The sequence below is a fragment of the Cricetulus griseus genome, chromosome 3 (assembly GCF_003668045.3).
Source record: "Cricetulus griseus strain 17A/GY chromosome 3, alternate assembly CriGri-PICRH-1.0, whole genome shotgun sequence".
NCBI lineage: Eukaryota > Metazoa > Chordata > Mammalia > Rodentia > Cricetidae > Cricetulus > Cricetulus griseus.
In genome coordinates, this window is record NC_048596.1 from 260,662,036 (window position 1) to 260,733,509 (window position 71,474).

Sequence of the window (71,474 nt, forward strand, 5' to 3'; positions counted from 1 at the left end):
GACCTGACTTTGTGCATCTGCAGCCTTCTCTAACTGTGTGAGTCAAACCTTGAATGGCTAGGCTCGCTCTGTATGGCTCTGGCAGCTGGCTCCATGCCCTCTCTTCCCTGAGAGCATAGCTTGATGCTGGCCAGGAGTAGCGTTTACCGCCCCAGCTCAGGGATGTTGCTGTGTTCTCAATGTAGCAGGTGTTTTTACCTAGCACATCAGCTACTCAAATGCTCTGCTCTACAGCAGGGCCCTTTAAAGGAGATGCATCTCTGTACACCATGAGCAGTGAGCCTACCTCCTGAGAGGCTGAGGTCACCAGAAAGCTATCCCAGGCCTTATATGGGTTTACATGCTCCATGTTGGGTACCAAATGTAGCAAGCTTTCTCATCAGACTTTCTTGGACTGCCAGCCCACAAATAATGACACAGAGACTTATTATTAATTATGAAAGCTTGGCCTTAGCTTGGGCTTTCCCCCCAACTAGCTCCTATAACTCAAATTAACCTGTTTCTTTTAATCTACGCTCTGTTTTGTGGCTTTACCTTCCTCACTACGGCATGTCAGACTTGCTCTGAGTCTGCTGGTGAAATTCATGTGTCTAGATTCCTCCTCCTCTTCCTCTCTCTCCCCAGAAATCCCACCTGTCCTCGCCTGCCTAGCTATTGGCCATTCAGCTCTTTATTAAGCCAATCAGAAGATGCCGTAGGCAGAGACACATCTTCACAGTGTAAATAAATATTCTACAACAGGGCTCTATCTATGCAGCCATAATTCATGCTGGGTGCAGACCTGACAGTGTGACTGCTTTAGTGTCACCCACACTCCTGTCTGTAACTGCTCAGCCATTCTCTGTAAATAACCTTAATAAACTCATTGGTTCCTCCAGTGAGCTTTGGTTTCTATTGAGACCTTATGAAGAATAAATGTTGCCTAGTGCCCCCAGGGGAAAAATTCTTGAAATAGATTGGCTCAGTGTTTGAATGTCCCCACTTAAGATCTATCCTCATCATAAAGGCTGATGACAGATGTGGGATAGGTGGGTAACAATATATAAACACTGAGTCACATGTGGTTAATGTGCCTCTTCTATCAGGCTGGTGCCCTTTCCTGGTGGCTCTTATTTACCCCATTTTCCCTGTTTGAAACTGATTTTAAACTAGGCACCTCAAATCTCAACCCCTGCTACCCCTCTTTTGCTGGGGACCTAATCCAGAGCCTTGTACTCTACCACCAAGCCAAACCTTCAACCCCACCTTTCCAGCACTGTGATTCCAGACTGTGAACGTTCTGTGTGGCTCAGGGAACTTTCCTTGGATACCACAGTTTGCTATAAGACAAAGTTTGTGTCAAAATAAGTGTGAAAGTTTTAGGGAGCTGGGTTGATTTTGCTTTTGAGGCTAGGGATGTAATGTGTTGAAATACCTATGTGGATGTTTGCATAGAAGCAGATTTTCACACACACAAAATTCCATCCCCTGGCACTAGACTGTCTCCTACTCTATGCCCTCCCTTTTGTTCAATAGTCATACATTGTTTACCAGGTGTGGCGGCCATCAGCCCAGATGCTGGACCTAAAAAGAAAAACATGGTCACTGCCTGATCACTTTAAAGTGAATGGATGTTTTCAATGTAATGATCTTGGGGTGGGGCAGCTCTACCCATCTAAGAGATGAGATTGAGATTTTAGAATATAAGAAGGGTATTTCCAGAAGAAAGGGCAGTGATGAAAGACCCTTAACTAGTAGTAAAACCAACTGGCTAGTCTTGAACTCAAGAAAGTAAGTGTGTGTGTGTGTGTGTGTGTGTGTGTGTGTGTGTGTGTGTAAGTATACAAAGAAACAGGATTGTCTTATTAAGGCCAAGGTTATCCAGAAGAGAATTTGGATAGCGGAGGAAAGTTATAGATAAGCCAAAGCCACTCTAACTCATAGGTGCAAGCTACATTAACAGAGAAAAACAGAACTAACAAAAAAACAAGCCCGGCGTTGGTGGCGCACGCCATTAATCCCAGCAGTCGGAAGGCAGAGGCAGCTGGATCTCTGTGAGTTTGAGGCCAGCCTGGTCTACAGAGTGAGTGCCGGGACAGGCTCCAAAGCAATACAGAGAAACCCTGTCTTGTAAAACCCAAAAACAAAAAACAAAAAAACACCCCCCCCCCCATTCTTGTGTTGTGAAGGCACCAGTAGAGGCCACACCCTGCACTGCTTTTGGAACCATCCAGTCAAGGAAGAGAGAGCTGTTGCTTACAATGTTCAAGCATAGGACTTTGCTTCCTGTTGCCCTTCTTATATCCATAGCAATTGTGGAGACAATGTGAAGGATTTTCTTGCTTCTTTGGTTTCCTGGGTATTTTTTCCAGCTGCTATCTATGTTACTGCTGGCTCAAAGAATGCGTCCCAAGGACTTTCATCCTGAGGCATTTATGCAGATAAAAAACCTTAGATGTAAAAGTTTGATTTGGCAACAGAGACACTGGCTACTGATTTTGAGTGTTGTCTTGATATTTCTCTTTGCTAACAACCTCTCCATCTCATCCTCCCAATGGCTGCTTATGTGCCAGGCACTGCACCTCCCTCTCCCCCACCTAACCTGGTGCTCAGCCTGGCCTGCTCGTCAGCGAGCGCAGGACCCAGACCTGGAAGCCAGACCCGCCTCTCCTCAAGCCCCACCTCTACAGGGAACCCAAAACACAACTAGCTTGGTACCAAGCCCCGCCCCCTGCCCTGAAGCCCCGCCCTAGATGACACTTAGTCTCTGCCCCTAGGCTCCGCCCGCTACTTCAAGCCCCTCCCTCCCCGCTCGGACGCAGCGCGCGCTGTGACGTCTGCAGACCCGACTTCTGACCCGGCTTCCTCGCTGTGTGCTCGCCCTCGCCCTCCTGCGCAGGCCCGGGGGCTCCGACTCCGGTTTTAGGTGTGTTCTTTCTTTGCGGGTTTTGCCACTCCGGGAATTGTTCCGCACGCGGCCGCTCTCCGGTGCACTCTCTGTTGAGCTCGCTCCACCGGCCCGCTCGCCGTTCCTTTAAAACGTTCTGTAACTGCGTGCGGTTCCGATTCTCGCCTGACCCGGGGACTCCCCGCCTTCCGGGAGTGCGAACCCAAACGCGCGTGCGCTGCTTCGGTGCTGCGGAGGGCGATTCTAGAAGGAGTTAGTTACTTTGTAGCAGTGTAGCGGCCAGTGCATTTGTGACTCGGGTTCCCGGGCAGCTTCTAGTCCCTGGCTCCAGCCTAACAGGAGTTGAGGATCCGATCCAAGGGTTTCTGAAAGTTTGTAAACCGAGTTTTGACGTTTGCGAGGAAGCTGCACTCTTCCTGACCTTCGGAGAGGATAAGAGCTGAGTTGAGGCATACATAGGCCGTTTGGTTTCTGATTTAGCGGTCATTCAGTTAACAGCTTGGTACATGTCCAGAGCTGGTCAGTGACTCCTGCTCGCTTCTGTGGGCTCGTGCTAGAGCGGAGGTTGTAGTACGACTGCTTGGTGCCTCTCCAGCACTTCGGTACACACGGAAGAAAGGCTTTACTTGTTATCCATTTATCCATTTATCATCACCAGGAAGCCGCAGATCTAGGGCGACCAGAGGGATGTGCCCAAGAACCTGTTGCACCAACACCAAGAGCTGTTCTTTGAACTCATTTCTTTCTGACTGCTGGAGGCCTTGAGTGTTCTAACTGCTGTGACCCCTCCCTCCTCCGCAGGTGCAGGCCTGGTGTGGTCTCCCAAGTGACTGAACAATGCAGAAGGACAGTGGCCCACTGTAAGTGCCCAGTGCATAGGTATAGAATCACCCAGAGTTTCTAAACCAGAGCGTGTGACAGGGCCCTTCAGCCTGGCACAGCCTAGGGGCAGTGTGGGTTGTGGCATGATCCCTGGAACGGTGGCCTGGGACCTGAGTTTGATCCAGGTCGGCCACTGGCTAGTTCAGTGAGTAGGCTTGTCACCCAGCCTCTCTTTATTTCTCTCTGTACAGGGACAGGATTCGCTGGAAATGACACCGTTTCTGTTGTTTGTGTGGATACACTTGGGCCATGTTGCGAGTGTAGGGGTCAGAGGACAATTGTTAGAGTTGGTTTTCTTCTGCCCTGTAATATAATCAAATTCAGATCACCAGCCTCAGAGGCACATTTTTGCCAACCCTGAGCATCACACTGGCCCCATCCAGTGATTTTTGTGCTTTGTGTTTTAAACTTGGCTTCTCCCTTTCGCCATTTCAGGGTGCCTTTACATTATCTTGGCTTTGGCTATGCAGCCCTGGTTGCTACTGGTGGAATTATTGGCTATGCAAAAGCAGGTAAGCCTTTCCGGTTACTCTTTGTCCATTGTCACCTTAGTCCAGTGATATGTGGATCCCCAGGGTCCTTGAAGCCTGATTTTGCTTGACTCAGGTTTGCTTTAGGCTCCTGAGTGCAGCCTGCATAGTCAGACTCCTGGCCTTTGGTTGTGGTTATCTGGCTAAACTGAGCCAGGCATCTTTTTTTTTTTTCTTGCCTGTTTACATATAGATATGCAGAGGTGGTAGTGGATGGATGTTATCCTCCATTGCCACACACCAGATCTCAGTGTGCTATCTGTCAGCTCCTCAAGTAGGAAACCTCTTGTTTCTGCTCACTCTGTATTATCTGTTTAACACCAGGCTCAAGCCAGGGCTTTGTGTGGCCAGACAAGCACCATATTGAGTCACACCTCCTAAAGGAGGTAGGGTGGGATGGTAAGACCCGGACTTCTGTGGTAGACTCCCCCATACTTCCTCATGCTGGGAACCCTGTGGCTCTAAGCCTTGTGAGCTCTCTGAGTTTTCCTCTGCAGGGGAGGGGAGTCTTTGCAGATCCCATCTGTAATGTCTGACGTTACAACCCAGATGTGTACCCATTTGCTTCTCCCCAGGTAGTGTGCCATCCCTGGCTGCTGGACTCTTCTTCGGGAGCCTAGCAGGCTATGGTGCTTACCAGCTGTCCCAGGATCCCAGGAATGTGTGGGTTTTCCTAGGTAAGTTTGTAGTGGGCTCTGCAACTGTGTTCTGCTTGATCATGAGACTCTGGTGGGCAGGTGTGGCAGGTTCTATCTAAGTCACCTGCTTCTGCCATGGTACAGGTGGGTTTCATGGTGGAGAAGCCTGGGTTGTTTTCCTTTTGTATACAGAATGCAAAAGGCTTTCATATAGCATGGATTTAATTTTCCTGGTGAGATGTGTTTTTAACTGGATTAGGCAGTGTGTGTTAACTCTTGAGGTTTCATACTAAAGACAGCCTGCTTGAAGCTTAGAGAAGTCTCACACACCCCATAAGGCTTGAGTCCATGTAACCTTTTCCCCAGTTGGATGTCTCTCCCCCTTTATCGTCATTTAATTGTGTAAGACCCAGACCTTGCCTTTGGGGAGCGTTCAAGCTCACTGGGAAGTAAGGTAATGTGATTCTGTGGAACTGTAGATGAGTGCCCTGGTGCAGCCTGGGGTCGGGGGTTAAAGGGGTGGGTGGCAGATGATGGCCTCTTACAGTGATTTTGACACATTTTTCTTGGTCTCCACCTTGGTGTTAGCTAGCTTTTGCCAGGGGCGTGGTACCTTTGTGCCTCTCATAACCACAGTGTAAGAACACGTGCATTTCTAACCCTCCCAAAGGTGTCAGAGTGGGCTCTATACCAGCTGTGGGGTAGGAAGGGAGGCCAGCTGTGGGTAACCTGAAGCGAGGCTGCAGTGGGCTCTCAGTTCTTCCAAACAGCTTTCTCATCATGGTTTGGAATGGCTGGTAGAGCACTTCTGCCTCTAATCCCAGCATTTTGCTCTCTTCAAGTGACCCCAAGAGTACTCAACTGAAAACACAGCAGTCACTAACCAGTGTCAGCCTTACAGCCTTCAGCTTCCAGGCCACCCCCTTTTCCTTTCCCCTCCTCTTTTTGGGTCCTACACATAAAGTTCACATGCAGTCAGCTTTGGCTCCTTTAGAAAAGGAAGGCCCACTGAGCCCACTTTCTCTTAAGTCACTGACTTTCCCTTTCCCTTCCAGAAGCTTTTCCTCATCTCTTCCTCTCTCAGACATCATGGATCCACTTCAGTCTTCATTTTTATTCCCTTGACCATAGGATGCTTATCTCCCCCCCCCCCCCCAGTGTCACAGGTCTCTGTGTCTGTTCAGCCTTTATTTTATGTGGCTAAAGTCTCCTCAACACAAGTGACCAATGATTTTCTGTCTGTTTTTTCCTTTGTTTTCTCGATTCCTTTCTGACTAGTAGGCACTCTGATTAAGGCCTGACTTCTCTCTCTTGACAGTGCCATTGAAGGTCATGCCTTGTTTTCAGTACACAAATGACTCACAAGCTTATCTGCTAAATCAGAGCCCCCCCCCCCCCAACTACCACCATTAAGACAGGGTTTCTGTGTGTCTCTGACTGTCCTAGAACTCACTCTCTAGACCAGAGTGGCCTGGAACTCATAGAGCTCCATCTGCCTCTGTCTCTCTTTTTTTTTTTGGTTTTTCGAGACAGGGTTTCTCTGTGTAGCTTTGGAGCCTATCCTGGCACTCGCTCTGGAGACCAGGCTGGCCTGGAACTCACAGAGATCTGCCTGCCTCTGCCTCCCGAGTGCTTGCCTCAGTCTCTTGAGTGCAGGGATTAAAGGCATGCGCCACCAATGCCCGGCCCCAAGCTTCTTAATGCAGCCCTTTAATACAGTTCCTCGTGTTGTGCTGACCCCCAACCATACAATTATTTCATTGCTACTTCCTAACTGTAATTTTGCTACTGTTATGAATCTTAATATAAACATCCGATATGCAGGTTATCTGATAGGGGGTCACCACCCACAGGTGAAAACCTCTGTGCTAAGCTCCTCGTGCATGCAGATGTTTTAGTACATCTGCCAGATCCACTCACTTTCATGAGCACCCAGTCTTCTCTATGCAGTCAGCTTTGGATTGTTCTTGCCCGCAGCCTCTGTCACTCAGCCCCCAGTGGCACTGTCTCCCTCCCCATCTCCATGGTCATCTCCTTCCTAGTCCTAGCTCTCTGCTACTAAGCTGTGTCTGCAACGGCTTCATCTTTTTTTTTTTTTCTTTTTTTTTTCTCTTTTAATTTGGAGCCTAGAGTCTCACATTAAGTTGCCCAGGCTGTCCTTGAACTTGTGACCCTCCTCAGCCTCCTCGGCACTGAGACTACAGACACACAGGACCACCTGTGCTGATTGCAGATACTGGCTAAGTCTTTGCTTCCCTAATTAGCCCTTTTTGTAATATTCCTGACTCATCTGTCTGCTTCCTGCTAGGTCATGTATGTGTAGCAATCACTGTAGCACAAATTAGACTTGTGTGTGATTCTTTAAGCCAACTTGCATCTTCAGGCTGGAAACACTAGAAGGGTGCAGAGTGTCACTGAGTATAGTCAAAAAAAAAAAAAAAATATATATATATATATATATATATATATATATATATATTCAATGTTTTTCTGTAGAAACACTTGGTAACCAGCAGTCAGAGCATGTAGGGTAAAGAAACTGTGTGGTGTTTTTGAGAAAGTAAAAACATTTAGGACTGAAGCCTGGGTTTTACAGAAGAATGGTGTAATTGAGGCCAGAAAGGCAGGCTGGGCTTGGGAAGGTGACAGAATACCAGACAGAGCAGTTGCTCCTGGTTTCAGAGGACTATCATGAGAGAAGGCGTGGTGGTGAGAGTGGGCCAACCCTTTACGGTAGGGGTGTGTTTACACCATGAGGGGCCAGGAAGCAGATAGGTTGGAGACCTGGGGTGGACGTAGCCTTCAAAGCCCCATTTTAGTGACCTCCTGTCCCCTCCCTAAGCTCCAAAGTAGTGCCCCAAGATGAGAACCATAAGTTGAAATGTCAGCCTCTGGGGACAGTCCATTGTCAACCATAGCAGAGTGTGAAGGGCCAGCCTTATTTGGCCAGTATTTGTACTTAGACCTGAATATCGTGGGCCACAGTGAAGCTCAGCACACGCACGCACGCACGCACGCACGCACGCACACACACACCATTATGGGATGGAGTCTAGGCCTGGGAAGATGGGTGGGTCCTCCCTGCTGTCCTCTGCTGCGTGTAGGATGTGCTGACTTTTTGACTTACCTTTCTCAGCTACATCGGGGACCCTGGCTGGCATCATGGGAATGAGGTTCTACAACTCTGGGAAGTTTATGCCTGCAGGTCTAATCGCAGGTGCCAGGTACCTTCCATTCCATTTCTCTTTGCCCTGACACCGGTTAGTTTGCGCTCTAGATGCCTCATACCTCAGAAATGTGCTCACTTTGGTGTGCCTGATCCTAGACCTCAACTCCCATTTTTAAAAGGTGGTAGGAAAGGCTGCAAACACAAACGCCTTTGTAGTTGCTGTAGCGCTTAAGTGTGTTCACTCATCATAGCCATGACCTTGGATGTGCTATGTGGACGGTTGTAGACTCCCCTACATTGCGCTGTCACAAGCCTCTGACCGATTCCTTTAACTGTCCATGTTGGTTCCCGATTTCTTAGTTACTTGAGTGTCCTTTATTGAAAGTTTTGCTAAAGGGGAATTTTTTTTTCTTTACTGAATCCCATTTTGTAATTTTAATTGTGAAACCTAAACCAAACTGTCTTAAATTGATAAGTTCTGAAGTATAATAACAACAGTCTGGGAGTAGAGAATTAAGCAAAACAAAAACAAAACTAAAAGCGACAACAACAAAACCTATCTCAGGAAAATAGATACTTGCTTCTCTCTGGCTAAGGTTATGCCATTGGTCTAAGTCTTTGTCTCCCTAGGAGTACCCGGTGCCACTATAAGATTTGGCATGGTTTTTCTGGGCCTCCTTGGGAGATGATGTCAGTCTTCCAACTGCTGCTTTCTCAAGTCTCTTCATACACAACTGTGAGGGACCCGCAGGCTTTGATCTTTAAACAGCCACCTGTTGTGTCCTTTGCCTAATCACTTGTTTTTTTCCTTGAACAGTTTGCTGATGGTTGTCAAGCTTGGAATTAGCATGTTGAGTTCTCCCCAGCCATAGTAGCCAAACCCCTGCTTGGGCTCACGAAGAATTGAAATTCTCCAAACTTCCACATTTACAGTGTCTGAAGAAAAAAGTGCAGCACATTTCCATATTCTGACATTTTAAAAATGTACACTGAGCACGATGAGGTAACAATGAGCTTTTTACTGTTGCAACTGTTCAGGGTAGCGAGTGTCTAACCTAAAAGCAGATGCTGCTTTCATGCAGTTTTATTCTTGTGTGATAACATCTCTCCTTTCTGTACTAGAGGACAAGGGGTAAAATGTTGGGTGTCAACCCTGGGGGCCTCAGAGCCCCATGTTCTGCCCAGAAGTATGTGAAATCTCTTGGTGACTTTTGTGATGTGGGATCTTTTGCATAGGTCTGCTATGAAATTATGTTACAATGAAATACCCGTGGAAATAAAGTTTACTATTAAGAACATTTCTTTGGTATGGCCTTTGTCAGAGTGTCTGGGATGTAGCCTGAGGTGTGGATAGCAGGACAGTGCAGAGGTGTTAGGGGATCCCGTGAACATCATACTTAGGGATTTCCCATTTGGAATGACTAAGGAAGGTTGTTTGTCTGTACATTGCCTGGAAGGTTGTTTTAAAAATGATTTGTGAGCTGCTGGTGGTGGTGTTGCACACCGTCAATCCCAGTGCTTGGGAGGCAGAGGCATTTGAGTTCAAGGCCAGCCTGGTCTATAAATCAAGTTTCAGGACAGCCAGAGCTGTTACACAGAGAAACCTTGTGTTGAAAAACCAAAAACCCAAAAACACACCAAAGGGGAGGCAGGGAGAAAGAAAAAAAGATTTGTGAACTACCTGGATGTAGTGGGACCTGGCTATAATCCTAGCACCTTGGATACAGAAGCAGGGTGACCAGTTCAGGGTCATAGTTTTGTAAGTTTGAAGCTAACCTGTGCTACATGAAACCCTGCCTCAAATAAATAAATAAACCCCTAAAACCAAAAATTTCTAAGATAGGACTGCAATAGAAACAGGGACTTAAGTTCACATCTGGGTTTAAGTGTAGGCTTAGTCCCTTTGTAGCCTGAGCTACCCACCTCTGCTCACTACTGTGCCTCTACCTTCCAAGTGCGAGGATTAAGAGATGTGTCTCCCATCCATCTCATCCTTCAATATGGTTTTGGATATCTGGACCATGTTTATAACAGGATATGTCTTATTAAAAATTGTTTGGTTTTTCAAGTCAGGGTTTCTCTATAGCTTTGGAACCTGTCCTGGAACTTGATCTGTAGACCAGGCTGGCCTCTAACTCACAGAGATCCACCTGCCTCTGCCTCCTGAGTGCTGGAATTAAAGGTTTGTGTGCCACCACACCTGGCCAGATAGAATATGTCTTGACATGCACATCTTTTTTTTTTTTTTTTTTAAAGGCAGGATCTTTCTATATGCCCCAGCATGGCCTTGAACTCGCACTTCTTCATTTTCCTGAGTGCTGGTGTTACAGGATTTAGCATTCTTGAGTTATAATGCCCAGAACTTTGTGCAACTGATCAGGGTACTATATTGTGGACTGCATATTTCTGTTTTGTCATCTGAGACCCCAGGTCTTTTTTTGTGTCCTGCTGGAGAGTGACTGCTATGGTGAAAGTACGGGTGTCTAATGATGCTGTCTTGCAAATACTTTAGATCTGCAATGATTTTATAGCTCCTCGTCCGTAGTGCTTGCCATCCACATGTAATCATACCAAATCCATGGCATAAATAATAATAATAAAAAAACCCTCAACTATTCATAGTTGAGTGGTGTGTAGTGTGGGTCCATTCTCTGAAGATTCAGATTTAAGTAGTTTACTTATTTTGAGTGTGGTTATGCCATGTTGCCCAGGCTGGCTGTGTTCAGTTAAGCTCAAGTAATCCTGCCTCAGCCTCCCAAGTACCTGGGATTACAGGTGTGTGCCAAGGATCCCAGCTTGAATATTGTTTGTGGCGCTGAGGAGTGAATGTAGGGCCATGCATACACTAGGCAGATCTTAGCAATACAACCACACTATTTGTTTGCTCCATTTCACTGTGCTGCTTTGATCTTGTTCAGCAGTGCTGAGCATCAGACCGGGAGCCTCGTACATGTTAGGCAAGCATTCTACCACCTCCACCACCCAAACTAGAGTCTCAAAACAGTGGGGCTGCTGGAGTTTGGATCACTACCTCCAGAACAGTGAGTCAAAATATGTCCCTTCTGTGTTGGGCTTGGAAAGAAACAAGATAGGAAAGACATTGTTTTCATGATTTTTTTGGCACTGGTCTTGAATCCGGAGCTTCGTTTCCTGCCCTGCAGGAACTCTATCACTGAGCTAAACCCCAGAGTTTCGTGAATGCCAGGTTTTTACTGATTTTGACGTAGGGTCTTGCTATGCTTTGAATTTGTCTTATGGCCCAGACAGGACTTGAACTTGCAATTCCCCTGCCCAGATATGGAATCAATGAAGATGCCCTTTAGTACGTGACAACAAAATTTGATTCAGGGACACTTGCACACATATTTACTGCTGCTATACTTAGGAGAGCACGGAAACAAAACCAGCTTAGATAACCTCTAACAGATGAATGGATAATGAAAATACGCTGCATATATGAAAAACTGAGCTATAACAAAAAATAAAATGAAATTTTTAGGGAAAAGGATGGATCTAGAAAGTAGAGTATCAAGCAAGGTGGCCCAAACACAGACTAACACTGTTCTTCCTCCGATGTGGCTCCTAATCTATAATGTGTACATGTATGTATGCAAAAAGTATAGGGTTGGTGAAGTCTACAGACCTAGAAAGAGACCACCCGAAGGTACTGTTAGGTGATGAAGAAGAGTGGGAGTGGGCAGAAGGACAGACACATGGGATATGACAAGGAAAGGGGAGGAAGAGCAGACGGGGCGGACTGATGGGAAAAGGAGAGCCAAACACATCCTTCAAGAATGTCATAAAGATACTAAGCATCTTATGTGCTAATTAGAAAAGTAGCCACAACAAAACAGACCACAGAATACAGTTTAATAATAGAAAAACACACTAGTTTACCCTATATGTATTCAGGGTTCATGTTTCTCAGAAACACCAAGGAATTTTTATTAGCTTTGAGACAATAAAATTGTACAAATACACAGAACCATTAGGATTAGGATAAATTACTATTTCAAGTTTAACATTTTAAACATGTAAAATATGAACAGCTAGGTCTTCTATACAAAAATATATGATTTGATAATGTGCCTCTGGGCAATGCCCACAAAATGATGTCAGTTATATCAGCATCTGTTACATAGCCATAAATACATAAAAATATCAGCAGGCAATAACATTATTCTTTCAAAAGAATATACAGTACTAATCATGTCCAGCCCAGCAAGTGGCAGGTTTAAAGTAGTCCTAACTTCAAAATATCTATAAAAAGTTTTAGTAATAAAACTAAGAAGAACAATGAACTACATGAAACCCTGCCGTGGCAGCTGAGCATGTTTGCCCTGTGGCTGGAGCATGAGGTCAGAACCTAGTTAGTGACCTGCAGCAGCAAGAGTTTGCCTGCCTGGGGACCAGCTGGCACACTTGACCTTTGTGTCTGGTAGGAACACAGAAGAGTTGGAGAGTGCAATGAACAGGCATCAGATGACAGTTTCCAGAACATTCTTAATGACAAGATGACAAGAACCCTAGTGTGATTAATGTAGAACTTACCCAGCTACAGAGTCTGATGGTCATCGTGAGTTCAGTTTGGTCAAGGTCCGACAACAGTGCTAGAATCAGACTGGCACACTCTGCTAATCCCAGAGGCTGGAGAGAGGTTTATTTCCTGCTAAGATAAGCTGCTAAGGTGTGCCCCATCACTCATCTCATAGTTCCAAATGTAGAAAGCCAAAAGATAAGGTGAGGGAGCAGAGCCTCAGCCAAGTCCGCCCAGGGGCCTGCCTCACACTATGAAACGTGAGCAGAGGCAAACTGCTCAGGCCGGTTGGTCTTTGCAGTGACCAGAACTGCAACAGTTTAGGCTAATTAGACAGCAAGTAAGAGCGAAAACCCTGCCCTTGCTGCCCAAAGTCATATCTTTAAAAGCTTATGTACTTATCTAGTAATTTGTAGGTCAAATACTTGGTACTTTGGCAAATAGTTTATTCAATACTCTGTAAAGTCCCGCTCAAAAAACCTCAGCAAGGTGCTGCATCCGCACTGTGGCCATGAGTAAAGACAACGCATTGCATTTCCAGGAAAGGAAGCAAACTGGAGCCGATTGCTGCTCTTTGAGGTACCCACAGTGGCATGTTGCTTGCAGAACTCAGTAGAAATAGACTCTGTAGACGTCTCCCAGGGCTAGGGGCTTGGTAGTCCTCTTCGGAGCAATGCTTCAGGGTTTTCACCTCTCCTACCGGTGGCCACCATACTTAGCCACCCAGTCCGTCCTCCCGTGCACCGAGGGTACAGGCTGTGTGCGGTTCACAATGCTGAGATTTTTTGCTGTGGGATTGTAAGTTCGTCCTGAAAACTGGCCTCGGCTAGGCTTTGCATTCCAGGTATATTCTGAAAGAAATCAGAATTTCATTCATTTGATTATCAAGTTCAAAATAAAACAATTCGTCTTCATTTTGTAGGGAAGTGTGGATTTATCTTTGAAAGCTGTAGAGAAAATGTGAAGGTTTGCATTTAGTTCAGGTTTCAGGTTCCGTGTCTTTTTTTTTTTTTTTTTTTTTTTTTTGAGGCAAGCTCTTGCTATGTAGCACACACTGTAACTCACTTCATAGCCTAGGGCTAGGCTAGCCTCAGTCAAGGTTAGTTTGTCTTTACTCTCCCGGTACTGATTATAGGTGTTCACCATCGTGCCGGCTAAAGCAGAAACTCTAGTGGGGTATTACACAGATATTTACTAGAATTTTCTGTGGTGTAAGAGCTGGCATTTCTGATTTGTCATTCAGATGCTGCCACTCTTAGTTATCTAGCTAAATGGTAGTGAAATGACCAGGAGACATCCTTAGTGGTTCCTTAGTGGTTCACTCAGTGTGGTGACTAATCTCGCACTGTGGTTATATTCTAAATAAGTCAAACATGGTATCGATACTAAAGACATAACTTGGAACTGCGTGGAACTCAGGCTTCATAGAAGCTGTACATACGACGTTCTGTAGTCTTTTTTTGTTTTTGAGTGAAAATGTGCTGTTTAGAATTTAGATTTCTCTTAATTTTTTAAAGATACTACTATATAACTCTGGCTAGCCTGGAACTTGCTTTGTAGACTAGGCTGTCCTAGAGTGGCCAGAGATCTGCTGCCTCTACCTCCTGAGTCCTGGGATCAGAGGTGTGTGCTGTAACATCAGGCTCTACTTTTCCTTTCCTTTCCTTTTTGTTTTTTTTTTTTTAAATTATTACTTATTATGTATACAGTGTTCTGTTTGAATGCCTGGCTGCATGCCAGAAGAGGGCATTAGATCTCATAATAGATGGTTGTGACCCACCATCTGGTTGCTGGGAACTGAACTCAGGACTTCTGGAAGAACAGTCAATGCTCTTAACCTCTAAGCTGTATCCATCTCTTTAGTCACTCCTTTTTTTTTTCCCTTTTCTCTTCTTTTTTCTTTCCCTCTCCCTTCCCCTCCCTCCTCCTCTCCCCTCTCCCTCCCTTCCTTTCTTTTGTTCTTTTTTAAGCACTAGGAACAGAAGTCAGGTGTAATGCACCTAGATAGGCAAGAGCTCTACCAGCGAACCATGATCCAGCTTAATGAGCGTCATGTTTTTTTTTTTTTTTTTTTTTAATTGGTAAAACCATGGGTGATAACACAAACCCTCAAAGAGAAATCTTTTGTTTTTGTTTTATGTGTATGAGTGTTTTGTCTGTATATACGTATGTGTACCATGTGTGTACAATACCCAAAGAGGTCAGAAGAAGGCGTCAGAATCCATGGAACCTGAGTTACAGGCAGTTGTGAACAGCCATGTGAGTGATGGTTTTCTTGAGCTATATTCAAGAGCAACAAGTGCTCTTAGCCATCTCTCCAGCTCCAATCAGTAATTTTTAGAGGACCCCAAATCTTTAACCACAAGGTTTATTTTGCTTGTACATTTGACTGCATACTGATTTGTGAGAGAGGTGGGGTGAGTATCGGTGGGTTATTATCCTTCATTTGAGAGAGATTTAAACTTTGTTAAACATTTGATATCTGAACAAGCTGAAATTGTTTAAAAATCTCCAGACAAGTCATTATCCAGGGACCTAGAATGTCTTCTTCAGTTCCTCCTCACCCCACCCTGAGAGTGATGCTTCACGGGCGGTCTACACGAAGAGGGCACCAGCATTTGCACTGGGCTTTATCTTTTCACACTGTGCAGCTGCTGATGCTCTTGGAGTAAACTCAGCACGATGCTGAGATGCACCTGGCCATTCCACACCTTCCACAGCCATGATGTATTTGCTGGTCTGGCTGCCCAGCCTTTCTTAACCACACAAACCTGTGGTCTACAGGTGTCGACCTCTACCTCCATGAACAAAAAGCCCTAGATCATACTGGCATCCTGACTGCTATACATAGTGTTTGGGGTTGGGGTCGGGGCACGCTGTCGGTGGTCTGGAAGGTCACTTCATACTGCTCTTACTGGGCTCAAAGAGAATCAGCTGCCTAAACAAAAGTCAAGGCTATGTATCTAGAAGGGTCAGTGAAAATGACTATGTTTTCCAGAAATAGCTGTAACTGTTGGAATATGGAAATCTCATGCAGTGAGCTCACACTGCTGGCCTCAGGTCCAAACAGAGCCATGTGTGGAGTACAGAGCCTGTGAAGGGTTAGTGGGAGAGGAAGTTCAGAGAGGCTGAGGAAACACATTAATTGTTTAAGACTCTGGACACTATGAGTCACAGGCCCTTCCCAGAGGCCATGTAAGCAATAGACAGTTGAGGGGTGGGATGGGGGTGGGACTGGTCATGTAGCTAGCTGCCTACTAGTCGTGCAGGAAACCCAGTGATAACAGCTTTTGTGACTTGTCACCTAGGCTTGGGGTGGGCTTCTCAACAGTCCAGATGCCAGGGTTACCCCAATAAACTCCCCAAGCTCAACTTGGATAGAATCATTTCCTGGATCTGTGGCTTCCCTCTCTATCTGGGGAGAATGAAATAGACTCCTCAGGAAAACCATCCAGCCCTATGGTTTCTATACATAGGCCACACACCCTGGTCTTGTGACTGTCAAGGCAGGGGATGAGCAAATATTAGGGACTTTGAAAGAGGTTAAATGGGAGGGTGTGAAGGCATTAGTTTGATTTTTTTTTCTTTCAAAACTTGAGGGTAAGGGGGACAGAAAGGGAGTCTAGGAGAGGGGAGGGAACAGTCAAGTAAATACGGTAATGACCTGGTTGTGTTTCTGGTGGGACCCTGGAAGGCAATGTTTTCCTAATGGGTTGTATGCACCTATTGGGAGACAGCAATGTTTACTTTTTTTTTTTTTTTTTTTGCCTCTCCTCCTACCATGGCCTGGAGGGAAATCTGATAAGCAGAGTAAAGGAAGAGATGGAGAGTTATGAGAGCAATTGACTTAAAAAAGTGGCAGCAGGAATATGCATGGTAATCTCACAGATTTAATACAGAAAAGCCTTAAGTAGTTTTATTTTTATTTTTTAATAAAAAAGACCCACTCTCGGTTTCTAAAAGTGAGTACCCAGATAGCAAAGTATGTCTAAACATCATGTTTTGCTTTTTATACTAAACATGGATGTTTAGTCATGGTTAGTGACTCATTGTAACACTGGCCTACAGCTTTTGAGGCTTCCTAAAATCCATGTTGTATATAATGTGCTTGCCTACACGGGTATATATTGTTTTAGAAGAAAGACATTGGCACACTCATCTTTTAAAAACTGATACAGCAAACGAACACCGTTTAAGCAGCCTACTGTGGGAACAGGTAAAAGTGACCCGTTGCCCCTGCTCTCTCCCTTTCCAGCTGTCTCAGATGTTTGTCCTGTAAAAGATGGGCATATCTAAGCAGTCATCTCAGTGTGAGGGCCTGGTGGGACAGTGGGGAGAGCGTTTTGGATTTATGAATAACAAGGACTCCTAAACCAAACTTACTGTTTACTTTAGGTGCGTCACTGAGGGTGTCTACTTTAAATTAAAACAATGTAGAGACTGCTATTCATCATGAAATCCAGGAGGCTCAGAACAACACTTCCAGTCTCTCTCCTCTGTCTTACTATCCAGCCCAGGCAGTCTAGGGCTTCTGACTCTCCTGCCTTAGCCTCCCATGTACTGGAATTTGAGGCAAATACCACTATGCCTGGCTTGTCACCTTTTATTTCAGCATGTGGTTTTCATGCCTTGTGCTGTTAGACCCCAATTAACCATGACCTCAGAGGTGGAGGGAACAACTGTCATGCCATCTGATACTGCTTCTTTTAACAAAGGTGTGGGGACCCCCAAGAGAGCACTGCTGGGTAACTCAGGAGCAAACCACATTTGCTAAGATTTTGCTTTATGCCGAGCACCAGGCAGAAAGCTCTGAGGAATGCATCTTCACGCATCTCACTAGAGTAAAGCAGCTCTAAGGAAGGGAGCAGCTAGTGTGTGTCTTTCCTGGCCACAGGCCTAGAAGGAAGGTCTCTCTTATAAGGCAAGCGCGAGCACTCGGCAGACGGTAACCACGCTGCTCACTCTAGAAAGCTCTTGATATCACTATGTGTACAAACGATATTTTTGTCACAGTCAGTCTCATGTCACTGAAGCAGCTGCTGCTGTGTCCTGCTGCTGTCCCATAGCCATGTCCCCAGGGCAGAGCTGGGCACTTCGGGCTCTTCTGCCTCACTAGCTGTTCCTCTGCTGCTGGGCTTCTGAGCCCTTCTCTTTCACTCTACCCCTCTCCTCACAGGGCTCTGTGCCTTCCTTTCTCAATATTGATGCTCCTTGGGGTCTATTCTGGGGCCAAGCACTAGGCAGAAAACACGGTGGGAGGGGGACAACTTAGACGTACTAATAACGTGAGACTAATTTAAACGTCTTCACTCAAGAAAACGGACCTCATGATCTTAGAAGGCAAGCCTCTTCTAGTACGAAATCTCAGACTGTAGCAGGAGATCGCTCTTACCCGAAGCCGTTGCACCAAGAGGTGCCAAGTGGATCCTCTGGCCAGCTGACCCCACTTCTTTCTTGAGAAAGGAAGGCATGTATCCTGTCTGGTTGTAAGTGGTGTAGCTTCCAAGGTTTCCTGCCGATGCATCAGGGGGTTTGGGTCAGAAGGAGGCTTTTAAGGTGCTGAAGAGTGAGTGACTTTGACTACTACCCTTCTTACTTGGAAATGCTGTTTTATGAGCTGCTGTACTCTAGGCACCACGCTATGCCTGTGGCAGAAACTCTCACTCAGTCCCTGGAACAGCTTGGGAGCACTATTTCAATACCCCTGTGGTTCTGGTAGTGAATGACTTGCCTGAGCTCCCACATTTAATAGAGAACCGAATCAGGATCTGAATCCTGAACACACTAGGCTTTTTGATGACATGGGTTCTGTGTGTGTGTGTGTGTGTGTGTGTGTGTGTGTGTGTGTGTGTTCCCATGTGTGTGAGCACTCTGCCCCAGGAATCCCCTGTGCCTTTTCTTTGTCTAGCTGCCAAAAGTGAACATATTTATAGGGTTTCGGGTTCTGAATATATAGGAAAGCTCTTTTATAGAATCAGGCAGCCAATAAATACTTGTCATTCAGTCTCACCATCATCTCTGTTAGCAAAGATCAGTCTGAAGGACAGGTTGATGGGGAAATCTAAAGGCAGAGCCCAGTTATGACGTCACTGCTATTTTGGAAATGTGAGAGCAGGTAGGAAGCAAGCGGTCCTATCTTGCTGGAGAAGAGAGTCTGGTGAGTTTACAGTGTGTGGGGGGAGCTGGGAGGAGGGGATAGAGCCTCTGTTTGTAGCCTAGGTGACTGGATGGCATGCATTAGAGAACAGCATGGGAGGAGAATCAGGTTTTGGGGAAGAGGTGTGGAGGAGAATACTCAGGTCAGGGTGGGGGAGTTGGCTTGGAGATGAGTGATGTCGAGAGGATGTGTCATCCTGTGACTGCTACGTAAGTAACTTTTAACACTAATGCATGTGTGCAAACACAGCAGCCTACACCTCACCAGCCTTCTCACTCCCAGTACTCACTGTGATTCACTAATCCATCTTGCTACTTCAAAAGGCTTGCCTGGTTCTCTGTAGCTGAGGATGACCTTGAACTTCTGATCCTCCTGAGTGCAGGCATTACATACAGGTGTGTGTCACCCACGCCTGGCTTATGAGGTGCTGGGACTTGAACCTGCAGCTTTCACGTATGTTAGGCAAGCCGAACTACATCCCCTATAGCCTCCAAAGACTTGGAAAGAAGTTCAAAGTCATGCTCCCATCCGGGGGTCACTTCGGAGTGTGTCCCTTGCTCACCCCCTCTTCACCATGGCAGATACAGTAACTACTGATGACATGAGCACCGGGCACAGCTATGAAATGACAGCTAAGTAAATAGCATCCCTTCCATCCTATAGATGGAGAAACTGGCTTAAATAACTAACTGAAAATAAGAATAGTAGCGATATGGGAACAAGGCAGATACTACAAGCCATGCACTAGGCAGCTATACACTGCTGTCTTATTGCCAAAAGACTTTACTAAGATAAAAGGACCTGACAATCAATTCTTAAATTATTTTTGGCTATTATATGAGGTGCCTGTTTGCCGCAGGGTTTTGTGTATGTTAGACTGGGAGGTTTTTAGGCTGGAAGCCACTCACTCACTGGCATTGTGGAAACCACTAATGTCAACTCCTTCCCCCAAAATCCACTGTGGCCATTAACATCGGCTTTCTTTGCAATGATTGTGAATGGGTAAGTAAGGAAGGTCAGGATTTTTTTTTCAAAATCCTAGGAGTATTGATCATAAAACAAACTATTCTTTCCTTTCAACAGAGTGGTTTTTGTGATTTTCACAACTTGCCATAACTAATTGATGGCATAATCAGAAAGGCAAGCATAGAGCACTTTGAAAGGAAGGTGCTCTGGAGGGCTCAGAAAAAGCTGCTCTTCCCATCAGCCCTGACCGGACCCTGGAGCAGGTCACCTTGGCCTTCCGTGAGAGGCTTGGGGCTGAGGCTGAGAGGAGAACCAATGAGTCAAAGCGATCAGCTCATTTACATACAGTGCCCAGGAATTAATTACCTTGTGGGTCCTCTAGCTTCTCAGCAGACTTTTCAGTGCATGACAGTTTTTCAATCGGTCTAATTATGCTTTCTTCTAAAAGAAGGTGGTTGAGAGAGAGCCGCAAGGAGGGTGTTACAGGAGAGCAGGGGAAATGGGTTAGATGGTTAGTGGAGAGATCCAGAAAGAGCTCTGCAATGAGAAATGTCTCCATGTGCTGTCACAGCTGCCCTGTGGTGCTGACTGTAAGTGATGACACTTAAAACTACGGCATCATCATTTGAATCAATCTGTATAACTTACAGACTCTGGGAATATTATTTTGAAATAGTTGAAAGAAAAGTGCCCCAGCCTTGTTAAATGGGCAAGCTGAGTTGTTGGAAGTCTATCTAAAGAATTTGTGAGATGTCTATAAACTAAAGTTACCCCCAAACTCAAAATTCAAACCCCACCTATGTCCAGGATTTTCCGAGGTGGGATGACTGGCCTGTGGAGAGTTAGAATGTTACAACCCAGAACCAATGATCTTTGTCTCTTTTTAGTTCATTTCCAAGACATTTACTGCCTACCCCTAACATCCTTTGAACATAACAAAACCTATAAAACACATTTTTACCAACCCAAAAGCTAAGTAAATGCCTTGAATTGTGAATTTCTCCAATAATTGATAAAATCTTATGTAATCACTTTTAGATTGGAACGTGTTACCCAGGACAACCTGAATTTGTTTTTCCTGTCATGGTTATTCCTGTGTGGCTCAAGAATGAACTTCCTCTTACTGCATTTGGAGTGACAGCTGAGTTTCATGGGAACAGGTCAAAGGCATTGATGTGACATCAAAGTTCTTCCTAGACACATGCTGTAACCACCATCATTAAACTCTTCTCACCGGCCGTGGTGGTTTGAATGTAATTGGTCCCCATTAGCTCATAGGGAATGGTGATAGGGGGATGCCCTTCTGTATGCTATGAATATATGTTTCTCTTATTGGTTGATGAATAAAGCTGTTTCAGCCAGTGGACAGGCTGGATTTAGCCAAATGGGAAATACGAACAGGGATAAAGAAAGGTAATAGGCAGAGTCAGAGAGACACCATGTAGTTACCAGGTAAGATGCCTGGATATTCTCTGGTAAGATAAGGCCATGTGAAGATACACAGATTAATAGTTATGGGTTAATAATTAAGAAAGAGCTAACCAGAAAGAAGCCTAAGCCAATGGCCAATTATAAATAGATATTAAGTCTTAGAGTGTTTATTTCATAGCGGCTTTGGGGACCGATTGGGTGGAGAGAGACCGGTCCAGTGGGACTGAGACTAGATGGAGAAAAATCTCCCAACAGAGTGGCACTATTATGAGGTGTGGCTTTGTTGGAGTAGGTGTGGCCTTTTTGGAAGAAGTGTGTCACTGTGAGTGCAGCTTTCAGGTCTCTGATGCTCAAGCTACTCCCAGTATCACAGTCCACTCCCTGTTGCCTGCTTATCAAGATGCAGTCAGCACCGTGTTGGCCTGTACACTGCCATGCTCCCTGCTGTGAAGATAATGGACTGAACTTCTGAAGACGTAAACCACCCAACTAAATGTTTTCCTTTATAAGAGTTGCTGTGGTAATGGCGTCTCTTCACGGCAGTAGAAACCCTAGCTGAGACATCAGTACTACTCTCATTCCTAAGAACTCAGCACTTCACACACTCTTCAGTTGATATCTAAATCATCATTTATCTAAATCATGATATCTAAAAAACCAATTTTATCTCTCTTTTAAATGAAGTCTAAATGCTATAATAAATAACAGTCTGTCAGCACTGATGGAAAAGCACACGAAGTGCTGGCACCTTTTCACGGCTGAACATTTCACATTCATCCCTTACTTCTGAATCCTACTTTAGCTTCTGGATTTATCCAAATAGAATTTTTGGCTTAAAAGTATAAACCCATCACTCAAAAGTTGTGTGTGTGTGACAGTTTTGTAGCCATAGTAAATACATTTGCCCATATTGTTAAATTATAACGATTCATTGAATATAACTAGTTAAAGAGATAATATTATAAATTTTGATTACTAGGCACGGAAGGAAGGTAAGTATTGTTGGGAGCACAGTTTAATGAGGTGTGCTCTTTCCAGTGGCCTATGTCCCTGCGAGTGAGTGTTTGTTAGAGGAGCGGGCGAGGGCTCAGCCATAGCTCTCTTCTTGTCTTGATTTTCGCTTTTGCAGACAGAAGCCTGGGGAAACCTTGTTGATGCGAATACGCTGCTGAGAGTCGCTTTGTTACTATTCTCCATACTCCAGATATATGGACCATAACTATGTAATGATCTGTGACAATGGCTTTTAATTCATTGTCAGGAAGCAGTTCAGTGAGGTCCTCTTTTCATTTTCTAAATGTTAAAAACCAGAAACCCCTTGACTTTGGGAGATGAAGTAATGTAGTCTTTGTGGCTACCTCTGGGTAGCCCAGGATGGCCTCAAACTCTGGATCTTCCCAGCAGTCACCCAACTTTCATAAGGACTGACTCCCCGTTCATGAAGGTTACCTCCTTTTTCAACATATCTAACTGTTCATTTGACTGGCACCTTGGACAATTTTATTCAGGTTAGCCAGTGAGAAGTCTTTTCCATTTGTCTAGTGGTAGAACTAAAGGGTGTCTGCTAAGAAGGCAGAGTCATTTTTTGAAGGACCCTGGATGAGGGTTGATGGACAGAAAACTATCTGTGTTCAAGAATTATTTGGAAACTTTTGCATACTGGCTTCTCCCCTAGGGTCACACAGATCTCCACATGTCAATGATAACCATGATGTATTTACAACCAAACACTGGACATTGATGGGTGGCATGTATCCGTTACCTGCGTTATTCCTCTTGAAAGCAAGTTCCGCCCCCATGGATCCCAACGACTTAGGAAATAGTTGATTACTCCAAGCGTGTGGGTTTATATCCTTGCCACTGGCTACCAAAGACACGTTCTTGGGATTCACACCTAAGAAAAACACAGCGGTCATTTTCAGGGTTAGAGGGTGAATGTAAACTCAAAGGAAGATGTATGTTTAATCATAGATTAAACCCTCCTGGGGACAGGAGGCTAGGGATAAAGGTTGGTTAAGGCACAGCCAATGTTTGCACCTTTCAGTGAACTCTATCGTGTTCCTGAGCCCTCAGCACAAACCTGGAATACTGACAGCACACACTTCACCACCTGTAATATAAATAGCAATAAATACTTGACACTCCCGTGAAATACCCCATAAAAAAACAAGGAGGAAAATTTTGCTGCAAAACCATGATGGTTCCCTGTCCCTCGATTACTTCACACGCATACTTGGGCCAGACCCTCAGGGAACAGTCAGCATTGCAGGGAAGAAAGATGTGACCAGGGACTCAGGGAAACCCAAGAAGTTCTTACTACAGGACATAGCAAATACCTTTAGCTCATCACCTGAGGCTGAAAAGGTACAGAGGGTGCACTTGGGAAGAGGATTTTTTTTTTTTTCATTTTTGGTCTTTTGAGACAGTGTTTCTCTGCATAGCCCTGGCTGTCCCAGGACTCGATCAATAGACCAGGCTGGCCTCGAACTCACAGAGATCCACCTGCCTCTGCCCTCCAAGTGCTGGGAGTAAAGGTGTGCGCCACCACCAACCAGCTGAGGAGGATGGTTTTTATTTTGTTTTTCTGAACTCTGACATGTCAGTTCCGTCTTGGGCCTTGTGTGGTCAAAGGGAGCCTTTGCAACTTGTTTATAAAAGGTCTGAACATGTCCTGAGTTTGATGGCTTTTGAGTGATGATCACTCAGCTGAACCGGGATGCTGTTACAGTCTGAGCCTGTGGGTTACATGCTGGCTGGCCATGTTACCAGCTAATGCTGATGTCGTCACTGATGCAGGTAGATCTGTTCCCTGGTAGGCCGAGCTTCCCGGCTCCCATGCTATCTTCCTTAGGAAGACTTCACGTGTATGAGACATAAATAGTGTTTCTTTTGAAACCAGAACTGCGGAGCTAGTTATCTGAGGAAGCACCAGTTGAATAAATAGCTTCTCTATCTTACAGGAGGGGTCAGTGGCAAGGGAAGGTTAGGAAGGAGCAAGTCTGAGCAAGGTCAGCCTTGGACATGTATGAAAATGTCATAACTAAACCCATATCATTTTTATACCAACTTTAAAATTGAGATTAAAAAGGAAGATGCAAAAGGATACAACTTCTTGAGTTAAAAAGTTTACTCAACCAGGTGGGGCGGTGGTGCTCACCTTTAATCCTAGCACTTGGGAGGCAGAGGTTGGCGGATCTCAGAGAGTTCCAGGCCAGCCTGGTCTATGAAGAGAGTTCTGGGACAGCCAGGGCTGTTACACAGAGAAACCCTGTCTCGAAAAACCAAACCAAACCAAAGCAAAAACAAAAACAAAAAAAAACCCAAAAACCAAAACAAAGAAAAAATTTTCTATTTATATATTTAGATGTTTGTGTATTCCAATATTAAAATCATTTAAACAAAAAATGGCACTCTGATTAAACTGCATTTTACAGCCTGGAGGATGCTTTGAACCATCTAGAATTTTACTCTAGATTTCAGAAAAAAAAAGCCAACAGGTTTGTTTTTCTTTTCCTTTTATTTTTGGTATTATAAATATAATTACATCATTTCCCCATCCCCTTGCCTCTCTCCAAATCCTCCAATATTCCCTTCAGTACTCTTTCAAATTCAAGGCCTCTTTTTTTCATTAATTGTTATATGCATTTATGTACATGTATGTGCGTGTTTCTAAATATAACCAGCTCAGTCTGTATAATGTTATTTGTATGTTTTCAGGGCTGACCATTTGGCTTTGCATAACCAATTGGTGTGCTCTTCCCTGGAGAGGACAATTTCTTCTACTCTCACCATTCCTTAGTTTCCTGTAGGCCATTGGTTGAGGCCTCATGGTCTTCTCCTTGCCTCCTACCCACTTCTGGCAAGTCTATTGTCCTTGTTCAGTGCATGGTTAGGCTGTCATGCTGGTGAGACTTTATGGGTGTAGATTCTGACATTCCTAAGATACACAATCGCAAAGCAAGCTCCCTGATTCTCCGGCTCTTACAGTCTTTCCACCCCCTCCTTCCACAGTATTCCCTGTGCTTTAGGTGTGGGAGTTATGTTGTAGGTGTATCCATTGGGACTGGGCTCCACATTTCTGCATTTTGATTGGTTGTGGTTTTCTGTAGTGGTCTCTGTTGCCAAGAGGTTTCCTTGATGAGGGGTGAGGACTATACTTATCTGTAGGTATAAAGGCAAATATGTAGAGTGTAATTAGATATCATGCTGGTTTAAGAAAGTGGTGGTTTTATGTTTTCCTCCTTGACTTTAGTATCCCAAGGCAGGTATTTCTCTTAAAGTGAATGCATCCACTAGCAAAGATAACTGTTTTAATTCAAGTTCTTAAGATAAATATTCTAATTTTGTTGGAAACAGATACAGACTAGAATTGTAAATTATGAGTGGATGAGCCGTTGATTGGGTATCTATGGACCAACTAGGAAGAGGCAGAAATACAGTTGGATATGCTAACAACACAATACATCATTTCAAGGATATTTTATGAAGTCAGTTAGTGGGGCTGAAGAGATGGCTCAGAGGTTAAGAGCAGTGGCTGCTTTTCTAGAGGTCCTGAGTTCAATTCCCAGCAACCACATGGTGGCTGACAACCATCTGTAGTGAGATATGGCACCCTCTTCTGGCCTGCATGCATACATGCAGGCAGGACATTGTATACATAATAAACAAATAAATCTTTTTTTTAAAAAAAAAAAAAAAGTCAATTAGCAAATATTGGCTGAGTACATACGATTTGCCAAGCCTCGGACAAGGCAAAAGTGGTGAGCATGACAGACCAGTTTCATTGGCTTGTACAGTCCAATAAGGAGGGTGACACTAATTATCAATGGATAATTAGTAGTGCCAAACTGCTTAGAAAAATATGGTCTCAAGAAGGTCAATAACAGAAGCAATCGAGTTTTTCCTTTAAAAAACAGCAATGTTGGGCCAGCAGGATGGCTCAGCGGGTAAAGCCGGGAGAGCAGAAGTTGATCTAGCTGGTTCTCCTGGTAGGAGAGAACCCACAAGGCATCCCCTGACACACACATCCACACCCTAAAAATCACACTAATAGTGAGAAATTTTAAGCTAAACCAAATCCCAACAGGTTTGCTGGTGTGCTCCCGAGTGAGAGATCTAGGAGAGAGCTAAGGGATGCACAGTACCGAGACAGCAAGGACAGAGTGGTGGAGAGGGGAGCAGGGAGCCCGTTCTGTGGCCTCGTGTTAAAATGGATCAAGAGGGGCTAACACAGGGATTTCAAAGGGCACAGGACTAACAGCTCCTAGGGCGGATGGTGAGCGATCAGTGGGAGAGAGAAGGTTTCACAGAACCGGATTTCAGAAGTGCTATGGAATGAGTCGGTCCAGTGTCCGGCAGTGGGGACACTGGCTCCCAAAGGGAGTCTTAGTTTTAGGATGAGGCCCGAGGGCACCGCTGAGAGACCGAAAGTGTTAGTGTTGTCACTAAATACTGTTTCTGCAGTCACCTCTTATAATGAAGTGCCTAAGGCTTACGGGGTGAGAGGGGAGGTGACTTCTGTCCCATGGTGGGCAATGCATACAGACCCTCACTCCAAGTGTACATGCTGATCTGTAGCAGGTCACACACCTACAACACTTGTGTCTCTTTCCCCCCAAGGCCAGTGCTACAGATCTAGCAGTCCTCTTACAAGGTTAGGCTTTCATGCAACCATGTGGTACAACTGACCTATAATCCTGAGGGTTGATCTAAACCAGTGGTTTTCAATGCTTCGACCCTTTAATACAGTTCCTCATGTTGTGCTGACCCCCAACCATAAAATTATTCCATTGCTACTTCATAACTGTAATTTTGCTGCTGTTCTGAATTATAATGTAAATATCTGATATGTGACCCCAAAGGGGTAGAGATCACAATGAGAACCGCTGATCTAAGACTTTTCATGGCTTTAGAGTTAACAAGTAGGTCCTTAATGTATTATTCTTTCTTAGTTCTAAAAATATTAATTTATAAAAGTAATTATGGAAGTCAGGCAAAGTGGCATACACCTTTAATCCCAGCACACAGGAGGCAGAGACAAGTGGATCTCTGAGTTGGAGGCCAGCCTGGTCTATAGAGTGAGTTTCAGAACAGGACTACACAGAGAAACACTGTCTCAAAAAACAAAACAAACAAACAAAAAACTGTGAGTCAAAGTAAGCACCAACTGGACTCTCTCTTCTATTCATTGTCTGTTAATTCAGAGTTGCTGGTTCATAACAGATGTTTGTCCAAATGCCTGAACCTAACGCAGTCTCATCCAGCTGAGGGAAGACCTCAGGACAGAGACCAGCCTTCTCTAGGCTCAGATTTAGTTATAAACAATTTTGTCATTGAGTCCAGTTTTCAGGTCTCCTTTATAGCCATACTTGTGGAATCTGTTAGGTCTTATTTCTCAAAAAGGATTTCTCTGTGTAGTCTTGGCTGTCCTGGTACTCACTCTGTAGACCAGGTTGGCCTCAAACTCACAGAGATCTGCCTGTCTCTGCCTTCCGAGTGCTGCGGTTAAAGGTGCGTGCCACCACTGCCTGGCTTTGACCTATATAATCTTAAAAGCCATATTGGGAAGGGGAGCATGAGAACGAGGATGAGTTAGGCTCCTGACTGTTTTGCCAGTAACTTACGGTAGGTTATTCCAATCATGAGACTTCAGTCATTGAAATGTCCCGTATATCTTTTTTCTTCTTTCTTTCTTTCTTTCTTTCTTTCTTTCTTTCTTTCTTTCTTTCTTTCTTTCTTTCTTTTGGTTTTTCAAGACAGAGTTTCACTGTGTAGCTCTGGCTGTCCAGGAACTCGCCCACCTGCTTTTACCTCCCAAATGCTGGGGTTAAAGGCATGTGACAGCACCGCCCTACTTTATATTTTTTCCAATAGGGAGTATCCCCCGTGTGTCTATTCTGGAGTGCCTGTTGCCGCCATGCTTTGCTGTCAGCTTGGAACGCTCATGGTTTCAGCCCCAAGCTTTACAAATCGGCTAGTACCTGAGGATTCCAGCTGCTGTGCTCCTCGCTAAGGCAACAAACCTCAAGGCCTGCTCTTCACTCCAAAGGACTTCAGCCTCCCACTCATCCCCTCCTCTCTTGAATCATCCGTTTCTTGTGTTCCGTACCTTGACCCAGGCTTACCTATGTGCAAGACCCCCATGTGTGCTCACCCCCACGTCTACATTGTACCCACTTCTATCTCTGCTGCCTGTTAGTATTCAGGCATCTTTACTGGCCTTCTCTTGGGGTTCTGACAGGATACGCCCTCAGCTGCAGTCACTAAGGGCACCACCTGTGCACATTCACTACGTTTCCTTTTAAAAGGGCCCTGCCCACCTCCCATCTTTCTCTCTCTCTCTGTCTGTCCCCCCCTCTGTTTCTCTGCCTGTCTCTCTGTCTCCCCTGCTCTTTTTCTCTTCTGCTGTTCCTGTCCACAGAGACTGCTCTCCCCGCTTCCCTCCTTCCTTTTCCCATTCCCTTTCCCCTAATAAAAAGCCCCTCCATGTGAGCTCTGCCGCATGGCATCTTTCTCTCTGGCACAGCTTTTTAAATTACAACAGCCTCTACTGTGGACACAGCAAAACCATCTTGACAGCCACTTCAGCCATATGAGCCTCTAGCCTGCTCTTCCCAGCAGCCAGAAGAGGCATGTAAACACATACCGCACATAGTTTAGGAAACCATGCTTTTTAAATTTATGTTTTGTAAAAACTTGTGATTGAGGGTGCCCAATTGCTCTAATAAAATTGAACAAATACTAAATAAATGAACAGCTTTGGGGAAGCAGAGGCATCATTTGGTGTTCTGCATTTTCTTTCCTTCCTTCCTTCCTTCCTTCCTTCCTTCGTTTCTTTCTTTCTGTCTTTCTTTCTGTCTGTCTGTCTGTCTTTCTTTTTTTAATGGTGCTGAGGATAGAAGCTGGGCTTGTGCATGTTAGGTGAGTGTACTGCCACTGAGCTATTTCCCAGTTCTCTGCTCTGTATTTCTTGAACAGACTTAATTCATTAGTTGCCGACACAGGAAGCTCATGGCAACAGGCATAGCTGCTAAAGAGTCCTGGAACTCTTCTTTCTCCTTCTCTGGGGCCTTCTTTTCATAGATACCAAGGCACTTTATCCTACCAAGACTCTGATTAACATTAAACATTTTTGTTGTTTTGAACCACGGTATCAGACAGTTCTTGTTAGCCTGGAATCCCTAATCATATATATATATATATATATGTATATATATATATATATATGTATATATATATATATGATTTTTTTTCCGAGACAGTTTCTTTTTGTAGCTTTGTAGACCAGGCTGGCCTGGAACTCACAGAGATCCACCTGCCTCTGCCTCCCGAGTGCTGGGATTAGAGGCGTGTGCCACCACTGTCCCCGCTATTAAATCGTAAATATGAAGTGGTAAATTTTCTCTACTTACCTGGAAGGTATCTTGATTGTTTCAAATAGTACTGCTTAGCTGTTGAGGCAGTTGTCACGTTTGTATCGGACTTTAAGGAAACAGCCCCATGTAAACTTCTGTTTTCCCCCTTGGAAAGGGTGGAGCCTGGGGATTCAGTCTCTGGAAACCTTGAGAATCAACACAAGGCACCAGTCACAGCTTGAAAACCAGTAGTCAGTCCTCCCCCATCTCCTTCAGTGACTGAAATGAACTGATGCAAAACCACCGGACCTTTTGCAGTCAAGATTGCTAAGTGATAACTCCCTCCGTATCTCTGCCAGCAAAGGGGCCATTTCTGACATTGGACAAGATGTGGCAGAATCTTTATAGCAGTTTATGGGTATGTAATCCAGTTTGCCTCTTCTGGAATTGCTGTAGTCATGGATTCAGAATGTTGGAAGACCACACAACAACCATGACCATCTCTGCCTGCTACTAAAGTCATTTCTATCTAGCAAGCTTGTTTCAGGCCGGAGTCTAGCCAGTCACTCTGGGGGAGCTCTAGACACAGGTATCACTGTTTTATTGGGGATGGGTCGCCATTTCTGGCTTCTTTCCCTCTTATTTCACTGTAGTTTTGCTACTTATGGAAGTTCTACTCATGCTTTGTCCTCCACCCACCTCTTCCAGGGGACTGAACTCAGGCTCTTGTACACACAAAGCAAACATTCTACACTGAGCGACACCCCCAGCCCCTTTCCTCATTTGGAGACAAGATGCCCCTAAGATGCCCCAGGTTGGCCCTGAACTTGTGGTCCTTATCCTCTGGAGTAGCAGGAATTACAGGGTGTGCTACATGGAGACTCTCTCTCTCTTTCCCTCTCCCTCTCCCTCTCTCTCTCTCTCTCTCTCTCTCTCTCTCTCTCTCTCTCTCTCTCTCTCTCTCTCTCCTCTCTGTGTGTGTGTTGTTATTTTAAGAAGTGGCTTTTGAACCATGTAGGCAAGTGGCCTTGAAGTTCTGATCCCTGATCCCCTTGTCCCACATCCCAAGTGCTGGTATATGTCATGTTTTTGTTTGTTTTTTAATTGTTATTATTTTGGCCTGTTTTTATGGATGTGTTTTTGTTGTTTTGTTTCTTTTTTGAGACCAGGTATCAACTGTATAATCTAAGCTGGCCTTGAACTTTTGTATCTCTCTTCCTCAGACTCCAGAGGAGCTGGGAAGACAGATGTCAGCAAAATGCCCTACAGGTTTTCTCCTTGGAAGAAGGATGTCTATACAGAGTCCCAGCAGAGCCTGTGGAGCCTGTGGAGCTGCCTATGCCGGGCTTCTCAGTTCTCAGAATTGTATTCAAGGACCACACAAAACCTTCGGTGGCAGAGTAGTGTGACTCCTGCCTAATTGGATTGAATGGGGGCTCTTCCCAAGTTCAAGGGCTGTAGGGAAGAAAATGTGTGAATCTAGACTAGGAGCCAGAGTGATCCAGGCATGTGCACCCTTGACAGTCGTTATGTGTCTTGGGAGGAGTGACACACCACGTGTGCTCTTGACAGGTTTTTTATGTGTCATCAGAGGTACACAAGCTGCAAAGTGAAGATGCCTACACTACACAATACTAGCGTTCCCCTGGATTGTGACATGGCTGTCCTTACTCTGTTTCTGTTCCAAGGAGAAAATAAAAGGAAAGTATGTTCCCAAGATGTTCACCAAAATTTAGCCTACCGTAACCAGAGCCGAGTAGCACACAGATAACCTAACTCCTGCAGACAAGTACCTGCTGGGTACTGAACTTCCAGGAGAGGTCCAGAAAATGATTTTCAAATGTTTTAACAGGAAGCAATCTAATAAATAACCCTTAACATCATCAGAGGGAACCATTAACTATTTATGTGGTGCACTGCATTCTGCACACAGAAATGGGAACTTTAGAACTTTAGGTGGGAATAAAGACGTTCACAATTCACTAGAGTGATCTGGGTGTGACTGGCTTGTACCTGTGGTCCGAGCTACTCGGAGGATAGGGTGGGAGGACTACTGCAGTCTACAAGTTTGAGATCTGCCTGGGCAACACAGCTAGACTCTGTCTCACAAACAAAACAACAAAAACCAACCAAATAAACAAACAAAACCCCACATGCACAATATAAAGGCTGAATTAGAACTTTGCCCTACACACCGCTCACTATACTGTGAAAAGTCAAGATTCTCACCTTTCTGGAGGTATGAACAAAGATTTCTGGGATTTGTAGAAGAAAGTATTAATCTTTGTGGTCACTTTTAATGGGTGAAATAAAGTTGACGTGTGGTAAAATACATTTCCTCTCGAATGTGCAATCTTACCGAAACGGAGGCTCTCTCTTCTTCTTTTCCTTGAAGGCACTCATGCTCGGCTTCTTGGAATGGGAGGCTCCGGAGTCACAGTCCTCAAAGTTGTCACAGCTGTCTCCAGACTTGAAGACCGTCTGACCCCAGCGTCTCCGAGCTCCTTTGTGGCTCATCGTGTTGACTGGCTTCTGTGGTGAAAAAGAATCAGCCACCAACGTCCTAAATTATCTAAGATTTGCACAAGCAATTAGACAGCGAGTGTCTTAATCCCTTCACAATTAGGTGTCATTTAATGAAAGGACATGTTCTGAGGAGCGCATCCACAGGTATCTGTCATCACGAGACATCACAGAATGTAAATACAGTACTCACCTCGGCAGCATATACTAAAATTGGAATAATACAGAGGTTAGCATGGCCCCTGTGCAAGGATGACATGCCAATTTGTGAAGTGTTCCATATTTTTAAGATTGTATCATACTGACAAGTAAAACTCACCATCACTGGGTACCAGAGGTCTGAGGTTCTGGGTTGACCCTTCACAGATGGAAAAAGAATCTAGAAAACCGAGACTCAGCTGTGAGCCTTCCTGCCCTTCTCAGTAAGTGGAAATAGCCTTATGGAGTACACTGAGGTTGTCATGTCCCTTTGTCTTTCAGCAATGACCTCACATCTAGGGCCTCTGAGATGGCTGGGGTGGGCTGGAATGTAAAGTCACTTGTTGAAAATTCTGACAATCCAGGTTCCACTCTAGGGACTGCAGGATGGAAAGAAAGAACAGATTTCCGTGGGAAGCCCTGGAAACTCCACATGAGTGCCCCTCCCCGAGAAATACATACATGTATTAACATTTTAACATTTAAAGTCTAATTGTCTTTGAATAGTGTTCCTATTAACAGAAATAAGGAAGGAGGAGGAAGCTGTGGCTTAGGACAGACAGGAAGCTGGTTTCCTATAAGCCGATAAGAAAGTGCTGTGTGGCATATGAACCAGAACACACAGAAGCAGTTCAAAACAAGGAATGAGCATGGAAGAAAGGCTGGCTGCGCCGTGGGCATGAGGATGCTGAAAGAAAGGCTCACAAGTGCCCAGAGCTGGTGACATCTGGATGGGCAATGGCAGGTAAGGATGCCTGCCAACCTCTGCATCACCATTTACTTTGCCAGGAATAACACTTTCCAAAACAAACAGAATTAAAAGATCCAAAGCTCTGGATGCACAGAGTCAACACAGCTGAGTGTGGACCGCCCTCAGCTGAACTACCTTTTCACATGAAGCTAAATACTGATCCCTGCAGAGCCACGTCAGTAAATACAGAGTGACCCTGAATGCTTGGGAAGACTGGAAGGGGGCAGATACAAGTAATCCCTTTAAAATCGAGAAAGTGAAAATTTGCAATCCATGTCAATACTTAGTTACAGAATGAGGGCAAAAATTCTAGGAAACTGGTGGGTCATATAAGCCACCATTTGTCATAGAGCTGTTACTTTATCTGATGTGGTAGGAAGAAAATGTGAGCACCAGTCAAACTGGTGTCACGAGTTGTCACCATCCCCTCAACAGTGAAACTATCAGAGGCCAGTGAATGTGGATCAGGACACAGTTTGATAATTTAATGAGTGGTCAGCAGTTTGATACCAACCTAGATAGAAGGTGCTAGCTGCTGCACAAGAGCATCTTGCTTTTCTGTTCATCATGAAGATATACAAGAGAAGAAACAGACAGCTAAATAAATCCACAGATGTCGGGATGGTTAAACCCGGGAGAGAAAAATCAACATACAAGAATAAGAAGTTTGGGAGGTAACTGAGCTATTAAACTCTTTGAACCCTAGAGATGGAATATGCAAGCTGTAGTGCAGAATATATGATCTGCAGAAACATTTAGTAATGAAACAGACCCTAAAAATGTTCATGGATAGAACATTCCATCCCAGTTCTGGAATATGTTAGATATATAAGGATAAAGGGCTAGTTATTAGGTCATGTAACTTGGTGAATACACCCAGGGATACGCTGAACACAGTGTCCAGTTCTTAGAAACTGCTCAATAAACACAAACTTCCTTTTCTTTCCTCTCAGGGTGCACCAGCATCCGATGGCTTCTGAAGCAGGGTAGAGAAAATCCAACCCTCGGGGTCCTAAGTGGCCCTTCAGTTTTGGAAGGTTGGAAGTCATGCCTCCTGCTTTACCCTCCCTGGTATGTCTGCCTGCCTCTAACTCAGGCAGCGTCATTGTGAGTGGCCAGCAGAATGAGGAGGTGACTTGAAGACCCGTGAACAAGAGTCACGAGGGAGTTGGGGATGTTTCACCCAAAAGGCAGATGGCACAAGGGCTGTTTTCAAATACCTGCAAGGCTGCCTTCCTGGAAGAAGGATACCTTCTATCGCATGCCACAGAGAGCCACAGCCCCCCTTCTGTACCATGCTCTCCCTCCTATTACACACCACAGAGAACCACAGTCTCTAACATCCAGAGCTGGATGGAGACTCTTCTGGACCCTGGAGGATGTTTATTTATTCAGCAAATAGTTATTAAAAATCCTCCCCGTGGTGAGCACCTTCTAGGCGCTGGAGTTATACTGATGAACAAACCAGACATATTTCTGATGTTACAGAGCTTGCACTCCAGTAAAAGGGGAAAATGCTATACAATACTAGAAACAGAAATTAGCAGTATGTTAGGAAGGGTTTGGAATTAGTGGGAGATGGGAGGGCTCTTACAAAGGATCTGGGGATGGACCAGGAATTAGATACAATGTTTGAAAAGATAAACATGCAGGCACAGACTGCGAAGATTGTATTTATGTATTTGGGAACACACACACACACACACACACACACACACACACACACACACACACACACACACACACGTAATGAAAAAGAGGCCTTGATTTTAGTCTTTTCTTTCTTTCTTTTTTTTTTTTTTTTTTTTTTTGAGGCCATGATTTTAAAAGAGACTAAGAAGGGCATACGCAATGGTTTGGAGGGAGGGAGGGGAAGGAGAAAATCATGGAATCATATTACAATCTCAAAAACAAAAACTATATTAAAATAATATTTTTTAAAAACATTCCAGACTAAGCCGGGTGGTGGTGGCGCACGCCTTTAATCCCAGCACTCGGAAACAGAGGCAGGCGGATCTCTGTGAGTTCGAGGCCAGCCAGTGAAAAACAGTATGAAATTGAAAGATTTTAGTTTGCTGAGAGAAAAAGTTTTGAAAGATTTTAGTTCACAGAGAGAAAAAGTTTCCCACAGGCCTTGGCCCATTACAAGGCAGTTGGCCCCAACCCCGGGCACATCCTATGGTTTAGATGGGGGCAATCGCCAAGACAACCCTCTTTGGGTCCCATTTGGCTGGTCAACAGACAATGAAGGACTTTCCAGGGTGCGTTCTGTGGTTTTTCCTTTGTAGAAAAGCAGGTCACACCTGGGTGACCACTCTAACATGAGATCATACTTTGTAATCAATCACTTTGTGCCCCTTGCCTGTATGCTGATCTGCGGTTTTTTCCTATATAAGGAGCTTGCACCCCATGCTGGGGTGTGCAGCTTTCCAGATATTGCTGACACCCGAATGCGCATTCAGTCAATAAACCCTCTTGTTTTTGCAGCTCTTGGCCTGGTTTCTGAGTCTCGGGGGCTCCTTGGGATCCTGAGGCCCTTAGGGGTCTGGGGGGTCTTTCAAAATTGTCTGGAAATTTTTTTAATATTTAGGATCAGTGCTCTGGAGTGCTCAATTCCATCTGTGAATTCTTAAAAGAAGCCGGCAGCATACAAATGTTACCCTCTTATTTTGGAAATTTCTCCTCACCATCTTAAAATATTACCTTATATCTTGCTAAATCTTAGCAAGGAAATCAGGGGCTTCGACCTGGGACAATCTCCATACATAGTCCACAATTAGAATTGCACGAATGATTTACTGTGTTGTTTTTGGTCACTCTCTACCCAAACTGCTCCAGGCCATGCCATCTCAGGCACCCTTCCTGGCTACTCACCGTTGGCATGGTTTTGATGATACTTGGAAATATTGTTTGTGGTGGCTTCTGGTGGCCCTGCTGCTTTGAAGATGGCTGGATGGCTGGATTTTGTGGTGGCTGAATGGTCTGCAGTGGTTGGTGATCCTGCTTTGGCTGGGGCGGCCCGGCAGGCTGATCAAGTATATTTGGCAAAGACTTAGGATCCTGTTCAGAGATACATGGCTTTGGTTCCAGTGGCTGCTGCTGCTTGTTTAAAGTCTGCTTTGCATCCTGATGGTGTGCGGAAGGGCCCAGTACCTGGCCGACTTGAAAATATGGGTGTTTCAATGCCTGGAAAAGCAAGAAAATATCGTGCCAAATGTCACATCCCATCAAGGTTTAGCTGATCAGCGTGTTTCCAAGTTTAAATCGTGTGCATTCTTAATATAGGGCATACTTCTCATTATTAACACGGATTCTCTTGGTGGGGGTTCTGGGTTATTGAACCTGTGGCCTCATACACGCTAACCACGAACTCGGCATTAATGAGAGCCAAGTGAGTAGGATCTCTGTAGGAAATACAGGCTTGGGCAATGCTGAGAGCACTGAAGCCAGAAGACAATCGCCCCAGGAGAAGGTCTGCCTTCCATAGCTGAAGCACACCGCTAAACCCACAGGGGCACGTCCCTTGGGTTTTGTCTCATCTTTTAGAATAAGCTATAGGCAAGGTGAACACACTGAGAACCCTTTTCCTAGCCAAATTATAAATAACTCCATGTGGCTTCTAGGGATTGACCTAGAAGTACCCTAACCTGCTAACCCCTCTCGCTGGCCCCTCTTCTATTGCTTTCATAATGGCTTAGTTTTTAAGCAGATATGCACAATCTCCTGTGATTTCTTCCTGTGCCAGGACTATTGTTGTGGTGATTACGTCACAGGTCATTTTACTCTCTCACAGGGCAACTGCACCCCAGCCACTTCTCTCAAATTACCTGTTATGCCAGATATGCCCGGATCAATCTTCCTCTTTTGTTTTTGTTGCTAGTCTTTAGAAAACACGTAAGCTAATTTTTAAGTGGGGGGCTAAATTCACATAGAATTGATACTAAATTTAAAGAGGATAATAAAATTCATCATTTTGGGGGGTTGTTATTAAGCCATGGCATTTGTGGCACAAAGTACCACAATGCTGCCCTCTTGTGGGAGTTTGAGGTTAAACCCCATTACCGCAGTCCGATTTCTTGATGTACACTGTGAACAAGAATCCCGCCCCTCAACTAAAGAAGTCCACCCACTGTGTGCTGCTCAGAACGGGCATCTGCCCACCTTGAAGGTCACACCAGGATTACCGTTAGTGGTGGCCTCCTTTCTAACTCATTGGGACGGCATGACACCATGCAGTGGCTCCATTTGCAACACTCTCCAAACTCACCCTCGCCCCACCATTGCTTTGTTGTATATAGTGGGTGTCTTGGGTTTCAGTGCTTATTGATCTTGGTAAAACATGGGTTGAGAATTGATGCCTTTGTAAAATTGCAAAACTTCACAAGTTTAGAGGTTGGGGGGCTCAGTGGTTAAGAGTACTTAACTGCTTTTTCGGAAGCCCTGGGTTTGGTTCCCAGCCTCTGTTGTGGAGTAGCATATTACTTTAATTATGTATAGATGTGCTACTTTTGTTTATCTTGTGGAATATTACTTTCACTATGTAAAGGTGTGTTACATTTGTCTATGTTGTGGACTATTTAACCATGTAAAGATGTGTTGCCTTTGTTTATGCTGCATGTGTTTAATTACGAAAAGATGTGTTGCTGTTTGGCTTTGCCTGCCTAAGGCACCTGATTGGTCTAATAAACAGCTGAAGGGCCAGTCTCTAGGCAGTAGAGGGACAGGTGAACCTGGCGGCAGAGAGAATAAGTAGTAAAGGAATCTAGGTGTGTGTGTGCGTGTGTGTGTGTGTGTGCGTGTGCGTGCGTGTGTGTGTGTGTGTGAGAGAGAGAGAGAGAGAGAGAGAGAGAGAGAGAGAGAGAGAGGAGATGCCAGGGGCCAGGCAGCCTGGCAGCCTCCAGTCAGCCAGACACAGAAGAAGCAGGACAAGTAGGACACAGAGCATGAAAGAAAGATAAAAAGCCCCAAGGCAAAATGTAGATGATGAGCTACAGGTTGAAATAAATTATAAGAACTAGTGGGACAAGTGTAAGATAAAGCTGAGCGTTTATAACTAATAATAAGTCTCCGTGTCATGATTTGAGGGCTGGTTGGTGGTCCAAGAAAAAGTCTACTACAAGCAAGCCCCTACATGATAGCTCACAACTATATTTCCAGTTTCAGGGGATCCAATGCCCACTTCTGGCCTCTGTGGCCACTGTCCACGTGTGGTGTACATCCATATATGAAAACACACACATACATGTAAAGCGAATGTCTTAAGACCCTCGCAAATGTCGAAAGCTGTCCCGGGAGAGCCGCCTCACCTGGCTTGCAGTTGGTCGTTTCTTTGGATCCCAGTTCAACATGTTCATCATAAGCTGAATAGCCTCACTACTGGCATTGGGGATGAGAGTTTTTAGGTTTATAGGAACGCACTGGGGAAAGCGGAAATTCATGGAGGATGCAAGCTGGTACCCTTCCGGCCAGTCGCTCTGTTTAAGGATACACACAAAGAGGACATGACTTTTGTAATTAGTATAAAAACACGGGGGTGACATAGAAGCCATTAATGTGGCAACTTCAATGCTGAGTCAGATAAATGAATATGCAAATAAAATACCAGACTGCACTATATGGAAATGACATGGGACCGAGAAGGGGTAAAATGACAGAGTACATCTACTCATTTCAGAATATCAAACTCTTTCTGGCTTTCAGTCTCAGAGACAACTTGGTGACAGAACAAATAAGGACAGAGCTTTACAAAGAGGCCACATCCTGTGAAGATCCCTACACAACAGAGCAAGCCCAACATCAAAGCCCTTGTAGCTGGGAAAGGACCATCAGCTTGTGTCTTAGCATCTACATTGACCCATCCACTGACAGGCCAGTGCTGGCTTCATCAGGCTATAATTACATGTTCTATTTATTAATTGCATCTTAGAGGGTAAGGTCTACACCACAGGCAATAGCTATGGAGAGGTGCTCAGGATTCAGTAGACCTGATATCATAGCAGAGATAGAAATGGAAACCCAAAAAAGACTAAGAGAAAATAAGGTCTAGGGTCCCAGGGGTTAGTGAATGGGTGGGTATTTACAGAACAAACAGGGCAGTCTTAGTAGGCTATCTCTGGGTCACAAACATCAGCCCAAACTTAAGCTCTAGGCAGAGTCTCTCCTTACGTTTCTTAAGGAAAAGTGAACACCTTTTCTCCCTTCAAATCTGGGCATGGGGGGGAGGGGGCGGATTCTGACTTCTTACAATCCTTATTGTTCCCTAATTAAAAAATAATGTCTGTAAGAAAGCCATTAACCAAAAAAAAAAGAAAGAAAGAAAAAGAAAGCCATTAACCTATAAAGCTATTTGAAACTGAAAATATTGCACACCTCTGCTAAAGTGAGAAATTGAATCAGAAAACAAAAAAGCAGGGTGGCAAATGAGGGGTCCTCAAAGGTCATGGCAGCTCCGAGACTAGTGTACTTACTTTCTTGGGAGTCCCTAAAACTTGGCAAATTTTAAAGATTTCATCAACCTCACTTGTTCCTGGGAAAAGTGGTCTAAATGTATAGAGCTCGGCCATTATACTTCCCACGGCCCACACATCAATGGGAGAGCTGTACACTGAAGATCTTAGTAAAACTTCAGGAGCCCGATACCTGTGAAGACAGAAAACAATGTGGGAAAAGCTGTTTCCGGGTTAATGTCACAGGTGGATAGACAGATGAAGTCAACTGTTTGCTCAGAGCTTCCGTCAAGGCCCAAGGACAAAATGCATTCTGCGTGCCAGGGACTGGCATGACACCTACTTCCTGACCACAGTTAGCGGGGCCGGCTACAAATGTAGAGGAAATGTCCCATGGCTTGAGGTAGGTCTTCATATGGATAACCTGGGAGGTAAGCACTCTCTGAATAATTCAGAAAGAACCATGGACAAAACCATCAGGTGTTCATGTACCCACAAGCAGGTCAGGAAAGGAGAGAGGAAGGGTTATTCTTGAGTAGTATTCTTTTTCTTTTTAAAAAATCTGATTGAAAATGTCCATGCTATCATTATACTTCCTTTATGTAGATAATGCTATTTTTAATTTACAAGAGCAAATGCAAGTGGCAAGGCCGGCAACACCCTCCCCGACCCTCAATGATCTCCTCCTAGGCATCGGCTGACTTCCTGAGTCTGGCTTCTATCACTTAACGGGATGATCTCCAGCTCAATCCACTTCCCTAAATCCGATGAAATTTCATTTTATATTATATATATATATATATATATATATTCTCTCCATTCACTAACTTTTCAAATGCTGACTGATACTACCTGGGACACTGGTGTATTCTGGTGTGCACTGTGTCAGTAGTAATGACCCCTTGTGGTGGAAAGCAAATGCCAAAGAGTATTTTTGTGTATGTTCATCATTTGCTTCTCTTGATAACCAGAAAGTACCAGTTTTTCACTAAAGGAACACTTTGTTTCTGCAACTGTCGTTGGTGGGAGATTTCCTTCAAAATAATTTCTTCAGAAAGCATGTATTCCTCCCTGCAAGGCTACAGTTACAAAGTACCACAACCCAAGTGACTGAACACAGCAAGTTTATTCTCTGAGGAGCTCCAGAGTGACAATTCTGATGTCCAGACGTGGCATGGCTGTGATCTTGGAAGGGTCTAAGGCAAGGCCAATCAAGGCTGTGATGAAGACATCTTAAACTCCTGTCTGACTTTGATTTAACTTAATTATATCTGCAAAGGGCTAATTCCCAAATGAGGTCATATACACAGGGTTAGAGGTTCACAATATTTTTTAGGGGAAACACAACTTAACCCATAACACCAAATAATGAAACTGCTGTGGACAGAACATTCAGACAGCACTTAGTGCTAGTTTCCTATGCGCCATGATGTCACCAACTGACAATGCAAAGACTTGTGGCATGGTGGCCAATATTCCATGTGCCTGCCAGAGGGTAGCCGTATCAAGCACTTCTGTCAACACCCTGACCAGAGGAGCTAGTGGAGAACCACTCCTGTCTTACAAATTTTGTCACATGCCTTTGGGAAAATGTTGGATAAGGAGAGAAGGGAACTTGCAGTCATCTCTCGTATTTAGCCATGTGTCAAGATGTAGGCTCTGTTCATGTCACAGGTGTCTCTAACACCAGGTTATATCTTCAAGGAGGTCACACACATACAGCAGAGGTCCTCCCAATCCATCCCGGCTTACTTCAGTGAAGCAGTTGGTAACAGGACTGGCTAAGAGTGACCTGGACAAACTAGGACACTCAGCTGCTCTATCTAGGCTCAGTCCTCAGACCTCCTCTCTTCTCCAGCTGTACCATCTCCTCAGCACTGAGCACTCATAGGGGTATGCCTCCAGCCCAGCGGTTGCCCAAACTCTCAATCCCTAATCCAGTCGTCAATTTCCAGATTCTCATCTCAATTTTCAGTGGTGAGTCACCGCTTAAGATCCTTGGGACAAAACCCTTTAGTCTCTGATTTCTATCAGCTCCCCAACCCCATCTGATTTAGCAGAACACAGAATCCCACACACATCCCCTCCATGGCTACAAGGTCCAACTCAACAGCATCTGCTTCCTGATTGAGGGTCTCCCTACTCCTGTTTTTGATTTCCTAAAATCTTTCACTGTGGCAGCCAGAGGAACGGCGGTAAACCCCAGACAAACACAGCACACTGCTCCACACAGCTGTTCCATGGTCCCCTGCTTTGTGTAGTTTCAAAAGCCAGTCCTGTGGTGGTGGTTGGGGGGGGGGCGGGACTGGAGAGATGGCTCAGCTGTTAAGAGCACTAGCTGCTTTCCAGAGGACCTGGGTTCAATTCCCAGTACCCATATGGCAGCTCACAACTGTCTGTAACTCCAGTTCCAGGGGATCTGACACTCTCATACAAACATACATGCAAGCAAAACCAATAAAACCAACAAACAAATAATTTTTAAAAAGCCAGTCCGCATGTGGTCTCCAAAAGGCCACATGTGACCAGCTACTCCTCGGCTGTTCTCACCTCACTTCCCACAGTTGCCTTTCTTAATTATTCTGCTCTCTGCAGAACTTATTAAAACACACCCCTGCCCCAAGGCCTTTGCTCTCAGCGTCTGTTTCTAGTATCTCCTTCAGGAATGTTGTCAGCGAGACTCCATTATAAAAGCAACGTTCTTTCCCTCTTCACCACTCAATTTCCCACCCCCTCTCCATATGCTACTTTGTTCATCACAATGTATTGCCATGTGATAGACATACAGACTTGATTTTACAAATACATATACAGGAAAATGCACTTAAACTCCTAAGTACAGCTAGATGAGTTTTCTGCAAATAGAACCCACTCATGGGCCCAACAACCAGACCAAGAAAGGCCTGCTACTGGTATCCCCAGAGGCTCATGCAACCATTATTCTAACCTAAACCCGCAGCTTTTCCTGGTCTTGGATTTTATACAAATGACGACATTCAATAGAAGCTCTTTTTCTATGTGGCTTCTGAGAAGCAGCCATGGGGTTGTATGTCACTGTAGGCTGTCCCTTTTACCTGCTGAATAGCCTTCCCTTGAGTAGAACACCCTGTGTTGAACACAGCTGGGACTATGACATGGATTTGGTAACTCATACTATTTAGCTTACGGCAGTCACATAAGCTGCATGGGGCAGAGACTTCCTTCTTCTTTGTTCATGGCCTTGTGTTCCCATTGCCTACTGTAACATTTAGCACATAGTAGGTGTTTGTTGAATGAATGATTGAATGAAATCTTATTTCTTTCTCTTGTTTCATGATTGCAATAGCCATGAGCCAATTCTTCGCTCTCTGTAAAGAACATAAACTCTCTGTGTTTTGCTTTGAATACCAAATATGGACCCTCTGGACAGATAATTAGCTCTTCCACATAGGAAAACTTAGACATAAATGTTACCATCTGGTTGACACATAGTCAGTATATGGTGGCTGTGATCTTAATTCTCTTGCAAGTCCAAAATCAGCAATTTTCACCAGCTCAGGACCCATGCAAAGCAAGTTTTCAGGTTTCATGTCCCTGTGAAAAAAGCCTGTGCGAGCAAGAGAGGAAAAACACAGTAAGTCATCTTGTTTATCATCATCATCATATGACCTTTTGGTTTATATCAATAGAACCGAGCTAGCAGCCTGGGTTAGGAGAGGAGATGGCTCTCTGTGGAAGAAGTAACAGGGCATAGGAACTTGCACACAGCATATAAGATCATTAAAAAATCACTGCCCATTTGACATGTATTTTAGATGTGACTTCGGTAGATGTTTATGAGGGATAGATACAGACACATTGGGACTATCTCCTATTATCTCCACAAGCGTATGGAATTAGGATGTATTGCTGTCACTACTGTGTAACTGACAAGAGTCGGCTGGTCTTGTTCCTGTTGTACACTGTGGCTAAACACAAGCTTCCTTGAGTTTAATCACATATTTGAAAAGTCCATTGGACAAGAGAGCCCCCCACATTTTAAAAAGTTGACTTTTCCCTAAATCTTTAAAATACACAGTAATGAAAATGGTCATTACTATCAACTCAATATTTGAAATAATGGTCAGTTACAGAGGCTAATAATGGGCAGCCCTGAGGAAACGGGCAGGAAAAGGGAAACTGTGAGAGCTCTCCTTGAAAGCCAGCTTTAAGGGGATTCTTCTCTAAGGTGGTCTCAGTGTTGGATTCTGAAGAGCCCACTAGGGAGAAGAACTGTGGTAGGACCAAAGGCATTCTGTGGAGGTTTCAGGCCCAGCTCTCTAAGTGTCAACATTTTAAGTCACTGCCTGTCTTCCAAGTGCAGCAACACCATGACACAAGCCCACACGTCCTTCTACCTAAACTCCCAAATGGCCAGTGATTCTAAACAGTCTCTCATTAACAGCAAACATATTACATTGCTGAGTCAATAATTACCTTAGTTCGACAGGCAAACAAAATCACATAAACTAAAAGTAAATCAGTAAGAGATTCATGGAAAATAAATACCAGCTTCCATTCCACTCAGAGAACAGAAGTAACTAAGTGTGAATGCCAAGGACCACTATGAAACACCACACACAGGCACTGCACATTATTTAAATCCCCGTGGGCAGCCATGCTTGATCAAAGGCTTCTAATTGTGTCCAAGGTTAAGTTTGGAGGGAAGAGCATCACTGAGAGAACAGAAAGGGAGCAGATCCCCCAGGGCCAGCCTGGTCCAGAAAGCATCCCCCACACAGAAGAAAAAATAACAACAACAACAAATACCAGACAAACAAAACAAAACAAAAATACATAAAAAGCAAAAACCCACAGATGCATTCTGTCCAAAGAGAACAGCAGAATGATGAAGAAAACAAAATCAGCCACAACCCAAAATCACATTGCTGCCCTCTTTACACAACAGGAAACTGCCAGGGTTTCTCCATGATGGGTGCCCTGCAGTTTAGCACCATACGCGTAACCGCCATGCTGCGGCCTAGCACCGTACACATTCCTGCCATGCTTGCTGTTCTCTGTGCAGTGCCTCAAATAAAACTGTTACTTGCTACTTCTAAAAAGAGAATTCTTTCCGTAACATGCCCAAACCCCCACAAGACACTTGTTTGTGTGTTTGTTTGTTTGTTTAAGTTTCTCTGATCGAGTTTGGGAGGGGTGTAAGGCAGGAGACTGATGATCGAACTTCTTAAAAGTCTGTTACAGATAATAGATATCTATACACAATGATAAAATTTGTAATGTTTAGATGACAGCGTCAGTGTGTTCAGGCATAGCTTAGCAGATGAGATGCTATTCCTCTGTGTGGTCTTGACAATAGCCTACAGTGATGACTGTAGTGCAACTACAAAGAAACTTACCATGTTTATGGATAAAGGCCAGCCCCTGCAGTATTTGATACATAATATTTCTGATGACAGATTCAGGGAACAGTTTGTTTCTGGAAGAAAAATGAATAACCTGTTAACCGACCAAAAATGAAGAAGGTTCTCCTGTTGCCTTGTAGCCTCTGCTGGCTAAAGGTATAATTAGTAGAATTGTGTTAAAATACTGTACGTTTAAAATGTGAAAATAGCATTTTTTTATTTTGATGTTTCAGAAAACCACAAATCCAACAGCGAATGTCCTATACAAATATTCAAGAGTTAAAATCTAAACTGTCCCAATAAGAGCAAAATACACTGGAAAACTATCAGTATCAAAAAACAGTTACATAGACTTTGAGAAGCAGGGCCTGCATGTCTTGTCTTTGTTGTTGTTTTGAGATAGGGTCTTGCTGTATGGCTGAGGCTGGCCTTGAACTTACCAATCCCCCCAGTGTCAGGATTACAAGTTTGTACTACTATGTCCCACCATGCTTCAGTTTTACATTGCATATTGGTAAAAATACAGTTAAGAGCTAACTATGAGCCCTGTTTAGTTTTTCTAGCAGCTACATTTAATAAAAAGGAAACATTAAACTTAATGAAAAATTTTATTTTTAAGTTTATGTTGACTGATGCATGAATATAAAAAAATGTACATTTATATAAAAATAGCATATAAAAATACATATAATGTGATATTGTATATTTTTATAATGTATATACTATGTAATGTTTAAATTGGGGTAAATATTTATGTTTCAAACACTTATCATTTCTTTATGGTAAAAACTTCAAGATTATTTCTTCTACCTTTCAAACCGTGCAATTTGTAATCGTTACCTACAGCCACCTATTATTATACCATGGAAACTCCAGGACTTTTTACTTCTTAGTATCCACTCTAGCCTTCCACTTAGTTATAAAATGCATTTATTTAAACATACAAAGAATACAAAGCTGTTGTTACTGCCATCATTCTTAGGCTTGAGAGACCTGGTCTTATGAATGAAGCCCAGGCTATCCTTGAAGATGCTACATAGCTGAAGATGACTCTGCATCTTCTGGTCTTCCTTCCTCCACCTCCCAAGTGATGGGATTACAGGAGTGAAGCTACCATGCCTGGCTAATATAAAAATGGCTAATAATTTTTTATGCTAAGCTTCTAAGCTTGGTATGTAATTTATTTTTCATTATAGCATAGTTCAATTCAATCATTTTAAGGGCTTGAAAGCCACACGAGACCAGTGGCTACCACCTTAGACATGGTATTTAAATTATATCCATGGTGATGTCCCAATGAGAATTAAATTAAGGGTGCAAAAATTAATTTCTGTCAGACTACCAACTAAAATTATCAACAACTGAGAATTAAAGTGAGAATTTCCTTCAGGCTGGTAACATTAAGCTTTATCACTCATGTGTCTGTCTCTAATGAATGAGTTCATCAGATCCTCTGGGTGGGGACAGGGTGGATTACGAATGTGCGTATTTACTTGTTTCTTTGAAACAGGGTCTCCCACTGAATCAGGAGCTCACTCATTGGTCAGACTGTCTGACAGATGAGGTCCAGGGCTCCATCTGTCTCCCTTCTCCCATGTTGTGGTTACAGCCATCCACCTGGCTTTTCTATGCTGTTCCTGAGGATCAGAACTGGGGTCTTATGCTTGTCCAGAGGGCAGTTCACTGACTGAACCATTTCCCCAGCTCCTGTCTCATCATTTTTTTGAAAGCCACTTTATTCTTCATTTATTCACATCTCTTTCAGAAGATGCTTGAAAGGACAGCGAAGACAATGTCTTCATTTTGCCGAAAGCCAGATTTTGAACATAAGACTCCTGATTCCCTTCATTCAAAAGGATGGATACGATGGTGGCTGGAATGCCTCAATGATTAAAAGCACTGGTTACTTTTCCAAAGGATCCAGGTTCAAGTCCCAGCACTCACATGGCAGCTCACAGCTCCAGTCCCAGAGGATCTGACACCCTCTTCTGGCCTCCTTGGGCATTGCATACACATGGTATACAGACATATATACTAGCCAACCCCCCTTGCCCCACCACACACACACACACACACACACACACACACACACACACACACACACTAAATAAACAAATACATAAAAATTAAAAACAAAAACAAAAAGATGAATACCTTAGCTGCTAAAGAATTACAGTGGAAGAGTGGTAGCGATGTCATCGCTGGTTCTTCAGTGTCAAATGCTACCATTTGCTGAAATAACTATCAGTTCATTTAAATCTGACTTAGATTTAAACCAGCATATCATCAAGTATGACACACTGAAAGGATCCAAGGAACTCATGGGAAAAAATAATGGAGAAAATATAGTTTTCATAAAATAAAGACATACCTGTCTTTCATTAGCTGATAGAGGTTTTCTTTCATATATTCAAATATAAAATAAAGATGGTCATTTTCTCTGATAACTTCTTTTAGTTTAATCACATTGGCATGATTGAGTTTCTTCAGGGACTGTGAAACAGAAGAGAAGCACCATTCTTAAATTTATACAAGTCTGCAGACCTTGTCTGTGCATGTTAGTTCCCCCAGGTAACTGTCCATTTCTCTTAGATTCATTAAAAAAAATTACATGCTAATATGCACATAATTTTAAAAGATCTTGGAGCATTAATTTAAAGCAAATGATTTAAGCAATGAGTATTAAGTGAAAGGGGCAACCAGCTGACTGGAGTGTTAACCGGCCAATTGCCCTCTTCATTTTCCAAAGAAGGTCTAACTTTTTCTTTCTGCCTTAACCATGTCAGACTCCATGCAAAGTATCAAAAAACTCACCAAGCCACACAGCAGGAAACACAAGAGAACGGTACGTCATGGTTTGAGAGTGTGAGTTTTAAAGTCATTTACATAGAGGGAGGCCTGGCTGATTTCTGTTCCGTACTAACACGGAAACAAGGAGGAATGCAAAGGACTTCAGACTTAAGGAGTGGAAAGGAAGGGGGCAGATGCAGTTACCTTTAGTTAGGAAGCATTTGGAAGAGCCTAAAACACTGATTCTCAACCCATGGGTCACGGATCTGAGATCCTGAATATTGGATAATTTACAGTATGAATCTTAACAGTAGCAAAATTACAGTTACAAAGAAGCAATGAAAATAATTTCATGGTTAGAGTCACGGCATGAGGAAGTGTATTAAAGGGTTACAGCATTACAAAGATTGAGAACCACTGCTCTAGAATAAATCTTAGCTGCTGGCCTTGGATATGGTGTACTGTTGGGAGCCTTGGCTTCTTTACCTTAACTTCTCGCAAGTTCATACACTCATCCCAAGAATAAAACTTTCTCTTCATCCTGAAATAAATGAGGAAACACTTAGTGTTCAGGACTGAAGGCTCCGAGAAACCACTCCCACCACCTCTGGTGTTCCTGATTATGGCTTCACTTTGGGGACCAATCTTCCTCCACAGGAGGAAATCCCCTCCTTTCTGCTCACAACTCATGGTGCCAGGTCTGAGCTCAGGTGTGCTGTGTCCAGCCCGCCATTCTGCTTCAACACAAGCAAGACTGCCCCGAAGATTCCCTTCTCAGGGAGTTCCTAGCTGGTTTTTTTTTGCTTTTGTTTTTTAAGTCAGTTTAGCTGTGATTTTCCTTTTAAAAATCCCCCATGCAGAATTCCTTTCTGTGACTTAAAGATAAACACTATACTTCAGAAGTGGGATAGGGTGAGAATTACAAAGTTTGGTAGCAAATTCATGGAAGGACTTAAGATAACAACTTTTACATGACTACTTTGTCTTTGAGTCCATGAAATAATTTAAATCGGGGAAAGAAAGGAAAACAAACAAACAAAAAACCAACCAAACCCACAAGATCCAGACTTAGAATGGTTCTCTCTTTTCTTCTTTCCTTGTGGGGTCAGGGGTGTGGGTGGGGACTGAGCCTGGAGCCTTTCTCTTATTCTTCCTTTACTTAGCCTCTTCCCCACTACACACAGTAGAACTCTATTTAGCATAATAAACTGTACTACTCATACAACAAATAGATCCATATGAATGGATTTTTAGTCACCAAAAGGAACAGGAGACAAGAACAACTATGTGCCAGGTGTGGAGGTTTACACCAGCGCTCAGAGGACAGAGGCAGGCAGACTTTGTGAGTTTGAGGCCAGCCTGGTCTACATAGTGAGTTCTGGACAGTCAGGGCTACATGGTGAGACCTTGTCTCAAAACCAAATAACCCTCCCCCAAACCAAACCAAACCAAACCAAACCAAACCAAACCACCCAATTATGTCCATGACTTAGTTGTATGACTTCTGCAATAACTAATCTTGTTGTCAATTTAACTGGCTTTAGAATCACCAAGGAAACATGCCTCTGGGTGCATGGATATGAGGATGTTTCCAGGAGAGTTTAACTGGAGAGGGGAAAAAACATCCTGGATGTGGGTGGCCCCAACCTACAGGCTGGGATCCTGGGCTGAGAGAAGGAAGCGTGGTGAGCTGAGTGCCAGAATTCATCTCCCTCTACTTCATAATAGCCGAGGTCACGTGACCAGCCTGTCACCAGGCCTCCGCTGCTATGAAGGATTGTGCCCCTTCTCCAATCATGAGGCACAAATATGCCTTTCCTCCCTTAGCTGCCTTTGTCTAGCATTTTGTCACAGAAAAGAAGAAATGATACAATTTCCTATTGGTGACTTATAGCTCACCAGGAAGCCCAGAGTTACCAAGTAGGCTAATTTCTACACTGCATAGAGGCCTCATAGAGTTACAGTGCACACGTGAAGAATCGGGAAAGGCACTGACAGCTGGAGGAGGTGGAGATGTGGGCTGTGGAACTGAACAGCCTGGGTGCAGTCCTGCTCGTGGATGTATGGCTGTCAATAGCCTCTCTGTGGCTCAAGTGCCTTTCCATGAAGTACACACTATTTACTACAAAGCATATTGGAAAATTAGTGGATATCCTTATGTTTTTATGAGTGCGCCACCTGATAGATTAAAGTCTCTTTATTCAAGAAAACACCAGGGCAAAACGCAGGCCAGAGCGAGGTTACAGGAACCCAGCAAGCGTGGCCAGAACAAAAGGGGCTCGGGTCTCCACGAGCTGTCTTTAAGAAGCCTCCCTTACGTCACCTTGGCTTTCCTACACCACGCCCTTATGGGCGAGTCCTGGGTCCACCTGGTACCTGTCCCAGGGCGGGGCTAGGGTGTCTCCCTACAGACCCATCATGAGACATCAAGGGTATCACTGCTATTATTTTTAAAGTAGCCTTACGGAATCAGAATTTCATTTAGAGTCATTCAGACTATAAGGAAGCTTATGAAGTAGCTTGGTGAGGCTCGGGCCTTACCCAAAGGTACTTTTCAATGCAATGGGTTTCTAGAAAGTTGTGTCTTCCCTAAAGATAAATGTAACATAATGGCTTTAAAGTAAAAGTCAATTCAAATAAAGCCATATAAGAAAACTACTTTAATAAAATGATCACACTCGTTCCAAAGTGTACACATGAGATGCTGATTCTTTAAAAATTGATTTCAGAATTTTAAAAGCATCTGGCCTTGAGAATGGTGAGATAGCATATCCCATTTCAGAATTTGACATCGTAAGTCCAACCTTATCTTGAAGCCAACTTTTTAAAGAAGCAGTAAGTTCTAGTTTGTTTCCCGTGTTTAAAATTGAGAAACATTCACTACTTCCAGTTTCATCCAAGGTGTATCAGGCATAAAATTAGAGCACTGAGCCTTACGCCATTTACTAAGGTACCTGAATAAGGTAGACCATTAAAGTAACAGTGACCTTTTCCTCCACGTAAGTATACTCCTAGGTAATTTTCTGTTTCCTAGACCAGTGTTTCTCATCAGCTAAACTACTTTGTGGTCTGAACCGAAACTCTCTCCCTGGTGCTAGCTACAGGCTCTCAAGCAAGCAAAGGAAAACAAACACTCAACATTGACACGGAAACTCGGCAGGGCCGTGCACACACCTCTTGATTGCCACCAGCTCCCCGGATTCGTTACTCTTGCCCATAAGCACACTTCCGTATGTGCCGTCCCCCAGCTGCCTCATAGTTGTGTATCGGTTCATATTGGGAAAAGGTAATGCAGCAGGGGTTGTTCACGGAGATATCTTCTTGTGGAATAGAAATCTAAATACTTCTTTATTTGTGGTCCTTTTCCTTCTTGCTGCTACACTGGTGACAGGCTTGTCATCATTAAGTAGGCCTCTTCCTCGAGATCAGGTAGGCTCATGAGATACAGCGATGAGGAATCTGGCAAAGAGACACTGTTTCCATTCTTATGGACACCCTGTGGAAAACCATACCGGAAATGTTTTCGTTAGAGTCCCTACTACACATTTACTGACACGCGAGACATAGAAAAATTAGAGCTGACAAAGAGGCCATTGTTAGAGGTCATTTGTGCTGTGTGGAAAAGGAAGTCTACACACGACAGACTCACAGGCAGCTTGGTGACTCCTGTCCCTGCACTGGGCCGTCTATCCGGGGTTGTTCATGCTTGTGTGACTCTCTTTTCACTGGCTATAATCTATGTTGTTCCAAAGGAGCCTGGGAAAATCAGACATCTAAACCGCATCCATCCTTTGAAGTAATTTTTGTATCATTTAATTTAGCCTGTTAAATTTAGATGATACTATTTACTTAAAAATTTCCAGTAGACTACAACTGTCTAAATTAGGTAAGGCAAACATAAAACAAGCGAGTTTTATATGAAGAGAATAGTAACATGAAGGAACTTCTTGCTTTATTTAAATAATATGCTACTTTCTCTTTACATTAAACCAAGAAAAACATTCATGCAAAGAAATAAGAGCCAGGTGGTGGTGACGCACATCTTTAATCCCAGCACTTGGGAGGCAGACCAGGTAGGTGCATCTCTGTGAGTTTGAGGCCAGCCTGGTCTACAGAGTGAGTTTCTGGATAGTCAGGGCTGCACTGAGAAACCCTGTCTCGAAAAACAAACAAACAAACAAAAGGAAATGCACACTTCTTTGCATACATGTATTTGAGGCAGGCGGGCATAGACAGTTTAGCCTGGGACTCTATTTGGATTTCGCGTTGGGTAACGCACACACACCCTCTTAATAATGCACTCAGCAGCCCAGGTCCTTCATCTGCATGTTCGATGCACACACACCCCTCTCCCAATAATGAACCTAGCAGACTCAGAGCCCCCTTGGGCTCCCACTGTACCAGGCTGGCTACATTTATTCCCATTTCTGCACAATGGTATAGACTTCTCCACCCCTAGTAAGGATCAAATTGAACAGTTTCAGTTTAACTATATTCCCAACATAAATCCGGTATAAGGACAAGAAGGGCTGTCCTTATACCTGAAGTGTAGCCTGAAGTGGTGTGCATGCACAGTGAGCCAAAACTGTGGCCTCAAGGGAACTTTTAGGGCAAATCCACTATTTACCATCTTATGCCTCTGCATAATTAGGCATGTATGTGTGGTAGTTTGAATGGAATTGGTCCCCATAATCTCATAGGGAGTGAGGGGCACTATTAGGAGGTGTGGCCTTGTTAGAGGAAGTGTGTCACTGTGGGGGTGGGCTTTGCTCAGGATACCTCCCAGTGAGAAGGGGGGGCACCACGATTAAAATGGACTGAACCTCTGAAACTGTAAGCAAGCCACCCCAATTAAATGTTTTATTTATAAGAGATTCTGTGGTCCTGGTGTCTCTTCATAGCAATAGAAACCCTAACTAAGACAGTATGTGATTAAAATAAGAAACACTGTGTCGAGGGGCAGACACAATAGGAAAAGTGAATACATTATCCAATCCGTCAATCAAAACTGAGACCCATGCAGATGTTGCCCCCTCAGTAACCAGCTCTTCCTCCTCTTGAGCCCCACACAATCTGAGCAATTTGAGCCCTCGAGCACTCCCATTCGCCTGGCTCGCTATTAACCTTGATGGTGGATCCCTCTCTCACCTGACCTCTCTGTTTGCTCTCAGCAAAGGGTCCTTGCGATGTTTGCAAATCTGTGTGAGCCCTTCCTTTCCACAGAACCAGGGAACACACAGCCTGGACCCCAACCACCAATAGCATGTACATGTGCATAGTACATGTGTTCACTTGGGAATACACGAGATTAGATTTGATGGAGACCAATTACAGTTGATTTTACAGGAGACACACCAGTGGAAAGCTGCCTCTCACTGAATTATTGAGTCAGAATTAGAGGAAAGGATTGAGGGTTGGGGCTGGGGATACAGCTCAGTTGGCAGAGTGCCTGCCTAGCACATACAGAGCTCTGGGCTGGATTCCCCAGTACCAGCTGGAGGCTGATACCTGGAATCCCAGCACTCAGGAAGTGGAAACAAGAGGATCAGAAGTTCAAGGTCATCCTCCACTATACAGCAAGTTTGAGGACAGCCTGGAACATAGGGAGACCCCCATCTCCAAACAAACAAACAAACAAACAAGAGGACTAAGGCTTGAATCTTCGTCTGCAAACAAAGTCTCAAATAATGGTTTGAAAAACTTTCAATGGACAGGAACTTAGTTTGTGTAACTAAAAGGTCAGTCAAGCTATAAAATACCATGAGACTATGAATACATACCTTTAAAATTATTTATTATGGGTTTATTAGATAACAGTAGGTGCAGGTGATTGCTACCAAGCCCCACGACACTGAGTCAATCCCCGGGACCCACATTAGTGGAAGGAGAGAAATGACCCCTACAAGGTATACATACATACACACACACAAATGTAATAAAACTATTTGTGGTACAGGACAGTAAACTTATGGTCTAGTACATGCTAGGCAAACACTCTACAAATGATCCACACCCTTAGCCCTTAATATGTATTTTCAAACACTTTGAACTTCTTCCACAAACACACCAGCTTTGTAGTTATTACAAAATAAAAGAAAAGGAAGAAAAAAGGAAAGAAAGAAATGTCACTGACAGACACATGCTCTCTCACAACTGAAAGCTGGGCAAAACAACTAACAACAAATATTTCTTCATGATCACAATTACTCTGTGTCCTAATGCCACCCATGACTGGTGCTAAGATGGCCTGGGTAAAGTGAACTTCCTGGGGAGATCAGCTCTATTGAATTACTGACACAGTGGGCTTAAGTAGAACCTGTCAAACAGAAATCCCTGTTCACTTCTTTGCACAACAAAAACCCCAGGAACCCTTCTGGAAAGGGAGGGAACTCAATTGCTTGAGACTTCCCATCTTCCAGGTATCCAAGCCACAGAACAAAATCCCCGAAGTCCCTGAAAGTCATTATGTCCTTCATCGAAGGCAAGCGCTTTCCTCTAAATGACTGCTAATCTGCCTTGAAACTAGTATAGTCTGTACCTTAACCAAAAATAGGATTAACACAGGGCAGGAGAGCCCACTTTAACTCTTCCTGTACAGAATCTGACAGCACCCCTTGACTGGCCACAGCCCATGTGGTGGAAGAGGCCGCACACTCCAGACCCTGCTTGGTCACGTGACTTGTTCTGCCAATAAACTATGAACAGAAGCACTGTGGTCAGGAATGTGCGGTGTCCCAGCGGGCTGCTGTTCAGCCTGGGTCCTGGGATGCAGAAGATCAGTAGAATTGGGACAGTGCTAGACCGAGTGCAGCTTGTCAGGGATGGGAGGGAGAAACAGAGCTTTGCAGTTGCATCATTTGTCACTAGAGCAACGGTGACCAACACAGAATCCAGAATCACTATTGCCTTTTACTCCATTGACTAATTAATAGATACACTAGTATCAAAGCACTCTCAGATAACATAATTGGTGTTAAACAGGAGGCGATGACATACATCAATAACAGAGTGACTGTGGAAACCCTATGGAAGCCGTGTCAAGCCAAGTATCCTGGAAGCAGAGAAGCCTAACGTGACCAGTGCCCAGTTATTTCTGCTTTTTGTCTCTGAAACTTACTATGTAGATCAGGCTAGCTTCCAATTTACCAGCAATCCTCTTGCCTATGCCTCCTGGGATCACAGGTGTGTAAATGCCCAAGTCCAGCCATCTTGACTTTTCTGGTAACAACAGTGAATGTGTAACACATGTTAACTTTTCAGAGCTTCAGAGCACTGTTACCCAGGTCCCCTGTGGAGATGCAATCCAAGGACAGGATCGCCCCTTCTCTCTGAGCATCAGTAGAGGTGAGAACTCTCTAGTGACTGGCCGCTTTGCTTTTTTGATTTTGAGCTTTAACCCCAATATCTGTCTCAGGGTTTTTATTATTTGTGCTACATCCCCCAACAGTTCTGTAATGCAAACAGGGCAGTTGATACATCTAGGAAGCTTGAATACCTTGTCCCACATCACAGGGAAGGCTGGCCCAAGAACCACAGGTCCCCCCCCCCCACTAACCATGTACAGAACTCTCTGAATGATTGAGTGTCTGCACCAAACTCAGAGAGCTGAGACCACAGATTCGTCTGTGCCGAGCTTTAACCCCACCTTACAACCCCAGGGCTCTCTCCAAACACACATGCGGGGTGCACACATGGGCCTTTTTAGTGAAACACCTAAGGTTAACAAACATATATTACAGCTCCATACCCATCCTGAAGATGAACACCATACTTCTGCGAGTCCTAGCTTGATACTCTGTAGTTCACAAAGGAATTAATCTCAGATCTGGGGACTGTACTTGAGTTTTCATTGTTACTTTAATAACTGATGTTTACTTTAAAACTATTATTTGAAAACAATTCAGGCCGTGTGGTGTAGCACACATCTTTAATCCCAGTATTTGGGAGGCAGAGGCATTCGGATCTCTGTGAGTTCAAGGCCAGGGTGGTCTACAAAGCGAGTTCCATGAGTTCCAAGACAGCCAGGGCTACAGACAGGGTTTTTCCTGTCTGGAAAAACCAATAAATAAATTCAGAAACTGAATTGGTTTATATCACTTTTTTTAAAATTTCAAAATACAGAAATGTATTGAAACAATCCAAGGGGCAGACCAGACCAGGTGTTCTCCTAAGAATGTGTAGGACCAGAGTGATTTGGATTTTAAATGTTTCTGAACTTTGGAATATTTACATATATACATTGAAGAAGCTTAAGGATGGGACCCAATTCTAAACCTGAAATCCATGCATGTGCCATGTACACTTTCGACACATATTTTGAGGGTAACTTTATATGATGTATTAGTGAGCTTGAGATTTGAATGTGACCTGTCACATGATGGTAAGGTGTGCAATTCTCTACTTTTGGGGTTACAGTATAATGCAAAAAAAAAATGTTGATTTTTGCAAAATGACAGACTTCTTATTTCTGGATTATTTGCTAATTTATATTTATTAAGCAGTCAAATGAACACAGTATTGACATATGTAAATCTAAAGTTCACCAATACTTAGTGAAACTCTTGGGAGTGTATGAAATACAGACATTTCTTATTTTAAAAAGGGAATATGGTGGTCATGTCTATGTCACTGATGCCTTCAGGTAGCATCTTCCCACACCTGTAGACAAATATATGGAAAGAATAAAGAGCAAAACAGATGAGGAGTGGATGGGCCTCATGCCATTCAGCTTCTACCGTGACAAATGAATTTACACAACTATATTTTTAAAGTTTCCATTTCCAGAGCTTTGTGGGCTTCAAAACCACAGGTGTGAATATATCAGGATGGTCCTGTTGGACTGTTAGGCTCCAGTAGGTCTGGATTTTATTATTGTAATTGGACAAAACAGGAGACAACCTAACTACGCTGTGAAGCAATGCCACTCACTCATCTTCTCCACTCTTCCCCTTCCATCCTGCCTTTCAAGGAACTGCTCTTCTCACGCGTCTCAGTCACTCTTGGCTTTTAGAAATCTCTCACTGTGCTACAGACTTTATGCTTAGTTCCTAAATAGCACTGTTAGAAGACAGCTTGCTTGAAAATACCCCTTACAGTTTGGTCCTTCATTCTAGGATCGTTTTCCTCCCACTGGAGCACTTTCACTTTCACGAGGTAACACTCGGGAGATGCTCCTCTCTGGCAGTAATTGAGGCCCAACAAGGCAGTGTCATAGCCGTCAAAATCCCCAAGGCTTCCCAAGGCAGACTTTCTGAGAAAGAGGCATGGGGGAACACACACATGCACAGCAAAGCCACACAGTTCCCTGTTTTCAGGGATGCATTTGGAACGCTGCACAGCGAGGCTTCTAGATCACAGAAGTATGTATGAATTTAACACTTCCCCTTCTTCAGATTAGGAAACGTTTCCTTCAAAGACACATGGAAAACAGGCTGTGTAACTCCATGGTAAGACCTTTCAATTGCAAGACGCCTGTGGTGGTTTGAATACGAATGGCCCCCAAAGACTCATGTGCTTGGCCCATAGGAAGTGGCATTATTAGGAGGTGTGGCCTTGTTGGAGGAAGTGTGTCACTGTGGAGGCCAGCTTTGAGGTCTTATATATGCTCAAGCCAGGCCTAGTTGGCAGCCTCTCCTGTAGCCTGTGGATCAAGATGTAGAACTCTCTCAGCTACTTCTCTAGCACCATGTCTGCCTGCATGCTGCCATGTTTCCTGCCATGCTGGTAATGGACTAACGCTCTAAAACTGTAAGCCAGCCCCAGTGAAATGTTTTCCTTTATAAGAGTTGTTGTCATGGTGTCTCTTCACAACAATAGAAACCCTAACTAAGACAATGTCATTTATATTTAGGTTTTCTTCACCTTCCTCAGTATACGCCTAGGTAAAATGTCTTAAGGAAAGCCAGCAAATGGCTTCTGGTTTGCTTGGAAAAAAAAAAATTTCCTAAACAGTCTTTATGCTATATACACAGATACCAATCAAAATATCAAGGCATTAATGTAGAAAAAAATGACTGTTCAAAGGGGTTCAGACCAAGCTAGTGAAACCTACAGAAACAACTGACCTGAACATCGGGGAACTCTTGCTCCCCAGACTGATAGCTGGGATACCAGCAGAGGACTGATCCAGACCCCACGAACATGGGTTTCATTGAGGAAACCTCAGACATCTACAGGACTTCCTGTAGTAGTTCAGTACTTATCCCTAGCATAGGTGTGGACTTTGGGAGCCCATTCCACATAGAGGAATACTCCCTGAGCCAAGACACATGGGGGTGGGCCTAGGCCCTATTCCAAAGCATATGATAGACTCTGATGACACCCTATGGAAGGCCTCACAATCCAGGGGGAGCAGAAAGGATATGTGATAGGTAGGGTTTTAGTTGGGGGGAGGTGGTAGGGGAGGACAGGAGGGAGAGGTAACTGGGATTGTCATGTAAATCAATCTTGTTTCTAATTCAAATTTAAAAAATCTGAAAGAAAAAATGACTGTAGATGGTTCTTAATTGTAATATATTTTTCTTCATTTTTCCTTTTCCTGCATGAGCAAACACAGCTCAGAAAGGTGTTTGGGACGCTTGCTCTGTTTTGTGCCCTGGGCTGACTTAGCCACCCACAGACTACAACACACTTGCTTCCATTGAAGTTGCCCCTGCAGTAGATCACAGCACATCCGCCTGCTGCCCTGTCTCCCAGCTACCCCTGCTCAGGGGTGAATGCCTGTCTCCAGGAAATGAGCCCTCTAGAGAGAGGTTTAAGTGTTCCTTCCTGGTTAAGTAACAACATAGAGAATTTATTTAGGCAGAAAGCTGTATCGTAGCATTCCTCTGTTAGTGAGAATGTAAAACAAACCCACAGGGAATTAAATGAACTGTTTATGATCAGCCTGAGACTCAAGGATGGAGTCCATATGATGCTCAAGTTAGGCTTGAAGCTCTTTGCTTTCTGGGTGTGATATTCAACTTATAATCGCCATTCTTTGGCTTTACAGTTGCTGCACTCCATAAAGGAACCATCCCCTTTGTTCCAAAGCTACACAGCCTCCGTACCATAGCACAACCCTAAGACTCCTGGTCCAGTTCTTCTCCTTGAAACACCAGCATACAGCTGTCAGTGGGAAGGGGCCTGTGGCTGTCAGTGATGCCAGCCACTCTCCACCCTGAAACCTGGATCTTCTCATTTCTGGAAACAATCTAAGAAGGCCTTTGAAGCAGTGAAGATAAAGAAGGTTTGAGACACTAGGACCTAGAAGGTTAAGCCAGAAAAAGTCTACACGAAGCATTGTCATAAAAATAAGGCACTTCTGAGGCTGGAGAGGTGGCTCAGATTAACAGCACTTGCTGTTCCTTCAGGGGACCCCAGTTTGATTCTCAGTACCCCACATATCAGTTCACAACTCCAGTTACAGGACACAGACATCCATGCAAGCAAATCACTCATACACATAAAACAAGTAAATCTTAGTAATTTAAGTTTTAAAGTCGAATTCTGAAACACACTGTTGTGGGTGCTGGAGAAATGGCTCAGTGAGTACAAACAACTGCTGTGGAACCCTGATGGCCTGAGGTTGGATACCCAGCACCCACAGGAAAACCTGGGTGTGGTCACAGGTGCCTGTGACCCCACAGCTTTGGGTAGCGGAGACAGGAGGATCCCTGGAGCCTAGCCCAGATTCAGCTGAGAAACCCTGTCTCCTGTGTGCTGTGGAATAATTCTCTTGTACACTGTAAAGATTTGTTACTCGAAATGGTTTAATAAAACGCTGGTTGGCCAGTAGCCAGGTAAAAAGTATAGGCAGGGGACCAAGCTAAGAATGCTGGGAAGAGGAGGGGTGGAGTCAGGAGATGCCAGCCAGATGCAGAGGAAGCAAGATGAGAATGCTGTACTGAGAAAAGGTACCAAGCTGTGTGGCAAAACATAGATAAGAATTATGGGTTAATTTAAGTGTAAGAGCTACTTAGTAATAAGCCTGAGCTACCGGCCGAGCATTTATAATTAACATAAGCCTCTGTGTGGTAATTTGGAAGGTAGCTGCTGGGTATTTGAGAGTTGCTAGTGGGACAAAAACTTGGAAAGTGATAAAAGCAGGACACCTGGCCTTCTCTAGCCTCTGCACACACACACCACACATAGATATAACAGCGTGATAACTCCATCCTTTAACTCAATTGTTTTCCTTATAATAGCTAGCAGAGCACAAAGTATTGAGAGCACGGGAGGCGAGAGTCATGGGGGTGGTCCTGTAAAGGGACACACTGCTTTAAAAGGGAACAGAAGAGGGAATACGGGTGAGCAAAAACAGGGAGAGCGTGGGCTTAGGGGTGGTATCCAGGAAGTAGAAACAGAAGGTAAGAAGGTACCTCAATCAAGCAGCAAAACCCACTTTGCATCCATTTCCCAACCTGGAAGATCGCTGACTGCTCCTCACTCTTCCACTGTTGAGACCATCAATCACCATCACCACCACCTTGAAGTGAAGAGCCACCCTGCCTCCCTGTGCCCAGTACTCACAGCAAGTGGACCACCCAGTCAATGATGACTCTCTGCATTGCTCTGGAAGCTGAACCATTTTTTGACAAGGCTATTCTAGCAACTTCATTTTTAAGCCGGACTAACTAACCTCTAACTAAAAATGAAAATGGAAACTCTATTTGGAGGACAGTGACAGAATAGTCAACAGGGATCGTAGCCATTTCCTGGTGGAGTGTTTGGGATAAGGTGAAGATAATGTGGACACCACTAGATTCCGTGAGAATCCATCAGTTTCAAACCTTACCCACTCTTTGGGGAAAGCATGCTTGTGTCCTATGCTTCCTAACAAAAGCCTTAGAAAGCCTTATCCCGAGCTATGTGATTTACAAAATAAACAGCCTCTTCAGGGCCGGAAGGTATCTCCCGACTCTTCCATCATCTGAAGATACAGGGACAATAAAAGGCGGCATAGATGTGAAGGTATGTGTGTGTAGGCTAGAGATCAGCCTCTGGTGTCCTTCTGGATGCTGCCCACCTTCTCCTTCTGAAACAGAGACTCTCATTGGTCAGGGGCTTGCCAATTTGGCAAGGCTAGATGACCAGTAAGATTCATCTGTCTTTGCCCTTGAAACTACAAGTGTGTGTGTGTGTGTGTGTGTGTGTGTGTGTGTGTGTGTGTGTGTGCGCGCGCCACCACGTTTGTCCGGTTTTTTCATATAAAATCTGTAGCTTGAACTCAGGACCTCATGCTTATGTGGTGTGGGGCAAACATGTTTCCAACCCTGAAGGTACAAACCAGTATTCCCATGTCCCTCCTCAATGATTGCATATCAATAACTACTTTTATTTTCCCCCAGTGGAGCACAGCAAGGCCCTGAACCAGTTACTACTCAAAAGGCAGTATATCTAACTTAAGAAAAAGCACAGTTCCCTGCCCATGGGCCTTTGCCTTACACACAACAACACTGCTGTAAATCTACGAATGTAACACAGTTGTTAAGGACTCAGAATTTTCAACAGCTTGGCCACAACATTCATTCATTGACCCTCCTTCAGGCTAAACAAATATTCCTTGCTGACCTTAAAAAGGACTTTCCTTTAGAGTTCCGGCTAGAGAACCTCAATAAATAGTCATTCTCCCTTATTTCCTTTTATCAAAGTGCACAACTACCACTTACACACAGTTATTGTCGACTCTCTACCAGCTAATAAGGGATTGAAGCAAGATTAAAAAGGGATTAGTGTGGAGGGCAGATGAGGGTGAAAATTGCCTGCCAATCACCCAACAGATAAGGGTTAGGTCTGTCTTAGGAGAACACCGTCATAACACTCCAAGACAGACAGTAACTTTTTAAACGAAACTGTAGTGTTTTAAAAATCGCTGTACCAGATAAAAACAAAATAGGAAAAAAAAAAAAAAAGATTCCACACCAGTCAAGTGGCAGACATATTTACAGAAACCAAAAGGGGGATTATTGTGACAGGAAAAGAAGAGATTTCCCCCTCCCTAGTCTGGACCCTATATAGCCCAGACTGGCTTTGAATTGGGTTAGTAGCTCAGATAGCTTTGAATTCTTTGTCTTCTGGCCTTTACCTTCTAAGTGTTAGGACAGACTGAGCCACCACAGCAGGCAGGAAAAGATTCTGCTTTGGATTGTAAAACTGCAAAGATAGCTCTGTGCTAACGTTCACAGATTGTTAAAAAGTTAATCAGTGAATGAACCCTCAGCAGGAAGAGATCTAAGGCCCTGCACAAGGCCAGTTCTCCAGGGGTAGGTGGCCTTCCTCAGGGAAGTCCTCCAGGCCCATCAGCTCCTAGGTCGATAGTAACTTCTGTTCCCACTATTACTTTTACTCCATTAGGTTTTTTTTTGTTGTTTGTTTGTTTGTCTGTTTTTTTTAATTAAAATAGGTGACCTCTATGAGAATCCTTTACCATTACAACAAATGACATTATGCAGTGGCATAAGTCCCTGTGCTGTACTGAAATTAAAGGCCCAATTGCAGTACAGAGCCAGTCTTTGGAGCACTCTGATCCTTGTGAGCTAAGTCTCCAGGAGTGGGATGTCACGGGGGTCGTGGAAGGGAGTTCTGGCCCCAGAGGGTGGGTCTCCCAGGCTTGGAGAGGACAGCTCCGGGGCTCCGTGCAGTGCAAGCTTTCACCCGCTTGCAACCTGGAATGCACGAAGGAGGTCTGGAGTTGGACTCTCTTCTTTCTCCTCCCTCCGTTTCCACTCTATGAGATCTGAACTCGGTTCCGCTTCCCCCCAGATCCAGTCCGGTGCCTCATTCCTAAAAGTAGTTTCCACTCACCCTGAACACCCTGAGGATGTGTAGGGGACCCAAGGCACCAGCTCAGCCTAGGGATCCCTCTGCAGAGGTGTTAAGGGAGGTCCGCGCCAAGTCCTGGGAAGCCCTAGGGAACCAGGAGAATTCTGGGGGGGAGTCTTGGGGAGCCTGAGGGACTCTGGGAAGCTGAGGGAGTCCGAAGAACCCGGCCCTCGCCCGCGTCCTCCCGACCCCCAGCCCACCGCTCCGCCCTGGGACCCTCCTCCCCCGCCCGCCGCCCGCCGTACCGGCGTCCAGGTCCCGCCTCCCGGCGGAGAGTGGCCCTGGCTGGACGGGGCGCCGAGGCGACATGCCGGGCGGCTTCGATGCTCGGGTCGGGCTGGGTCCCGCAGCCTGCTCGGGATTACCCGCCGGTGCCGGCAGCTTACCTCGTTCGCTCCCTTGTGAAGCTCCAGCGGCGCCGTGTGTGTTTCGTATCCTAGGATACGGCCAGGGCGCGCCAGCCCGCGCGCGGCCAGCCCGCTCACGCCCCGCCCACGGAGGGCGGGGGTCGAGCGTGACAGCTCCGCCCACTACGGTAAGCCCCGCCTCCGCTAAGGGACTGCCTGACCAGTCTATTCTACCAGTTCAGCTTTTTTTCTTTAAATGATGAGTTGTGTTTATTTATTCTTAAAACATTTTTATTATGCAATCGTCCCCTTGGAAATATGCATATTTATATAATTCACCTCTCTATAACAGGGACTTTCTAGACGTTGGCTTTCACAATGTGTAAGTGAAGTGATTCAGATCTTGTTAGGGAATATGTTGAAACCGACAAGCTAGAGTACCGCATAGTGAACTTGGACACATATGACTTAGCATGTTGGAATTGTGCTAGGTCCCTGTAGATGTTCCATTGGCACAAAGGAGGAATGCTTCACCCACCAGGAACAAACCCCACATGGCTACAGGTTAAGAACTAGACTTTACATTCATATGTAAATCAAAGGAGCGATTGACATATAAATGTTAGACACTTTAAAACGCATCGATTCCACATCAAATAATACTGCGGGATAAGCTAAGTCTACCTTTAAAGGGAAATGTTTAATCCTATATGAAATAATTCGCTTAGCTTACATGAAGTGATTTACATAGCTTATATCAAGTGATTTGCATAGTTTGCGTGTTGTACGGCTTTAATAAATAAGGTGCTGAGTTCTGTATATGAAGTGTTGATTATAAGGTAGGTCAGGAACAGCAGAATGAATTCACTGAAGACAGAAGAGGGAACAAAGTCGGAGAGGTCCCAGAGTGTACAGCCTATGGGCATGTTGGACATGAAAAACAGACAGTGTTCACAAAAAAAAGTTGGCTCTTGAAAATCAATTTCTTTTTTAATTTTTATTTTATTTTTGAGATTATACATAATTATATTCTTCCCCCATCTCTTTCCTCATTCCAGATGATCCAAAATAACCATTCTTGTTCTTTCAAATTCATGGACTATTTTTTCATTCTTTGTTGTTACATGCATATGGGTATACACACGGATATGTCTAGATATAACCAGCTCAGTCTGGATAAAGTTACTTATATGTGTCTTTTTAGGGCTGGGCATTTGGTATTCGATAACAACAGATGTGTTCTTCCCTGGGGAAGACTATGTCTTCCACTCTCAACATTCCTTAGTTACCTGTAGCTCTCTGTGTAGTGTTGAGGTCTTGTGGTTTTCCCCCACCCTCCCACCCAACCCCTGACCCAGTATTCTTTGGTAAGTCAATTGTTTCTGTCTGTGCTCAGCTCATATTTAAACAGTAATTGGAGGGACTTGAGTACTGTGGGGTGCTCCCCTTTGGACCCTGGATTAGGCATAGACCACACTCAAACACCAGTTCCCAAGCACAAAGCAAACACAATGATATCCTTTATTAAGCAAGGCAGAGAAAAGGTGACTGAATCTGAATTGTACAGAAACAGCAGCAAATAGCTTTGCAAGGGTCTATTTTAAGAAGGGAAAGGGGGAGGTCTGTGTTAGAATAAGCCAGGATGTATTGTAAGTTCTGATTGGGTATTTTATTAGGTTAGTCAAAAGAATGGATTTTGGTTACTGGACCTTGATGTTTTGATAGTTGGTCCTCAGCAACCAGTCTCAGTAATGAGTCAGTGGGTAAATAAGGGAATAAATGCTAGCTTTAGGAATGTAATCTAACAGTTTAGAAAGGGAGAGAGAAGGGTGTTATGGAATATTATTTTAAGATGTGTTACACTTGTTTAACATTATTTTATAACATAAAATAATGTTATAAAACATTTATTTTAATGATGCAAAGATCTGTTGTATTCTTCCATGTTGCATTTGTTTAACTATGTGAAGCTGTGTTACTTTGCCTGTCTAAAACACCTGATTGGTCTAATAAAGAGCTGAACAGCCAATAGCAAGGCAGGAGAAAGGATAGGTGGGGCTGGTAGGCAGAGAGGATAAATAGAAGGAGAAGTCTGGGAGGAGAGACGAAGGAGCATGAAAAGAAGGAGGGTATCAGGGCAGCCACACAGCTACACAGCAAGCCCTGGAGACAGAAGGAAGGAAAGAGAAAGATAAAAGCCCAGAGGCAGAACATAGATGGAATAATTTAAGTTAAGAAAAGCTGGCTAGAAACAAGCCAAGCTAAGGCTGGGCATTCATAGTAAAGAATAAGACTCTGTGCGTATTTATTTGGGAGCTGGATAGCGGGTCCCTCCAAAGAGTAAAGAGCCAAAAGAGTAAAAAAAAAAAAAACAACTAACTACAGAATCGTAAAGGACAAAACCTATTGGCACCATGGTTGCCATGCTCAGGCCTGTTATACCTTTGGTCATGTTGCTGAGATTTTATGGGTGTAGCTTCTGACATTACTAGGACACGCAATGTCAGCAAACTCCCTGCTCCTCGGGCTTTAACAATCTTCCCACCCTCACTTCTGCAGTGTTCCTTGAGCCTTAGGGAACTGGAGTTGTTCTGTAGACACACCCATTGGGACCGCACTCCACACCTCTGCCTTTGATTGGTTATGGTTTTCTGTAATGGTCTCCATCATTGAAAAGAGAAGTTTCCTTGATGAGAGATGAGGAACTCACCATGTAACCAAGGCTGGCCTAGAAAGGAGAGTCTTGATCACCTTTTCAGTCACGCCATCAGAATTTGGTTGGCTTGCCCTTTGTTTTGGTTTTCCTAGGATTTGTTCTGTAAAGCCTTGATTCATTAAATCTGGTCCTCGGGCTGCACAGCAGGGGGGAGGCCAGGTGCCTGTGCCTGTAGATGCTCTTGCATCTCAGGTCCTTATAGTGCTCAATTTCCTGGGTCTATTTTACTACCATATGGCTTCTAAGTCTGTTTTTATTTATTCATTAAGAGAACATTGTTGGGCCTTGGTGGCACACACTTTTGATCCCAGCACTGAGGAGGTAGAAGCAGGCAGATCTCTGTGAATTCAAGATCAGGCTGGTCTACAAATCAAGTTCCAGGACAGCCAGGGCTATACAGAGAGAAACCCTGTCAAAATAAATAAATAAAACAGAGAGAGAGAGAGAGAGAGAGAGAGAGAGAGAGAGAGAGAGAGAGAGAGAGAGAACACACATACAGTAAAGGATTAGACAGTGAGTATGGTATAACCACAAAAACAAAAGTGTGACAAAATGAACAAATACCAACTAGTGAGAGGAGAAGACACAGGTGTCACTACAAAACAAGCACAAAGGGACTGGCCAAAGGATCCGTGAGTCAGAAGTCGGGTAGAAGAGGCAGTAACGGGCTAGGTACCAGACTGTTCTTGCCCCTAAATAGCACAGACCCTGTTGTAGCTTATAGTGATGCAGGCATGCTGGGCAGGAGTGATGGCACATACCTGTCATCCCAGCACTCAGGAGATCGAGGCAAAAGGATTGAGAGTTCTAGGCTAGCCTGGGCTATACAGTGTCATAAGCCAGGCATGATGATGTATGACTATAATAACTATAATACCAGCATTGGGGAGGTAGAGGTGGGAGCATGAAGAGTTCAAGGGCAGCCTCAGCTACATAATGAATTTCAAGGTCAGCCTGGGCTCCATGAGATCATCAATAAAACAAAACAAAATACCTCTGCAATCCAAAAAACACAACAAGACAAAGCCTATGTCAGACCAGAGATATCTTGCTATCTGGGGAGCCTAATCCTTAGCACACATGGGTGGTGTGGGGGGGAACCAGGAAATCCCACAAAGTGGCATTCAGATTCACATTTCATCAAAGTGAGTGAGTGCAGAAGAGACTGAGACTGAGTCTGGAGACCAGAAGAGGAGAAGGAACCCAGTGAAACAGATTGGGAAGGAACAATGGGAGCCAAAGATAACAGAGGCCAGAAACAGGACACAGCACTCAGGGAGACTTAGATGAAATGCATAGGACTATCTATCTGCCTTTGTGACTGGTGGCTAGTGGTGCATGCAGCCAAGATGAGCAACATTGGAAGAGAGGGAGTCTGAGGATGACGAGTGTAAGCAACAGCAAGTCGGGTTTGAGGGCGTGGGCCACCACCACCTGGCTAGTTTTTCTTTATAAACAGACCTTCTGTCCTGTTGTGTTCTGTCACATGAACAGACTGGAAACACTAAAACTGAATACAAATAAAAATAAATGTAGCTAACCTTAGTATATAAGTCAAAACAAACAAAAAAAATGAAAGCAACTTTTGAAAACAGACTGCTGTTCTAAGGATAAATGAACGTGCGGATAAATCTTGACTTCATGGAGCAGGTTCACTGTTAAGATGCGCGTCTAACCCGCCTGTGTCCAGCGCATTGGTGCAGTAATCCCCGTACAAACTGGCCGCTTGATAGAATGTTCAAACATCGGATGCCAGGTTTTCTAATGGAGAGAAGGGAGAGAAAGTCACAGGATGAAGGAAGGAAAGGAAGAAGCCTGTGTCGCATCAGGGATGGATGAACACGTGATTCACTAAAAACTGTTTTCTTACTCTGTCCACTGAAAGCTGCTAGATTCCATGGTATTGCCATAGTAAAGGACAAGCAAACACTGGGGACTAGGGTTCTCAAACCTACACATTTACTTAAAGGAAACAAGGATAGCTAGAGAAACGGTTAATTCCAAGTCTGGGGAGAGGAAAGTCCAAAGTAGTCCTGAAATTTGTCATTCACATCTAACAGAGACTGAACCTGTCTGAAAATACTCAGAGGATCTTCGAATCCCCAGATCTGGTATTGTATCTTAGAGCTAATGCCGGCTGATGGTTTAGTTCATGTTTCCTACACCAAAATTGGCCTACTATTGCATCACCCTCCCTCCTAATATTTCGTTCCTTCACCCTAAATTGTAGCCCTTAGAAGTCCATTTATACTATGTCCATTGTTGATAAAGTGTGTGTGTGTGTGTGTGTGTGTGTGTGTCTGTGTACACGTATGTGCAGGTGCACACTCCCATACACACTCAGGCCAAAGAAGAATGACAGGGACCATACTCTATAACTCTCTGACTTATTCCCTTCAGTCAAGGTCTGTCACTGAACCATGAGTTAGGCAGATGACGGTCAACCATCCTCGTGTCTCCACTCCCCACAGCACTGGCCACACTTGGCGTTTTATGTGGGTTCTAAGGATTTGAACTGAGTTCCTGGAACTTTAGCAGCAAGGACTCTCCCTGAGTCATCTCCTCGGGGCCCTGAGGGGTCCAAACCTTTAACAGAGCCCTTGAGGAACACTGAAGATCAAACTGTAGTACATGGTCCCAACTTTTCAAACGGGCTGCTCACTCCACTCATGCGCCATCCTGCCTGAGAAAGGTTGCTCACTCTCACCACAGTTACACAGAATACCAGTGTTATTGATACTTCTCTTAAATTCTGTTCAACCTAAATGCATTTGTCACAATTATTATGAGGTGTCTGTTTAAAAAAAAAAACACCAAAAACGGGCACTTACTTACATGCTATATCCGAGAAGGCCACGAGGGGGCACTGTTCTATGTAACTTTCTCTTTCTTCCCCCTCCCTTCTTTTGTTTCCTTCCCCTCCCTCCCTTCCTCCCTCTCTCCCTCCCTCTCTCCCTCCCTCCCTCCCTCCCTCCCTCCTTCCCCCATCTCTCTCTCTTTCCTTCTCAATTCTCCACCCCTTTCTTTGGGAAAGTTACACAAATTTATTTAAGGATAGGTTTTGCTTTTCTTTATTTTTTTAATTTATTTGAGCACTTCATGTATGAGTACATTATATTTATACCTCTACCTCGTCTCCTTCCTCAAATTACTCCCTTGTCCCTCCAAAACTCCCTCTAGAATTCATGACCTCCTTTTCTATAATTACTTTTATTATATAAATTTTGATATAGTGTATCACTCTGTAATCCAGGCTGACCTGGAACTCACCAAATAGCCCAAGATGGGTCTCAAATCACAGCAATATATCTGCTTCAGCTTCCAGAGTGCCGTGATTACAGGTGTGAGCTGTCATGCCTGTCTGGGTATTTGCTTTTCTTTTCTTCATTGAAAATGGATTTTTCTCACATAATATAACCTGATTACAGTTTCCCCTTCCTCCCCTTCCCTCCCCCTCATCCCCTCCCCCTCTCCCCATCCATTCCCTTTCTGTCTCTCATTAGAAAAACAAACAGGATTCTAAGGGACAGCAATAAAATAAGATAAAATAAAATATAGTATAATAAGATAAAACAAAAACTAATGCATTGGAATTGAAAAAAAAAACAAACAGAAGAAAAAGAGCTCAAAAGAAGGCACAAGAGTCAGAGACACTCATTTGGGTACTCAGGAATCCTATAAAAACACTAAACTGGAAGCCATAATATATCCACCGAGGACCTGGTGCAGACTCGTGCAGGCCCTGTGCACGCTGCTTCAGTCTCTGTGAGTTCAGATGAGCTTTGCTCTGTTGATTTAGAAGCCTGTGGCCTCCATCCCCTCTTCCCACCTCTTCTCTGGGGTTCCCTGAGCCCTGAGGGAAGGGAATTTGATAAAGACATCTTATTTAGGGATGTGTGTTCAAGGACTCACTCTCTGTGTATTGTCTGGCTGTGGGTCTCTGTGTTTGTTCCCATCTGTTGTAGGTGGAAGCTTCTCTGATGATGGCTGATCAAGGCACTGCTCTATGAGAACAGAAGAATGCCATTAGGAGTCATTAATTAATCACTGCCATATTCCTCACTATGGCCTAATTATTTGACACTCTACAAGGAAAAGTCGGCACAGATAGACAGCAAAGTGCTTTTCAGCATTACAAAAGAAGAAATTCAGCTACATGCTATACATGGAGGACTCCCATTAATGAAGTAAGCCACTCAGGTGAACCAATACCATGAGATTCCACTTTGGTGAAGTATCTAAAATACCATAGAAAATAGAAAGAATGAGATTGCCAAGGCTAGACAGGCATGGGGGATGAGGAGTTCTTGTTCAACAGTTAGAAAGTTAAAAAAAAAAAAAAAAAGCAAACCTTTCCCAAAGGACTTCTGAACAAGTTATTTCATTTCCCCTTTAAGTAGGGTTTTCACTGTAGCAGCAGTACATTGATTTTTACTGTTTGCTGTCTTTTACAAGAGCAAGAATGACAGTCAACAGCATCCCCGCTGGATGCCATTGCAGACATAGGTCCCTCTACACCTGTCTCACTCTATTCCCAGGGGCTGTAGAATCAGATCCGGTCCATATTTAGAAGATCAAAAGACAGCAAACCTGAAACACCTGGTAGAACAGACAAAAACATCTCTAAGGGACACTCATGGAATCTCAATGGGCCCCAGGCAAGGGCTGGGAACCTGGACCTGGCCTGTCAGCAGCAGGTCCGGCTCGTCTCACTCCATCTACGGATCAGTCCTGAGGCTGTCCTGCTTGGGAGGAAGCAATCAATTATATCACATCAAGTGTGCTGCTTCTGTCAAAACGACTCTGTGGAACTGATTGTTATCAATATGTTTATAGGGCCACTGACTTTGTTGATAGTTTCGTTCATTGACTTAGAAAATTTTGCAGTAACGTGATATCCAGTCAGTATCTCAGATGAAGTTCAAGGGCTCTGAAATATGATTTAAAATCTGCTCAAGGGACATGATGAAGCCCAGTGATGGACGAAATTCTAGTTCTCACTTTTGATTTCTTAAAATGAACAATTCTTGAGCTGTTTCATAATGGGATTCATGGGAGATATGTTTTGAATGAGACACCCCCAAATATCTATGCAGCTCTTTTTCACTTGTGGAAAGTAACTCTGACTTTCACATTGAAAGAAATCATTGCACAAGGCTTTTTGACACGGCTTTTATAGCATACCATTCTGTGGTTTTAGAGATCTTTAATATTGAAGTACATTTATAGTCCTTTAGGGGAGAAAGTTTATGGTGTTAATTTTGCCAGTTATATACATTAAAAGATTAATTCTTCAGGCTTGTAGGGATTCTCATGAACACATGCAGAATAGGATGGAAGCACTTTAGACTCTTTACCTCTTTAGCCTCATTTAACTGGCAAATGACTATTAATATAGAGGCTATTGTCTTATTCTGGGAATCCCAAAGAATTCATGATTTTAAAAATTGAAAGAAAAAGTCCAGTGAGAACCCAGATCTTGGGTACAGACTTTGTTGTGCTTTTATAATTGTGTGTCCAAGTCAGCACAAGCTTGGTCAGTATGCAGACCCTCCACAGTCCCGGCATTCTTGGAGCCTATGAGCGCTCAGGTACCTCTTGCTTTCTACTCATGGCAACTCACTGTGTAATCTCACAAAAGCCAACTCAGGGAGCCTGTGCTCTTTTGTGTCTCATGACTTTTCCTCAACACACAATTTAGAAAGTTCACCTGAATAGCTGCAGTGAGTCATGGCTCACTCTTGAAGTTGCTGCTTCATATGAATTTCATGGTCCAAATCGCCAGCCTTTGTTTAGTTACCCCCTGTTGGTTCATGTTTGTTTAGTACAAAGCAGCCATAGCAACCCTTTATGTATTTTGTGGAAATATAGTTTTAACTGTTTGGGGAATTTCTGGGTCATCATGAGCATGGGTTGAATGGTTTAGGATGTCTGCATTGTGGGGAGACTCTGCCACCTATGCTCAG

The 71,474-nt window shown here is 44.1% G+C and overlaps 2 protein-coding genes and 1 pseudogene across 5 annotated transcripts; 2 read left to right on the forward strand and 1 right to left on the reverse strand.

Annotated features, from left to right (window-relative positions):
• Nucleotides 1–2,761: 2,761 nt before the first annotated feature.
• Tmem14c (transmembrane protein 14C) lies at nt 2,762–9,404 on the forward strand. Its single transcript, XM_027410405.2, has 6 exons — nt 2,762–2,905; nt 3,689–3,747; nt 4,205–4,281; nt 4,875–4,976; nt 8,074–8,161; nt 8,924–9,404. Exons 2-6 carry the CDS (start codon nt 3,725–3,727, stop codon nt 8,976–8,978), a joined length of 345 nt encoding a protein of 114 aa, XP_027266206.1. The 5' UTR covers nt 2,762–2,905; nt 3,689–3,724; the 3' UTR covers nt 8,979–9,404.
• Nucleotides 9,405–13,339: 3,935 nt separating this feature from the next.
• On the reverse strand, nt 13,340–50,918 carry Mak (male germ cell associated kinase). 4 transcript variants are annotated; one of them, XM_035442928.1, is made up of 14 exons: nt 50,818–50,918; nt 48,130–48,184; nt 47,225–47,346; nt 44,848–44,927; nt 42,923–43,055; nt 39,491–39,662; nt 38,330–38,497; nt 35,898–36,209; nt 31,911–32,083; nt 29,609–29,757; nt 22,960–23,091; nt 20,133–20,207; nt 18,036–18,155; nt 13,340–13,494 (listed from the first exon to the last, which is right to left on the reverse strand). In XM_035442928.1, the coding sequence occupies exons 1-14, from the start codon at nt 50,916–50,918 to the stop codon at nt 13,340–13,342; spliced, it is 1,947 nt and encodes a 648-aa protein (XP_035298819.1). The 4 variants fall into 4 exon arrangements, with proteins under 4 accessions (XP_035298819.1, XP_035298820.1, XP_035298821.1 ...); XM_035442929.1 differs by lacking the exon at nt 20,133–20,207; XM_035442930.1 differs by lacking the exons at nt 18,036–18,155; nt 20,133–20,207.
• Nucleotides 32,262–32,361, forward strand: LOC113835108 (annotated as a pseudogene).
• Nucleotides 50,919–71,474: the final 20,556 nt, after the last annotated feature.

What these genes read in the sequence shown, in the direction of transcription:
- Tmem14c (XM_027410405.2), top strand. Translation starts at nt 3,725, where the DNA reads ATGCAGAAGGACAGTGGCCCACT. An exon ending in CAGAAGGACAGTGGCCCACT is followed by an intron (nt 3,748 to 4,204) that starts GTAAGTGCCCAG and finishes TCGCCATTTCAG; the next exon opens with GGTGCCTTTACATTATCTTG. An exon ending in TATTGGCTATGCAAAAGCAG is followed by an intron (nt 4,282 to 4,874) that starts GTAAGCCTTTCC and finishes GCTTCTCCCCAG; the next exon opens with GTAGTGTGCCATCCCTGGCT.
- Mak (XM_035442928.1), bottom strand. Translation starts at nt 50,918, where the DNA reads ATGAACCGATACACAACTATGAGGCAGCTGGGGGACGGCACATACGGA. An exon ending in GACTATGTGTCAACCAGATG is followed by an intron (nt 39,663 to 42,922) that starts GTAACATTTATG and finishes CTGTCTTCACAG; the next exon opens with GTATCGGGCTCCTGAAGTTT. An exon ending in GAAGCTAGAGGACCCACAAG is followed by an intron (nt 18,156 to 20,132) that starts GTAATTAATTCC and finishes ATGCATCGGCAG; the next exon opens with GAAACCTTGGAAGCTACACC.